General features: G+C 47.2%; 2 protein-coding genes and 2 long non-coding RNA genes across 10 annotated transcripts; 2 read left to right on the top strand and 2 right to left on the bottom strand.

The window, feature by feature from the left end:
- Positions 1 to 8073: 8073 nt before the first annotated feature.
- Positions 8074 to 25173, bottom strand: LOC142774570 (uncharacterized). 2 transcript variants are annotated; one of them, XM_075875018.1, is made up of 4 exons: positions 24755 to 25173; positions 20987 to 21092; positions 17911 to 18161; positions 8074 to 17230 (listed from the first exon to the last, which is right to left on the bottom strand). In XM_075875018.1, exons 3-4 carry the CDS (start codon positions 18078 to 18080, stop codon positions 16954 to 16956), a joined length of 447 nt encoding a protein of 148 aa, XP_075731133.1. In that variant the 5' UTR covers positions 18081 to 18161; positions 20987 to 21092; positions 24755 to 25173; the 3' UTR covers positions 8074 to 16953. The 2 variants fall into 2 exon arrangements, with proteins under 2 accessions (XP_075731133.1, XP_075731134.1); XM_075875019.1 differs by lacking the exon at positions 24755 to 25173 and having other exon boundaries at positions 20987 to 24741.
- Positions 25174 to 25450: 277 nt separating this feature from the next.
- LOC119181885 (uncharacterized) lies at positions 25451 to 66921 on the bottom strand. 6 transcript variants are annotated; one of them, XM_075875015.1, is made up of 23 exons: positions 66039 to 66534; positions 64563 to 65085; positions 56396 to 60036; positions 52757 to 52884; positions 52263 to 52328; positions 52089 to 52151; positions 51490 to 51642; positions 49166 to 49228; positions 48544 to 48746; positions 47252 to 47473; positions 45331 to 45443; positions 43089 to 43293; positions 42421 to 42519; positions 37304 to 37381; positions 35921 to 36024; positions 33961 to 34019; positions 33839 to 33890; positions 33648 to 33715; positions 32718 to 32848; positions 31514 to 31564; positions 29829 to 29930; positions 28931 to 28995; positions 25451 to 25746 (listed from the first exon to the last, which is right to left on the bottom strand). In XM_075875015.1, exons 2-23 carry the CDS (start codon positions 64905 to 64907, stop codon positions 25644 to 25646), a joined length of 6114 nt encoding a protein of 2037 aa, XP_075731130.1. In that variant the 5' UTR covers positions 64908 to 65085; positions 66039 to 66534; the 3' UTR covers positions 25451 to 25643. The 6 variants fall into 6 exon arrangements, 3 of the variants coding, with proteins under 3 accessions (XP_075731130.1, XP_075731132.1, XP_075731131.1); XM_075875017.1 differs by lacking the exon at positions 42421 to 42519 and having other exon boundaries at positions 66039 to 66537; XM_075875016.1 differs by lacking the exon at positions 31514 to 31564 and having other exon boundaries at positions 66039 to 66535.
- LOC142774571 (uncharacterized) lies at positions 38150 to 41416 on the top strand. Its single transcript, XR_012886449.1, has 2 exons — positions 38150 to 38716; positions 39010 to 41416. It is a non-coding gene; the product is annotated as an uncharacterized LOC142774571 (long non-coding RNA).
- Positions 46936 to 47390, top strand: LOC142774572 (uncharacterized). The gene is made up of 3 exons (XR_012886450.1): positions 46936 to 47049; positions 47123 to 47218; positions 47312 to 47390. It is a non-coding gene; the product is annotated as an uncharacterized LOC142774572 (long non-coding RNA).
- Positions 66922 to 67562: the final 641 nt, after the last annotated feature.

The raw sequence follows: 67562 nt of genomic DNA, 5'->3' as shown, positions 1-67562 counted from the left end.
TATTATGTGAAGCCCCTCCCCCTCCCCCCTATCAAGTCGGTGACGCTGCCCTTGAGGACGCCGGAAAACGAAGATTCATCTTCATGGAGTTTAATGTAAACATAAAAAGTGCCGACATATCCACGAAGTGAATGATGATGAGTGGGCGAAGCTCCGGAGGTAAACCTGGTAAACCATGAATCCTCTGTACAGTTTGCCCGCTCGATTTTATTACATCGCTCCCCCTAGCGTACGTCGCCGCACTAAATCGAATGATTGCCTTCAACCAATGACACGCGCCATATGTGACATCATTCCTATTTTATAAGATCTCGCGTCTTTCATCAACTACAAGTACCGCTTTCTAGTTTATAACATCTTGCATCTTTTCATCATCAGCTACAAGTACCACCATCTAGTAAACACTACAAGAACTAAACGAGAGGTAGCTACATACAGGAGACGGTGCCGCCATCTAGTGAACACTGCAAGAACTAAACTAGAGGTGGCTACATACAGGAGACGCACAGCCCACGCCCTAAGGAGCTTCGCCCCTAAAATGAAATAGTGGTTTACTTTCTCGTACATTCAGTCCTGTACTCTGGCACCTCTCTTACTTGTGCAGAGTAAGTGTTTGCACTGAAATGCATTCATGCCTCTTTCAAGTATTGCTGTTAGCAAGCTACAGTGTAGCACATTTGCAGTTGATCTCTTCCATTGCCCGGGAGGCACAGGTGAATCTTATTTTCGGGGCGAAGCTCCTTATAGCGGCACCCGTTCGTCCCTCGTAGCCGTTGTAGTGTGTAACAACTATAACATTTTGACCATCAAGGTGGTGCCGGCGAGAGATTTCTTCTGTGCGTTGTTGAACAATAAAAAATAGTGCTCAATGTACATGCCAATGGCTGCCAATGCCAATGAGAGACAGGAGCATTCGGCTTTTAGTTAACGCGCACGCTGCGATCCCCATTAGCAGCCATTGGCATGTACATTGAGCACTATCTGACAAGAAAGCGTTGCTACGTTATACTCGCTGGGTGTAACCTCCTTAGCTTTAGAAAGGTTTAGCGAGCGTTGAGCCGCAGTGACTTGAATGCAGTGAACTAGTATACACCATGAACTCGAGGTGGTTAAGGTGGGAAGTAGACCCGAAGCGCAAGCCGTAAAATAGTGTGCGTGTGCCACCTCTCGTTTAGTCCTTGGAATGTCTGCTGGATGGCGGTGCTTCTATATGAGGAAGATATGATGAAAAGCTGCGAGATGGTGGTACTTGGTGTGTTGAATAGATGGACGAACGGACACACAGACAGATGCATGGATGGACGCATGAACGGACGCAGGGGCGGATGCATGGACGAACGCACGCACGGACGGACGGATGGACGCATGGACAGTCACACAGACGTACGCATGGACGGACGGAAGCAAGAACGAATGGATGGACGCATGCTTCGCCCCACTCTCCATCATTCACTCCGTGGATATGCTGGCAATTCTTTTTTTTTAAGCCTAGTGGTCTTAAGCTCTAACCACACATACGCGTTACAACGCGTCAGCGTGTGTGGCGTGTGGATACGGCGTCATGTCGCGTTTATGTATGAAAGGACAGGGCGCACATGTGAAGTATGCACGCCGTACACGTGCTTAAGCGTGAGCAATGGAGACAGCAATAGAGAGATAGAAACAGTGACATCCTCCATCCCCGAATACTTAAAAAAATGCAGCCGAGCCATGAATGTTCTGTGTGCCATGAACAAAGAACACTAGAACGCGTAATAGAAGTATGTAACTTCAACCAAAATCACCCGCCACTGCCCTGTTCTCACTCTGCCCCTAACATGCTCCCCACCCTGTCCCACCCATTAGATAACAGCGGAAGATCTTGCTTTGCAGCTTCGCCCTAAAAGACCAGCTGCTGCTTGTTATGAGGGGCCAGGCGGCGAGAAATGCATTTGGACTCCTGTGGAAACCACTTCCTTTCGGCACATTCACTGGAGAGCACATTAATAAAGTTTTTCGCTCTTTCATTTAAATAAATTGTGCTATATTCAGAACATCACACGAGCTCGCTAGACACTGTAATGTGGTCACCGTGACAAGAACGCAGTGTTGAGTGAAGCGGAGGCAGAGTGCCATCGGAGACTCCGAAATGCAAGTTCATGAAGCCGAAGCAACATGGTAAGAACGGGTTCATGGTACTACTCGGGGCACCAAGAGTCTCTGCAAGAAATGCCGCAGAGGGATAATCACGCAGGGACAGCTTCGGCGTACGGCCATTTCCACGCTGTGAATGGGTCATAGACTTTCTCCCTCTGCATCTCTCTCTTTCGAGTCATGAGTAAAGGTGCAGCTCGGTTAAGCTATATCACGTCTATTGCAATTAAGAACAGCTGCAGAAACCACGGCGCATCCCTGCTGGCCCACTCGCGTCGCCCGTACAGCAACACATGACGCACAAAGACGCCACAGGAAGTATCTTATTTTATTATTATTGCTAATATTATCGTAACAATAAAGTAATGATATTATAGCTAGTGTTCTTACTATTATTTTTATTTCATTCACCAGTATGGTGAAATTACCTGGCTTACTGGCGTTCGCGCTTTGTAGATACCGGCGAGTAGCTTAACGCCTAAGACGCTTGCCTTTTGAGCAGAAGAACTAGGTTCAACTCCCAACACGGTATGAGAGGTTATCTTTTATTAAACAATAAACAGTAAGTTCCATTGTTTTTTATTGTTTATATCCGTCCCAGGTAACAAACACTAACAGACAGAATTTTAGTCGTTGATTGCGTTGGGGGCTGATGCTCTAGACATCATCACTGCAAAACAATAAACCACTTCACGAGGTTTCCAGTGTCGCGAAAGAAGGCGACAATACGCCCAGTTTGTTTGATCAAGCCGACGCCCGACCATACCCCATTGCTTCGTGTCATCGCGGCAATGGTGTTTACAAAGGCAGAAACATAAAGCCAGGGTTCCCCTGATGTTCTGGCTTCCCCTCAATGTTAGGTCAAAAGCAGCGAAAAAAGTTGAGGCCCTTATCACCCTTGATAAGGTTAAACTTTTGTCTGACGTCACGCCTTGTCACGTGGGCGTACTGAATGGTTGTTTCGCGGTAAAATACTCCCTTAGATGTTGGTACGGCATCGTCAAAACCAGCGAAAAAAGTTGAGGCCCTTATCACCCATGATAAGGTTAAACTTTTGTCTGACGTCATGCCTTGTCACGTGGGCGTACTGTACGGTTTTTTCGAGGTGCAGTACTTCCTTAGATGTTGGTACCCGCAATGCATCGTCAAAACCAGTGAAAATGTTGCCCTTATCACCAGTACCTTATCACCAGTATGTCAGTACCAACGAAAAAACGTTTTTTCGTTGGTAATGACGATGCATTGCGGGTGCCAACATCTAAGGGAGTATTTTACCGCGAAACAACCATTCAGTACGCCCACGTGACAAGGCATGACGTCAGACAAAAGTTTGACCTTATCATGGGTGATAAGGGCCTCAACTTTTTTCGCTGGTCTTGACGATGCAGTGCGGGTGCCAACATCTAAGGGAGTACTTCACCTCGAAACAACCGTACAGTAGCCCATGTGACAAGGCGTGACGTCAGACAAAAGTTTAACCTTATCAAGGGTGATAAGGGCCTCAACTTTTTTCGCTGGTTTTGAGGATGCAGTGCGGGTGCCAACATCTAAGGGAGTATTTTACCGCGAAACAACCATTCAGTACGCCCACGTGACAAGGCATGACGTCAGACAAAAGTTTAACCTTATCATGGGTGATAAGGGCCTCAACTTTTTTCGCTGGTTTTGACGATGCCGTGCGGGTACCAACATCTAAGGGAGTATTTTACCGCGAAACAACCATTCAGTACGCCCACGTGACAAGGCATGACGTCAGACAAAAGTTTAACCTTATCATGGGTGATAAGGGCCTCAACTTTTTTCGCTGGTTTTGAAGATGCAGTGCGGGTGCCAACATCTAAGGGAGTATTCTACCGCGAAACAACCATTCAGTACGCCCACGTGACAAGGCATGACGTCAGACGAAAGTTTAACCTTATCATGGGTGATAAGGGCCTCAACTTTTTTTCGCTGGTTTTGACGATGCCGTGTGGGTACCAACATCTAAGGGAGTATTTTACCGCGAAACAACCATTCAGTACGCCCACGTGACAAGGCGTGACGTCAGACAAAAGTTTAACCTTATCAAGGGTGATAAGGACCTCAACTTTTTTCGCTGGTTTTGAAGATGCAGTGCGGGTGCCAACATCTAAGGGAGTATTTTACCGCGAAAACCATTCAGTACGCCCACGTGACAAGGCATAACGTCAGACAAAAGTTTAACCTTATCATGAGTGATAAGGGCCTCAACTTTTTTCGCTGGTTTTGACGATGCCGTGCGGGTACCAACATCTAAGGGAGTATTTTACCGCGAAACAACCATTCAGTACGCCCACGTGACAAGGCATGACGTCAGACAAAAGTTTAACCTTATCATGGGTGATAAGGGCCTCAACTTTTTTCGCTGGTTTTGACGATGCCGTGCGGGCACCATCATCTAAGGGAGTATTTTACCGCGAAACAACCATTCAGTACGCCCACGTGACAAGGCGTGACGTCAGACAAAAGTTTAACCTTATCAAGGGTGATAAGGGCCTCAACTTTTTTTCGCTGGTTTTGACGATGCCGTGCGGGTGCCAACATCTAAGGGAGTATTTTACCGCGAAACAACCATTCAGTACGCCCACGTGACAAGGCATGACGTCAGGCAAAAGTTTAACCTTATCATGGGTGATAAGGGCCTCAACTTTTTTCGCTGGTTTTGACGATGCCGTGCGGGTACCAACATCTAAGGGAGTATTTTACCGCGAAACAACCATTCAGTACGCCCACGTGACAAGGCGTGACGTCAGACAAAAGTTTAACCTTATCAAGGGTGATAAGGACCTCAACTTTTTTCGCTGGTTTTGACGATGCAGTGCGGGTGCCAACATCTAAGGAAGTACTGCACTTCGAAACAACCGTACAGCACGCCCACGTGACAAGGCATGACGTCAGACAAAAGTTTAACCTTATCATGGGTGATAAGGGCCTCAACTTTTTTCGCTGGTTTTGACGATGCCGTGCGGGTACCAACATCTAAGGGAGTATTTTACCGCGAAACAACCATTCAGTACGCCCACGTGACAAGGCGTGACGTCAGACAAAAGTTTAGCCTTATCAAGGGTGATAAGGGCCTCAACCTTTTTCGCTGCTTTTGACCTAACATTGAGGGGAAGCCAGAACATCAGGGGAACCCTGGCTTTATGTTTCTGCCTTTGTAAACACTATTGCCGCGATGACACGAAGCAATGGGGTATGGTCGGGCGTCGGCTTGATCAAAATAACTGGGCGTATTGTCACCTTCTTTCGCAACACTGGAAACCTCGTGAAATGGTTTATTGTTTTGCAGTGGTGATGTCTGGAGCATCAGCCCCCAACGCAATCAACGACTAAAATTGTGTCTGTTAGTGTTTGTTACCTGGGACGGATATAAACAATAAAAAACAATGGAACTTACTGTTTATTGTTTAATAAAAAATAACCGTGTTGGGAGTTGAACCTAGTTCTTCTGCTCATAAGGCAAGCGTCTTAGGCGTTAAGCTACTCGCCGGTATCTACAAAGCGCGAACGCCAGTAAGCCAGGTAATTTCACCATACTGGTGAATGAAATAAAAATAATAGTAACAACACTAACTATAATATCATTACTTTATTGTTATGATAATATTAGTAATAATAATAAAATAAAATACTTCCTGCGGCGTCTTTGTGCGTCATGTGTTGCTGTACGGGCGACGTGAGTGGGCCAGCAGGGATGCACTGTGGTTTCTGCAACTGTTTTTAATTGCAATAGACGTGATATAGCTTAACCGAGCTGCACCTTTACTCATGACTCGAAAGAGAGAGATGCAGAGGGAGAAAGTCTATGGCCCATTCACAGCGTGGAAATGGCCGTACGCCGAAGCTGTCCCTGCGTGATTATCCCTCTGCGGCATTTCTTGCAGTGACTCTTGGTGCCCCGAGTAGTACCATGAACCCGTTCTTACCATGTTGCTTCGGCTTCATGAACTTGCATTTCGGAGTCTCCGATGGCACTCTGCCTCCGCTTCACTCAACACTGCGTTCTTGTCACGGTGACCACAATGCAGTGTCTAGTGAGCTCGTGTGATGTTCTGAATATAGCACAATTTATTTAAATGAAAGAGCAAAAAACTTTATTAATGAGCTCTCCAGTGAATGTGCCGAAAGGAAGTGGTTTCCACAGGAGTCCAAATGCATTTCTCGCCGCCTGGCCCTTCATAACAAGCAGCAGCTGATTTTTTAGGGCGAAGCTGCAAAGCAAGATCTTCCGCTGCTCTCTAATGGGTGGGACAGGGTGGGGGAGCATGTTAGGGGCAGAGTGAGAGCAGGGCAGTGGCGGGTGATTTTTGTTGAACTTACGTACTTCTATTACGCGTTCTAGTGTTCTTTGTTCATGGCACACAGGACATTCATGGCTCGGCTGCATTTTTTTAAGTATTCGGGGATGGAGGATGTCACTGTTTCTATCTCTCTATTGCTGTCTCCATTGCTCACGCTTAAGCACGTGTACGGCGTGCATACTTCACAGGTGCGCCCTGTCCTTTCATGCATAAACGCGACGTGACGCCGTATCCACACGCCACACTCGCTGACGCGTTGTAACGCGTGTGTGTGGTTAGAGCTTAAGACCACTAGGCTTCAACAGAAGATTCACCTGTGCCTCCCGGGCAATGGAAGAGATCAACTGCAAATGTGCTACACTGTAGCTTGCTAACAGCGATACTTGAAAGAGGCATGAATGAATTTCAGTGCAAACACTCTTCATAAGTAAGAGAAGTGCCAGAGTACAGCACATAATGTACGAGAACGTGAACCACTATTTCGTTTTTTTGTTTACATTCAACGCCATGCAGATTAATCTTCGTTTTCCGGTTTCCTCGAGGGTGGCATCACCGAGTTGATTAGGGGGCGGGGCTTCGGCCTCAGTTAACACAATTTGCTCAGGACTAGACTAAAATTTTTGTCATGTTACGGGAAGGAACAATTACGGTTGATTGGTTACAGGAGCGACAAGACATATTTTATTGTGTGGGCGGGGAACCCACTTCAAGCAAGTTCATTCGGTGGAGGGGGAAGTGGACAGAGGGAGTGAGGTAGTTGGGGAATATATTCTGTTTTGAGATTTTTTTTTTTTGGGGGGGGGGGGGGCAAGGGGTTGCAGGCAGTAATATTAGAAGGGCGGGTGCCTTTTCGATGGCGGCGCCAATGATTCGTCACATCCAGTAAGTATGAGAGGCGAAGCTTAACGTTGCAAGGGCTTTTCTGGGGCATTTGACAATGCCTTCGAAAGATTCTAGGTCATTTCAGCCCGCGAAACATTACTTCCAGCACCTTAACTGCTTCTCAACTACTGTGAACACCAATAACGTCGCATCCTTACGAACTTCAGACGCTTATAGGAACATCTGAACAAACATCAATTTTGCTCTCAAACCCATCGTTGCTTTAATAAAAGTATAATTTTTCTAAACTAACGGGTCACGAAATACATGGATGGCATATCTGGAAAAAAATATATGTGGCTTTTTAAGAAACTCATGGCTCACACACAAAAGAGATAGTGAGAATACCAGATAAAATCGCAGAAGCCACAATTGCGATTTGTTCGGCTCGTGAAGTCGTGCACAGCGGTAATGCCTACTTGAGGTTTTTTAGCGACCCCACAATAGAAAAAGTAAATTGCTATGAAATCATAAATGAACAAATAGTGATCAATGTGGTTTTACTGAGACATTTAAAATGCAAAGTGCAGTTTTAATGTATTGTACTCATAAGTCCTCATTATTCTTTTTTCATTCGGAAGCAGACACAGCAAGCTGAATTAGAAAATTTCGCTAGTGTCAAGCTGAAGTCATTAGGCAGCTTGAGAAGCCCGAATGTAGTGGACGTTAAAAAACTACTTTTTTTTTGTGTGTGGTGCCGAACTAAGGAAAAACAAATAAAACAGAACACAACAAATCAGGGCAAAAATACTGTATTGACATGTGGATATGTGATTTTGGAAAGATGCAGGTTCTTTTTCTTTTTTATTTCTTTAAGTAGGTGGAAGCATGAAGTGATATGTGTGGTTTGCATGAAAATGACTGGCTCGAAACACTACCACACTGCTTCTAATAAGTGGCTGGGGGAAAAGTGAAGATGTTAACACCATTCCAGAAGACAACATAAACACACACATGGGACAACAAAACACGTAAGAAAAAAAATGAACGAAACAAACAAGCAATCACCAGTATCTTTCAGTGTTTCTTTTTTGAGTGCTTCAGATGCGAACGTAACGCATGCCTTCACCACGCATCCAAAGAAAGCCATCTACTTGAAATGCGTACTGTTAGTGCTTTTTAAAAAGACACTAGCGAGCCACCAATAGTATGACGAAGAGCTTGACACTACGTGAAGAGTGTGAGTTTGCCAGGTCATGACTATGCGAAATGCAAACACAACATGCACGAAATAGAATGAGTTGAACATGACGCCACACAGAGCTTACACTGGTATCGAAGAAAAACTTTACCATCCTCCGCTGACGTGAGGGCACGCCAGAATAATTAATATGTACAATCGTCAATAAATACCTTAAGGACAAAACTTTCACTCAGAACACTCATTCCGTAGCCTTTTCTTTTCTTGCAGGCTCTCACTTTCTTTAGAGACAAAAAATAGAAAATGCTACTACAAAGTATCGGGCATTCAACTTTGAATAAAAACAAAGCAGTAGAAGTACGCTAAATAAGTACAAAAGCACTTCGAAAAACTATCAGCAGCAATAAAATCTTTGTATTTCTGGTGCAGCAGATATAAACTCTATTTGTAAATTATTAAAAAGGGGACTATCTGCTAACTAAAGTCACTCGGTGTTTCGGACAAGATGCGGTGCTCAGAAATGAAAAGCAGAAAAACAAAATAAAGAAACAATTATATACAAGCAGCCAAACTGTAGCATGCTGACGAGCAGGCTGCGGTGTAAAAGAACGAAACTTGACAAAAGCGGTAGGCACCTAAGAAAAAGCAATTGTCGCAAAGAAAGAAAAGAATACCGAGAAAGAAATTGAGCGATAAAGCAAGTGTTAAAAATCGGGATACCAACAGCACACGGCATACACGACAACGTGGACAGCCCGCTTGGTCGTTAGGAATGCAAAGTCATTGTTCACGTGATGTGATGGTGACACGATTGCAGAATGTGGCAACATAGATGAGAAAGAAAACATGAAATTCAATGAAATGAAACCAATGACGTGCACAGAAAAACATGGTAGCGATGATTCAGCGTTTTCTTCTTTCGTTTGTACACGTGAATGGGAAACAAAATGCGATTCTGTGAAAGCAGATTTGTTTAGAGGCTCGCGCGGGATGCCGGGCAATGTTTGTGATGAACCTTTGCGTGTGATAAGCAGTGAACAAAAAAGCTGATCAGGAAGAAGACAAAATTATTTAGGCTGTCCTTGGTGCAGCACTGAACGAACTCAACAGTACAAGTACACTTCCTTGGCCTGAATGACACTGTCGAATGTCACTTTCATTTATATTTAAACTATGACACATCAATCTGAGGTGCCACAGGCCCTCAAGGGCTACGGCACATTCAAAACGATACACACAAGAATGATGATCATATCAGGTTCACCGATATTAGAACAAGTGACAAAGGGGAGGTGCAAGCAGAAACAAAAATCCTCCCAACATCAGTGGGCAAACGTTCACACTTTTTCATCGAGAAACACAGACACTTCTTGGAGGGGGGTTTCAGGGTGTGCAATTTCGATGACAGAGTCCCCACAATGAGAAGCTCGAACCTTCCGAGACGACGAGCTTTGCCACAAATGAGAGTCCGCGGAAAGGTCAAGTGCACCAGACATACTCCTACAAAGGTTATCGCTACCACCTACACAATGTAACTGCCACCTGCCTCTCTCTAAGTTACTTAGTACGAAGACTGCAAAAAGGTGACATCGTAGCACTATAGTTTCCTGTTACACACAAAACGAGGGGAAGAAGGAGAACATGGAGTAGTACACTATATGTGGTAACTTTTACAACTTTTTTTTCCTCGTTTGTGTCGGTTCATCGATCGCGCATTTTAAATGCGGAGCATCTTATACTCGCGCCTTGTAGTGCGCCGTCCGCACCGCTTCTCGAACATTCGACAGCTGACGCGCGCGCATGCGCCGTCGCGCCGTCGCCCACTCTTCCACCATCTGTGCATCCCTTCCTCCTCTACACACCGCGCGCGCTTTTTTCTCGCGTTTCGTCTTGTATCTAGTAAAAGCTGACACTGCGTAGTAACAGTGCGGAACGATATGCACAGAGGAACATTTTTTTTCCCCGAGGCTCTTCGGCTAGAACCTGCAAGGACGCTGCGCTGTCAACGTGTAGCGAAGCCTCCGAACGCTGAAATGGGTTGAACTCTTGAGTACCTTCTAGTGGGGCTACCCAACAAGGACGCCGCTCGCGCTGAGAGCCCGTGCTTGGCTGTGACTGTCGCCATTACATATTCTCGCTCGTTGCCGGCTAGTAAACGCCTTAACAATTTGGTGGAGAGTGCTGCGATCCCTGTCTATGCCTTTGGAGCTACGATCACGTACCCTGCCATCTACTATGTACCACGACGCTTCTCAGCAAACGCCTCCTCCAATGCCACCACCTTGTCCCGGTGTCCCCAGAATCCGCGATCCACCCATCTTCACTGGCGCTGATGGCACTGACGTGGAGGACTGGCTCGCTATTTACGAGCGCGTGAGCGTCCCCAACAAATGGGACGAGGACGGCAAGCTGACCAACTTGGTATTCTACCTTACGGGTGTTGCCAGTTTGTGGTATAACAACCACGCGTCCGATTTTGCCACCTGGTCCGATTTCAAGACCGCAATCATCAACGTCTTCGGCCGCCCTGCTGTTCGCAAGCTGCAAGCCGAGCAGCGCTTGCGTGAACGTGCTCAGGAGGCTGGTGAGTCATTCACGAGCTATATTGAAGACGTCCTGGACCTATCCAACAAATCTAATCCCACCATGTCCGAGTCTGAAAAGATCCGGAACATCATGAAAGGCATTGACGATGATGCCTTCACGATGCTGCTCGCCAAAAACCCCGGCACAGTGGCTGAGGTCATCACACTGTGCCAGAGCTACGAGGAGCTCCGCCGGCAGCGTTCGATGACCCGACGCTCCCCACCACGAGCTGCAACGCTTGCTGGCTTGGAGGCCAGTTGTGACCAAGTGGCGTTGATGGCAGAACTAAAGTCCTTCATCCGTGAGGAAATCGCACGTCAGTTCTCGCTCCTGCCCTTCGCCCACCAACCGACTGTTCAACAATCGCCTACTACCCTTCTCCCTCCCATCCGTCGAGCGATTGAACAGGAAATAGCGGAGGTGATGCCTGCGTACCACCCCCCACAGCCTCCGGCTCCTGCGCCCCTGAGTTACGCGCAAGTGGTCGCCAGGCCGCCCCAAGTCGTTCCAGCAACCGCCCCTCTGACTTACGCCGAAGCTGCCGCTCAACCTCCGTCCTTTGCAGCGGGTGTTCCCGCTACGTATGTTGACGTAACCCCTCAGCCTCAGCTTCAGTCCACCATGCAGCCACCGTTCCGTCCATCAGCCCTTGCGACGTGGGTGAGACCTACCCCGGTGAACAGATGGCGCACACCCGACAACCGGCCCATCTGCTTTGCGTGCGGTTACGCCGGTCACGTGGCCCGTTATTGCCATCGCGTACAGCCGGCTCCAATTTCTTCACCTGTTGCTGGCCAACTCAGCCGTCCTTATCGCGAAGAACCGCCGTCTATGCCACCTCGATCTCGCCCAGGTCCATCTCGACGATCGCCGTCTCCACGACGTCGTTCCCTGTCCCCCATGCGGCCAAGTGCGGCAGCTCATGAGCGGGAAAACTAGTCGTCGCAGTCCCCGAGGCAAGGACTGCGACGCTATCGCAATGTGAAAGCCCTCAGAGCAGCCCCTCGAATGTCATTGACGTGTTTGTGGACGGTGTTTGTGCATCGGCGCTTATTGACACTGGAGCTGCCGTATCAGTTATGGACGAAAAACTCTGCCGCTTACTTCGAAAAGTGACGACGCCACTTTCTGGGTTATCCCTCCGTACTGCAAGTTTGCACCGCATTTATCCTACAGCAGGGTGCACAGCTCACGTTGTCATCCAGGACGTTCTGTATGTCGCCCAGTTCATCGTCATTCAGGCATGCTCTCATGACGTCATCCTGGGGTGGGACTTTCTCTCCCGCCATGACGCCGTCATCCATTGTGCCGCCGCCGAAATTGAGCTCTCACCCTTCTCGCATTTGACGCCAGAAGACAGTCCCCCGACACTGAGCAAGATTCTAACGAAAGACGATACAACAGTGCCTCCAAACTCGACGACGGTTGTGTCTGTCTACTGCGCTGGTCTCTCCGACACCATTGGACTTGTTTCGCCATCTGACCGCGCTTGCAGCAGGAGAGGGTTGCTAGTACCTTTCGCGACCGTGCAGGTCAACCAGGGCAACACTGCTATTTTTGTAACCAACCCGTCCCCGTATGCTGTTACCTTGCTTCGAGGGGAATGTCTCGGCAGAGTGGAACCAGTCGACGACGCACAAGTCCTGGACGTACCCGATGACACGCGCGGTCCCAGGTCGTGTACCATCAATGCTGTTTCCACTTCTGATTCGTCATCTGCTGATGTATTTGGCCCCTCCATCGCTGACAACCTTACGGCCGTACAGCGTTCCCAACTTCTGGACCTGTTGCAAGAATATCGTTCTTCTTTCGATGTCGGGCGAAGTTCTCTCGGTCGCACGTCCGTTGTTACGCATCGCATCGACACTGGTGCCCATCCACCTTTACGGCAACGTCCATATCGCGTGTCGCCTGCTGAACGTCGAGTAATTAATGATCAGGTTGACGATATGCTCCGACGCGATGTTATTCGGCCCTCGGACAGTCCATGGGCGTCTCCTGTTGTTCTTGTTGCGAAGAAAGACGGTTCTGTGCGGTTCTGTGTGGACTACAGACGGCTCAATAAGATCACTCGCAAGGATGTTTATCCACTGCCACGCATCGATGACGCGATTGACAGCCTTCATGGAGCCGATTTTTTTTCTTCTCTCGATCTGCGCTCGGGGTACTGGCAAGTACCCTTGGCTGACGACGCTCGACCAAAGACCGCCTTCATCACGCCAGACGGCTTGTACGAGTTCAACGTCATGCCGTTTGGTCTATGTAATGCACCTGCGACCTTTTAGCGCATGATGGACACCGTTCTGCGCAACTTGAAATGGTACACGTGCTTGTGTTACCTCGACGATGTCATTGTCTTTGCTCCGGATTTCTCCACGCATCTCCAACGTCTGAAAGAAGTTTTCGCACGTGTGAGCAATGCCGGCTTGCAACTAAATCTGAAAAAGTGCCGCTTTGCAGCACGGCAACTCACCATACTGGGGTACGTCGTGTCCAAAGACGGCATTCTTCCTGATCCTGCCAAGCTTCAGGCCGTGGCCGAATTCCCCAAACCTGCATCTGTCAAAGAACTGCGTAGTTTCGTGGGCCTGTGCTCCTACTTCCGACGCTTCATACGAAATTTTGCCACGATCATATCACCGCTGACGAAGCTCCTTGGAAGTAACGGGCCCTTCAATTCATGGTCATCCGAGTGCGACGACGCGTTCGCGAAGCTCCGCCATTTGTTGACGTCGCCTCCCATTCTACGCCACTACGACCCTACAGCCCCAACGGAGGTGCACACAGACGCCAGCGGCGTAGGCCTCGGCGCTGTCCTGGCGCAGCGAAAACCCGGATTCCCTGAATATGTCGTAGCATATGCAAGCCGTACGCTCACGAGAGCCGAGAAAAACTACACCGTCACGGAGAAAGAGTGCCTGGCGATCGTCTGGGCTCTTACAAAGTTTCGACCTTATTTGTATGGTCGCCCATTCGATGTCGTCACCGACCATCATGCACTATGCTGGCTCTCTTCATTGAAGGATCCCTCAGGCCGTCTCGCCCGTTGGGCTCTTCGCTTACAAGACTACGACATCCGCGTGCTGTACCGCAACGGACGCCAGCATGCTGACGCCGACGCCCTCTCGCGCTCCCCTCTGTCTGAAGGTGATGTGCTCTGCTCAGTATCCACGGCTGCTGTTTCTACCATTGATGTTGACATCATCGCTACCGAGCAGCGAAAGGATAATTGGATCGGCACGCTCATCGACATGCTCACTGATCCATCCGCAACGCCATCCACGCGTGCCTTGCGTCGTCAAGCTCGCCATTTCACCATCCGTGACGGCCTTCTACACCGACGCAATTACGACGCCGACGGCCGGCAGTGGTTACTCGTGATACCCCGCAGTCTGCGGTCAGAAATATGTGAATCCTTCCATTCAGATCCGCAATGCGCGCACTCTGGGGTATTCAAGACCTACCATCGCATTCGACAACGCTACTTTTGGCGCGGCATGTACCGCTATGTGCAGCAGTTCATTCGCTCTTGCCTCACTTGCCAACGCCGTAAACCATCAGCCCACATGTCGCACGCCGGTCTGCAACCGTTACCTTGCCCTGACCGTCCCTTTGGGCGCGTAGGTATCGATTTGTACGGACCACTTCCTCTGACGTCGGCTGGTAACCGCTGGGCCATCGTTGCCGTTGATCATTTAACGCGATACGCCGAAACCGCCGCTCTCCCTGCGGCTACTGCGCGCGATGTTGCGTCCTTCCTGCTGCATCGATTTATACTGCGCCACGGACCACCCCAAGAGCTTCTCAGCGATCGAGGCCGTGTCTTCTTGTCGGAAGTCGTCGAAGCCATTCTGACGGAGTGCCATTCTGTCCACCGCAAAACTACTGCTTACCACCCACAGACGAATGGCCTCACCGAACGCTTTAACCGCACCCTCGGCGACATGCTTTCTATGTACGTCGCTGCCAACCACACTAATTGGGATAATATACTGCCCTTCGTCACCTACGCCTACAACACCGCCCCTCAGAGCACGACTGGTTTTTCACCTTTCTACTTGCTGTACGGAAGGCACCCGTCGCACACCATGGACACGATACTCCCGTACACGCCGGATCCATCTGAGTGTACACCGATTTCCGAGACAGCCAGGCTTGCTCAAGAGTGTCGCGAGCTTGCCAAGACTTTTACAACGCAAGAGCAAGAGCGGCAGAAGAGTATTCGTGATGGCTCCACCACTTCTGAGCCCACGTTCCTTCCTGGTGCGCTTGTATGGCTCTCGATCCCGACATCTGCAGCTGGCCCCTTTTCCAAGCTACGTCCCAAATACGAAGGCCCCTACCGTGTCATCGAGCGCACCTCACCCGTCAACTATCTGATCGAACCCGTTGAACAATCTTCGGACATGCGCCGCCGTGGGCGAGACATCGTCAACGTGGAGCGCCTGAAGGCTTATTATGACCCGCTCATAGTAACGAGCTGTTAGGTCGCCAGGCGGCTCCCTCTTCGACCCCGGGGTAATTGTAGCGAAGCCTCCGAACGCTGAAATGGGTCGAACTCTTGAGTACCTTCTAGTGGGGCTACCCAACAAGGACGCCGCTCGCGCTGAGAGCCCGTGCTTGGCTGTGACTGTCGCCATTACATATTCTCGCTCGTTGCCGGCTAGTAAACGCCTTAACAAACGCAATGCTTCCATTCGATCAATGCCAACCTTCTGCATTGCAAAGGGTGCGTGAGCATCTCAAACACACTGCCTTCCTATCGGGCCGGTTAACTCTTCTTGACCTGCTTGTTTAAGAATGTCGTGCCAACTTGGAGGGCAAACTTGGAGAGAGATAGCTTGGAGGGATCGTGAACAGCACTTTGACACGTTATTCCGAAGACTACACCTGAACTCGCCCCCATACTTTCCTGCAAACTGGCGGTTGGAAAGGATATGGGTAACGACACTTGCTGTGCAAGCAGTGTGATACCTCTTTTCATCCTTCTAGAGCTTTGCTGCTACTTAGGATTACACAGAGATGAAACCGAATTTCATTTCGTTCGCTACTGGGTTTCAATTTGAAAAGCGTAAGAAGTGTGGGAAATTTTCTTATTGCATCGGTATGCCCTGTGGCACCGATACAGATAACACAAAACTGCGCAACAGTGATTCCTCCATGAAGTCCAGGAGGGACGTACGATTCTGGTTGTATATGCATCGCTGCAAGTGAGGTGGCCTTGTGAGCTAAGGCGTTGCTTTTGAACACTATGCGCATAGCTGAACCCAAAAAATGCTTAGTCATCTCAATGAATAAATTATGTGGCGATGCACCTTGGGTGCCTTATGCCTTCGAAGTTGACTCAACGAAGTCCAATGCACACACTGCTTGCCAACAGGCGTGCTAGCACATCTTCCACCGAACAAGCAACTCATACGACCGTCCGTGAAGGTGGCATCTTATGCCACTCCTTAAGCAGAGAGCCGAACCGGTTTCCTTCTCTCCCCATCCACACTTGCGGTCTCGACTAACGCTCCGCGTCAAACAGTCCGCCGTAAAACAACCACAGCCTGGAAAGAAAGGGGAAAACACCTGTCTTTGCCGGAAAACAACTCGTCGCCCTTCCCACTGAGGTAATCGTGTTTACTGAGGTACCGGTGCGATAGAGATGTATTCGTCAACTGCTACAGTGACAATGCTCTGGCGTTGTTGCTGCTGCTGCTGCGGCAGCGTGGGGACGAAATGAAATTCGTGCCATGGAGGAGGGTCGGGGGGGGGGACAATTCTTGTTTGCTCTGTAGTGATGCTGGCAAAGCCGCGCGACCTCTCTCGGAAAGGCTGGAAGGATGGAGGAATGACTGGTGTGGGGAGTATAGGGAGCGGGTGAAGAGGGGAGGGGGCAATGTCCTACGTCGAGTTCGAGACTGGCGTCTCGCAGGGGGTTGTCGTGGACGAAGATAGGGACAAGTCCTCGGCTTCCTCGTTGTCCTCCCGCTCGGTGGCCGAGTCGCGGCCACCGATCGCGGTGTCCAAGCCGTCAGAGGGTCGTGGCGCCTCGTCACTTCCCAGGTCATCTTCGAGCACGGAGCCCGTGACCAGCTGGTCGGGAGTGGCCTCCATGGGTTCCTCCAGGTCACTGCTGGGCTCTTCTACCACTGGTTCCTGCTTGATGTGGACGCCATTGCTGCGTGGTAGAGACACAGTGAGATATGCTTCTAGTGTCAACACCATCACTGCTAGTGTCAACAACACACGGTAACACACGTCTATCGTTGCCCAATCATATACCTACATTCAGTGTATATTATGCTGACATGGACCGTGTACAATGGTCAAGATGGTGTACACATGTACCACGTGTAGTATGAAGTATAGCAGTGTACAAAGTGCAAGTCATAGAAATGTCAGCTTGCTTACAGCTGGTGACGACATCCAGCTGACAGATGTCTATCAAAATTTTTATCGGGTCCATAACATCTTCACTATCTAACGAATTACTACAATAGCATCGAGCGAAGGAAGCTAGTGGCTATGCAGCTACAACGTTCTCACTGCTCATGTTGAAACCACATTAACTTTACACAACATTCCCATTATTTAAATGAGAATTGCACGAATATTAGGGCTGAGAACATGGGCAATGACTGAGAGGTGCAAAAAGGGCCCCTAACCCCAACCTCCAAGCCACACCAGCAGTAACAAAAACCGTCCAGCGCTACCCCTCCCCCCCCCTCTGTTTCACTCAACCCCGCAACCTGCGACTTGGGTTTCCACCCATGACACAAAAATGCAGTTGATGCCCATGGCTGGAGAAGTGAACACTCCAGTTGTGGCATAACGAGAGTGGATAGCTGCGAGACTGACCTGGTGAGTCTCTCCCCCGCGAGTCCCTGGCCGGACATGCCGGCGACGAATCGCTCCGCAGCAGTGGCGTCCCCGTGGAGCTGTGGGGCGGCGGGCAGCAGCCCGCCTGAGGAGACTACCGGGCTGCTGAGGGGTCCGTTGCCTGCGCTCGGCGGCCGAGCCCTGGGCATGACTACGCCACCTGCAATGGACGCCGCCGTGCCGGAAATAGCTGCACGGAGGAATGACAGGTTGCTCTCGGCCAACGCTGCCTGCAGACAGAGATGAGAGACGTGGCACATTTATTAGTCGCTGCACTTCAACGTAAACAGAGAAAGGTAATAGGTACAGTTTATTTTATTATTGATATAATAATAATAATATCTGCCATAGTGGGCATAGGCTTAGCCAGAAATGGAGTATTGGAGATGTTAAAAATCTCCATTCTTTAAGTTGTTGTATATGCATATGCACATGCACACACACGTAGGGATAGGGTCCACCTCCACTGATAAATGTTCTGGCAATGCCCCTCTGTGGAGGGCACCTTATGAATTAAAGCGAATTATAACACTCAAAGTCATATGTATGCATGGTACATGAATGGCAGCACGCGAATTATGGCGAACCGACAGTGCCAAGAAAAAACGTGCAGGTGAACCATACAAGTCATGCAACCTTTCGAAATCGCCCAAGTTTCTGCTGTTCTAAACTGCATATGATTTCGCCATTTAGGCATAGTGCCCACCTGGTGCTTTATATTGTGTGTTCACTCTAGCTCGTGGATCAGCACATCAAACGCAATAAGAAACCACGACGCTGAGACAGAAGTATGCCACAACGAAGCACACTGAGCCATTGGCAATGGCCAGCGGATACGCTCTTATCGGAACAAGCGTCTTACCTCAGTAAAACGTAAGCCAAGGTGTAAATCCATTGCTAAAATGGTGCCCTCCTCACACACCCCTCACGCCCTTTTTGTTTACCTGGATCGATGCTACGGCCGAGCAACGCATTGTACCCGATATATTGAATGTGGTAGGACACACATGCACGTTATTCGTGCTTGGTACCCTCGATCATATTCATGTGTGATTGCTGTGCACATCAGGTTATATGTGTACATCTTTTATTTATGTACAAGGAAATACTATTATTGCTTCGGAAAAAGATAAGCTTCAAAGGCTATATCCCACTTGCATTGCAATAACAAGGTATTCCCCTCTTGATAACATTTATACTGCTCGATGGCATTTCAGTATTCCTCATATTGGGGGAACTTCATATCGCATTAAACATATTAAATATCTGTGTAGTTTGTCTTCATACAGCAATGTACCGACTGAAGTTCATATAATGCATAATATTGAAGCTGCTTTACTGACAGAAAGGCCACTTAATGCACCTTTGTAATGCAACATGCGGACACAAAATTTTCACAGCTTTGCTGCGAATGCAAAGCAATGAATGCGATAGCAACAAATTGGAATGTCACTCGAATAATAACAAGCAGATTGAAACGTGCCGCGCATTGCTCACGCACAAGTGTTGCAAGAAATGTACTCACCGGTACAAATGAACGCGAATAAGTGTCTCAGTTGCTACTTCGCCGTGTCTGAAAAGCGCGTTGTTTTCGCAAACGGACACTGTGCAGCAAGTGCAGTGACCTTTGTGCACTCGGTAACTACAACAGAATCATTTTGATAAAAGCCCGTGGCTTACGATTCTTCCCATCGTGAAATAAGAGCCCCACGCGTGAGCGTCTACCTCGCCACCCTCTGTGGGGCAAAGTACGTGTGGGAGATGAACGCATGCGGGTGTGTCGCCCGTTGTGACGATCTGGTGACGCGCGCTCATTGTGCCGTCTTGCTGGTAATGCTGAAAACACGATAGTTCCCCCGAGATCGGCATCACCAGCGATAAGCAGTGATGTTCCATGCAGGAAATTTTCTCTTTTCAAGGAATTTCCAGCCCTCATTTTGGATGAAAGGGAAAAAGGGAATCTGATCTTACAGGGAATTTCGGATATGGTTCAATTCACAAATGAGGGCTCATTGCAGTCGTGCAATGAGCCCTCATTGAGTGTGCGTTCGGCTCCCGCAATCTGTTCTGGCAAGTGCAGCATGCAGGCATAGCCCTTGAGATTAGCTTCATATTTATGTGAGTCATCTCCTAGTTTTATGCGAGTTCACTGCTGGCATGGACTCCTAGCCCACTTTTTACAATGTACTCACAGCACATTAGTTTCAAATATCACGTTTTTGTTATGCAGGAGCACAGACACTAGTCTTAATTTTATAGCCAAAAACACGGCACACATATGCATTTATATGTGTGTGTGTTATATATCCATATATTACAACTAATGTGCAGGGAAATATGCTGGGAATTCGGTCAGAGTATGCAAGGAAAAATGACCAAAATAGGAATTTTTCATGTCTTGAAATGGGAACTCTTCAGAGTAGTACGGGACATCACTGGTGGTATGTGGGATATATAAATAGCTTGCCATTTCAACATTAAAGGAAGTGCTCCTTCATGGCTTAGTGGCTAATTCCACGCACTCACAAGAGCTCGGACGTTCTATTGCGCGAGCCGGAGACTTTTTTCTGGATTATTTTTTTCTATCATTTCTATATATATAGATACGTATACATATATGGCCAATGACGGCTGGCGTCTGGGGCAAGATCTAGCCTAAGTATCCATATAAATGCTATCGCAATAAAAGTTAATAAATTTCGTCATATGTACCTTTCGTCCGTATAATGTGCTATAGGATTTGATTTTGTGTAGCTTTAGTACGAAGACATTTAAAAAAACACTTGCGATGCTCCACAACGCATAGAAGGCGTAACAGCCACAAAATATTCGTTGTCAATTACGATAATTTTTTTAACAGCTTGTATACATATATAAGGGAATGCGTGTGAATACTGTGCATGACCCATTTACGTACAGATTACATTTGAAGCAACCCGCTATTTTGAGGGTACTCTAAAAATAGACATAGAGTTTGAAGATAGTGCCGTAACTTGACATGCAATAAATACTTTTGCAAGACAGTGAGAGAAGATAAAAGACTAAGCCTACTCACTTGCAGTGAAGCAATTTGGGACTCTCCGTATAGACCCGGACTTTGCTGGAGGTTCGGACTACGGACCGATCTCTGTCCTACTTGCTGGGAAGGCACTGGTAGGCCCCTAAGAGATGATAAACATTTGTTTAGCGATAGCTCACCCTACGCCTGAACATGAACACACTGAAGGCAAGTACGCTTGATGCATGCATCTCGATACAAAACAATGACTGAAAAGGAATGACTGCAGTGAAGTTTCAGTACACAATAAACTGATATATAATTGCTCATAACTGGCTACTTTGATGGAAAATGTCCTTTCCTTAACACTCCTCGGTACCTCTCTTAAAGTAATGCACACTGAGCTGACGTACTGCTCTTGACGCATTATAAAGATACTATACGGGAGGTGAGCAAATTCAACGAGTGTGTCACCAATGCCCAGTATTCTTTGTAGTTTTATGCCGGTTGTTATGTTGGAATGTTATACTCATTTCCCAATAAGTCGAAATTATCGCGCATAAGCGATATACCGCTTTAAAGTCTGATACCACTACTCAAGGCATTTTAACAAGATATTTTCATTAAATCATGAGATATTCAAGTTTTAAAGCATAATTTCACATAGCTAAGATAGTTCTGACTGTCCCTGTACGTGTCGGCATCAGCACATTATAGTGTACCAACTTCAAATATGGTTTACTAGATTACGATTTCACAATTACACATACGAAACAGCAATGTGCAATTACATAAGCAAGATATACATTCAAGATAAAAGATAATCATGCAATTTACAGCACCACTACATGTATCTACATTAGCTAGATATAGACTACTACTACTACTACTACTACTACTACTTCTTCTTCTTCTTCTACTACTACTACTACTACTTCTTCTTCTTCTTCTTCTACTACTACTACTACTACTTCTTCTTCTTCTTCTACTACTACTACTACTACTACTTCTTCTTCTTCTTCTACTACTACTACTACTACTACTACTACTTCTTCTTCTTCTTCTACTACTACTACTACTTCTTCTTCTTCTTCTTCTACTACTACTACTACTTCTTCTTCTTCTTCTTCTACTACTACTACTACTTCTTCTTCTTCTTCTTCTTCTTCTACTTCTTCTTCTTCTACTTCTTCTTCTTCTACTTCTTCTTCTACTACTACTTCTACTACTACTTCTACTACTACTTCTACTACTACTTCTACTACTACTTCTACTACTACTTCTACTACTACTTCTACTACTACTTCTACTACTACTTCTACTACTACTTCTACTACTACTTCTACTACTACTTCTACTTCTACTTCTACTACTACTTCTACTACTACTTCTACTTCTACTACTACTACTTCTACTACTACTACTACTACTACTACTACTACTACTACTACTACTACTACTACTACTACTACTACTACTACTACTACTACTACTACTACTACTACTACTACTACTACTACTACTACTACTTGTATATCCTATTTCCGGCTACAGAGGTTCTAATGGTTGTAAAACCTCTGGAGGATTGCCTCTGGAGGATTGTAAAACCTCTGGAGGATATGTGGAGGATTGCCCTGTCCATATGTCACGAGGCTGTTTAACCTAACACGCTCTCGTGTAGGTCCGTTGATAAACCGATGACGAAACGGTCATCAAGAATAAATGAGATTATATGTGAACATGCACACACACAAACCAAATATATTTACAAGATAAACACATGTCAAATACAAAAAAGCACTCAACCTGCACAACCCAGACTGATTACTAGTACCCATATAGCTAGCGACATAGAGAAAACGTGTAAGTCACATGAAAGTGTCAACGTTCGTCGGCAAAGCAATGTGCACAGGCAGAGGCACATGTGGTAGCGACGCTCATCTGTCACCGAGGGGGCAGATGAACGCACCTGGTGAGTCGAAGTAAACAGCCAGACACCCTGTCGTCGTTCGCCTGCCGAAGAGAGTGGTAGACGGACAGACACCTAGCTAACGCCATGCTATGAGGAACGTGGGTCCGGTCAACGCCACAGGCTTGGAGGAAGGTTGGGTACTCGCCCAGGTGGGAGCCTGCAGCAAACGTAGCTCAGATACTACGCTGGCCGCCACTTCCGCGTTCTGCACACCTTCCCTCCTCAACGTTTCAGCCACGTCTGCCACTTTCTCGTTCTTCGGCTGCTTCACAAACAGCGTGGAAGCCTCTCATTAGTCACGTTTTGCGACGTAACTCCATGCACTCCATCTGCACCTCATCTTCCTCACTGAATGCACGGAATAACCTCGCGTCCACCCATCCACTCGCGCACTTATCACAGCATCCAAGAGGCACAGTTCAAACAAGAAAGGCAATGTGGGTTTGGCAATCAAGAGGCAGGAACCAGGAGGTGCATCCTTGTGGATGCAGAGACGCAATGGCCGCAGGACAGGGGTATCTCAAAGATTGCCTTACCCATCCAAGAGACCCAGGTCAGATGTCAAGGCAATGTGGTTTGGACGTAGCAACCACTGGATGGGATCGAATGTAAAAAAGCTGTAAGAATTAACACAAAGTTTTCACGATTAGGAGTCTTTCATTACTTTGTGTACCTTGTGTAACTGAAAGTTCATGGTGGGACACCATTTAAAATGCCCAATTGTGGTTTGGCCTCAAAGGGATGACTGAACGGGATTTCTTTTATTCCGCATTTGGTAGAACATTGACGCAATTTTGAAAGACTGGGTTTTAATGGCACCGAAAGAGGGGGCCGACGGACCCGCCCATGGGCTCGCGTGGGCATAGGAGCGGGCTAGTCTGCACATAGGAGCGGGCTAGTCACCATTCTTATTTAATTTTTCTATCCGGGTGACGAAAGAGTGAGACGGGGCCCACGGACGCAGCTGAGGGCTCACGCGGGCCTACAGACAAGGCGAAGGAAAGCCCACCTCCTCCCGGGATGAATACGCGAGATGCGCTTCTGACGTACCACGACATCACATTGCACTACCGCCCATCCGACCTCACCTTCCCCCCACCTCACCAATCCCTTTCGCAGCACCAACAACACCTGTTCGTGAACTTCAGGCCCGCACCTTCCTTACTCCTGTACGTCTTGCCTTCTTCCACCCCGGAACGTACTTGCCGGCCTGCCGCTTATGTGGCAGCTCAATCGCTAACTATGAGCACATACTTTACTTCTGTCCGGCACATTTGCCCCCTGCTTCTTGGCACCTCAGAAGTCCGCAGCAGTGGGAGGCTCCTTTGTCCAGCACCAGACCGGACCTGCAACTGCGGCTGGTGACTTGGGCGGAGGACGTCGCGGCTAGGCACTGCCTGGACGCCACAGCCGGCAGCCTGAAGACCACCCACAACGCTGCTTTTTAATTTTCTAAAGACGACAAAGAGTGGGAGCCCTAGGGGTGGTGTTCGGCGGTCGAGAAGTTTTCTGCGGCGGGGTCGAGAAAGGCGGCGTCGAAGTGATGGGCTGGTGGGCCACGGCTGCACAGTGTGCACTCACTGCACGGATCCAGCGTGAGTCAGCTTCAAATTCAGCTGGAGTGAGATTTACCGTCGACTTGATACTCCATATCGGCGGCTTGAAGATTCAGGAACACTTTCGGTGAAGGCGGCGAAACGCGAGTGGCGTCAGCCGCTGTGCGTTCCACAGGGGCGCGTAGCCGAGCAGCGCACGATAGAGCGCATCGGCGGCGTGGCAAAGCACAAAAGTGGCTCAGAAGTGTCAAAAAAGGACGTTATTCGGCTCCAAAAGTGTTAAAATTGTCCGCTTACCTTCACGAATGCACTGGGAAGTTTCACGAAGAAAGGGCAAAGAGTTGCGGTGAAACGGGCCAAGAAGTATGGAGCTCGTGCGACGCCCGTCCGTCCATCCCCTCCGATAGCTGGGCGCTTCTCTCTGGTTTATGTGGTTCGATGCCATTCTCGCGGTCAATGGCATAAAGAGACAACAGTTGATGCACGCTGTCCTGCTGGACGCCCTTCCAGTTGAGCAGATGCTCACTCCATCGGCGTTGTGAGGCTAGAGGGGGATTGTGTATAGGAGAGAAAAGCTGCGCATGCTTAGTGTGAGGGCAGACGTCAATCCGCGGGACAACATTAACTCGAGCAAAAGATACTTGGCATCTATAAATTGATCGCGGCGAGTTCCACTGAGATGCAAGTTTATGGACCTAGTACCCCCCCCCCCCCCCCCCCCCTTTAACGGTTGGATAAGCTTATGTTCGCCCTGACGGGGTGCTCAACATGGCCAAGTCTCATTTACAATATGCCTCAAAAGATTGATATAAAATCATAGTAATTAAGAGTACTCTACACAATGAGAAAATTGTTTTCACACTCCCATGAGCAAAATTTACGTGCATGCAACTAGCGTAAGCTGCTTTTGCTGCACGGCCTTTTCTCAGGCCTAACGAGAGAAAAAGAACGCGATATGCAGTGGTATTCTGATCAAGAAATGAAACCCGTGAGTGGCCGTCACTTGAAAAAAAAATTTATATCACAGAACGAAATGATCGGCACATATATTGGCTGATGTCCAGGCACTATGGTCCCATTTTGAGAAAACTACGAGCATATTTCGCTTCAAATCTGGGCGTAATTTTCGTGTGCCTCGTGCGGCGTGTGTCGTCGGTGGTTCCGATGCTTGAACAGTTGGCGGTGATCAGGACGTGCGCCACTCCTGGCAGTGCTGGCTCATGGCGCGCTTCGAAGGGCACCGGAACGCGGCGTGGAACTCTGGCGTGTTTTTCAGCACAGTGTTCACCCTGTAACACCGGCGAAGAGATAGTTTCAAAAATGACGTCAGAACACGAGCGAATGCCTTCGGTTCAGCAATTCGCGCTAACCACTGGGCTGTGCACCCGGCAGTACGGTACAGAAACAATAACACAACGCTTAAGAAACGCTTTTCCTCGGTTCACAAAGCATGCAGCTCAAGAAGTCCGGGAAGCTTGTCCCCCCCAGATGGGCTAATTATGCTTGACAGGAGTACGCGCCCATCAGTGCAGGTCACATTTGCGTGCATCCGTTCTTGAGGAGCAAATGCCACAAACTTCTCAAGTGTATCCGACTACTTTGAACGATCTTTCCAACGTGCTATAACGCACAGCTCCTGCCTTGACATGACACTTGACGTGGTCAGCGAAAAAAAGTAAAAAGTACAGGTGGCGACATTCGCGTGCGAGCTCGCCGTGACTACACAAATTTCTAGAGTATTTCTTATTGGCAAAAAATTGAATAGAATGGAAGGTTAGCACGTAACAGCAAGTTCCAGTAAATTTTGTACAGCTAATGCGACCATACACAACGGTAAGACAGCGCGTCACGCTGACCCTCCGGTGCTGAAATTTTGCATTTTCTCTTTCAGAAATGAACGCATGGAGGCGAAGATAACGACAACAGGATTTCCCAGTGATAATAAATCAACCTAACTTCATTCTACGTTTTGCGTTAGTCTATCATGAAGTGCACTAAGGCAGAAACGGTACAATTTCCAACTTTAGCTGGAGTTGCAGTGTTCTAAGTAAGGAAAAACGGGAAGTTGAATTAGTGGAAACCGAGAAGTATATTACAGTGAACTCTTAAAGGCAGTAGTATACTTGCTAACTTTAAGGTGGTAATGATTTGTCACTGATGTTACAACCCCAGTGGCAAGTGCAGTTAGTAACGGCGAAGGTGGTAACAAATACTACATTCGCCGTTACTAACATTTAGTAAATGTTACTACCCTACCCATTACTAACCACAGGTAGTAATTTTATAGTTATTAAGAAACGAAAGTATTAACTGGTACTACCATGTACATCTTGCCACTGCCTTCATTGTAAATAATGGTCAATTGATGTCTCATTACTCCGCAACTTTGGGTAACCTTGCGTGATATACGTCATGAACGCGAAGAATACATAGCTGTAACAGGAACACTTCACTACAATGCTAAGTAAAAAACCCGCGCAATATATATTGGCCCTACTTTGAAGATTCATGCCTGGTACAAGTGAGCACTTGTGTTGCAGGATTAATTATAAAAAAATGTGAATCTAGAACACCATACCATACTACTACTTTATGACTGTTTGTGGACGTAGCACAAGACATTTAATCAGCCGTACTTTTATAAACACAGATATGTCATATCTGTTTATTATAAAAAGGTCACAAGAAAGCATTATCCACAGCGGCCGAAGCAAGGTACCGAACTCAGTAACATAGTCTCAGTGACTCTGAATGGTTCAATGCGCTAATATATCGGCGGTTAGAAGGCGATCATCATTGTTTCGGAGGTTTATGCGCCAAAATCGCAATATTAATGTGAGGCATGCTGTAATGAGGGATTGCAGATTAATTTATACCATCTGGTTAATTTTGATCCGTATGTCATGTTGGTTTGTTCTAGCTTACCAAGTTTGCGGTATTAGTCTATTACAACCTGTACATCACTTGCTTATGGTGCATTAGCTTGTACTTCTCCATTTTAATAATAGGAGAAGGATGCGTACATATCTTGGTCACGCAATTCAAAATGAATGCTTTTTATCTGTAGATATCGAATGCCTCATTTTCCCGTTTAAAGGTGATACGTTGAGACGATTGCTCTCATAAATGATTACAGTATGCATTTTCTTTATTTTAGATCGTATAGTTCATGGCCGAGTAGCAAAAAGGTAGCAATGGTGCAAGAAAGTAACGATTTCAGTAACGTTCTCGCTAGGTCTAGCTGGTGCATTCTTGAACACATATTTGGGTTGCACCCATCCTGTGTGCTCTTCTTCGTCCGTGTTTTTTTTTTTTTTTGCGCAACCCTAATATTAACGGCCTCTGTTACTACCCATTTTATTCCAGTTATTAACTGTGTACTAATGTAGGTAGTAAAAAGACAGCGAAAATTGCATCATATCAGTGGAGCGAATGATCAGGGGGGGGGGGGGGGGATCTGTCTGCGTCTGTGTCTTTTTGTCTGTCTGGCGACGAGCACGAGCCGCAGAGGCTCTCCGAGCCAGCCGCTCCACTTCGTCCATGCCCCACCAACGATCCGACACGTACGGTGACGATCCAGACGACAGAGAGGCACTCGTTCTCGGCGCATCCAGGCACAGCCCGCGCCACAGCCAATCGGAGAGCAGCGGTACAACGTCATTTCGAACATCCTCACTCAACTGTAGTGTGTACGTACTTCTATGAGACGGTGCCGTCTATTATACTGTTCGGGAGATACTGCCGGTTACGCCTGACGCGGGACAAGGTCAGTATAAGAGGAGCTTCGCTCCAAAATGTAAGGTTCGCAACTAGCAAGTGTTTACGAACGTAGGTGGTAAACAGGTTGCAAGAGGTTAGTAAAGGTCAAAGCAAGGTAGCAAGTGTTGCAGTTACTACCTATTATTAGCTTGCCGTTGCTACCTTTTAACTTTTTTAAAGAGTGTAGACGATGCATCCTATCTGTCGATGAGATTGGAACCCGCAACCATCGGATGCAACAATAAAAAATTTCGACAACTGGTGACGTCATGATGGAGTGTTTAGATAATTATTTCGTTCATCGTTTGTGTTGACGATGCTGATGGTCACTTCTGATTTTGATTTGATTGATTGATTTTGTTAATTTGTCAACACACGTGATGAGAGGTGAATGGGGCTTCGCGCGCGTATTGGTGAATACAGCACCTGAGACGCAGGCATTTCGATTACATGCATGCCTCACACTTTGCCAAGCCGTCATTACAGTGTTGTTATACATTGAGGTGTACAAGGATTTCGCATTTATAAATAGCGGTCGGTCACCCGACCAAGGGATAGAAAAAGTATCAGACCTTTAGTGACCAGTTAAGTGCAGGTACCGAAACGTCTTAACACGTTTTTTTTTTTTACAACGGCTTGGTTAGATACGCGTACGCGAGTAATCTGTATTAAGAAAAAAATGCGTAGATAGTAAAAAAATATCAAAGCACATGCCTGTCCCGGATGGTCACCTCACTGTGCTGGGAAGGCTTCACGGCTGGAGAGCTCCCACAGTAGCTCTGAAACAAAAGAAAATATTAAGATGACAAAATTGGCACCTGATAAGCTATTTTTTAATAACAAAACTATCTGTTATTAAACTTGTGTTTTCATCGACAACGATGTTGTGATTCGGTTATACATCGGGATTTTTCCGCACTTAAATGATGTAGGCGATGATATAACTAGTTCAAGGACGTTCATACCTATAATAAACTGTTTCGTTTTGATAACATATTTTGAAGCGTGATCACATATTACGACTCGAGTCGTTTGCTACGTGCTATACTGTTACAGTGAAAGACCGCATGCAATAGCAACTACTTGAGCTTAGTTATACCTGCAATGTCTCTAGCTTATAAACGATAATTTGTTTTCCCTTTCGCTGCCTTCAACAGTGAATGCAGTTGTCTGTTGAGCCCCATATCATATTAAGTTCGACTCATTTAGTTGTTTTATTCAACTTTACAGACAAAAATTCGACCTCTCATTCAAAGAACACTGCCACCCCTCACCCAATTTGTTCACCTCTCCCCAAAACATGCACGGACACACTTCTGCGCATCACATATTCGGTATGTGTGCACGGCAGCCGAGTAGTACAGAAAAAATGCGTGCTGATCTGCTGACGTTACCTTCTGAAGCGCGTAAGGTGGCGTGGGAAGATTATACGAGCAGGAAAAACTGGCACATGTTTTCTGGTTGCCACCGATATCACGCTGGCACCACCTTGCCACTACTCTAGTTTTAGAGGCCACGTTTAAAGCACTGTATTTTTTCTTCTCTCAGCCTAAGTTAGCAACTGCTCCTCACAGAAGCGCGTCCGCTGTTGATACGCCATGACGTCACCCACCGATGCATAAGAAACGAAGAAAAATTGGTCCACGTCCATGTTGAAGGCCTTCACGAAGCTCTTGACATCGATGTTCTTCTGGTTCACAAACTGCTTGTAGATCTGTCGCAAGAAAAGAGGAGGCGCTGTAAAACATGCCCCGAACCAAAATTGACAAGAACATAGAAACAGCAGGATAAGCTCGCTGAATAGCCTTATTTTAACAGTTGAAAAGAAACCAGGTGTTTTTGTGTGTCTGTACTCTAGCGCGCAGGCAGCGTGTCTGTATATGTGGGCACAATTAAAAAAAATTCCGCCATATCCACGAAGTGAATGATGATGAGTGGGCGAAGCTCCGGAGGTAAACCTGGTAAACCATGAATCCTCTGTACATTTTGCCCACTCGATTTTATTACATCGCTCCCCTTAGCGTACGTCGCCGCACTAAATCGAATGATTGCCTTCAACCAATGACACGTGCCATATGTGACATCATTCCTATTTTATAAGATCTCGCGTCTTTCATCAACTACAAGTACCGCTTTCTAGTTTATAACATCTTGCATCTTTTCATCATCAGCTACAAGTACCACCATCTAGTAAACACTACAAGAACTAAACGAGAGGTGGCTACATACAGGAGACGGTACCGCCATCTAGTGAACACTGCAAGAACTAAACTAGAGGTGGCTACATACAGGGGACGGTACCGCCGTCTAGTGAACACTGCAAGAACTAAACTAGAGGTGGCTACATACAGGCTACAGGGGACGCACAGCCCCCGCCCTAAGGAGCTTCGCCCCTAAAACAGCACCGGGGCAGGCTGCATGATTTTGCTGAATTTCGGCGTTCCCTTTTCCTTCAAAACGAATCAAAGCAGCCTTGCAAAGCACGCACATGGCCGCAAGATGAAAAAAAAAAAAAACGAGGTGTACGCAGTTCCTGTCATCTGATGTATTCCAATACGGTAACCAACACTAAAGACAAGATGAAGACGTGCTATGTCCTGTCCTCACCTCGTCCTCTGTACTCATTACCCCACTGCCGTAACACACCAGGATGAACTCGAATCCGCTCGCTCACCAAGACGTTATTCTGTCAGCGTTCTTTCTGTTTGAAAAAATTGCATTAGGAATGCGGAGGGCTATGATCAAACAGGTTCTAATTGGCGCGACTAGGACCGTGACCCCTCAAAAGTGGGCGACTTGGGTAATACATATTACAATGAAAATGCACTAATCGAGCAAAATGGCCTTAGTGACTTAGTTAACTGAAATGAAAAAGTTCAAATAATGAAATGTTTCTCTGAGCTCAGGCTCAGAGAAACAAATTATCTTAATGAGCCCTTTGACTTTTGCATAGTACTGTAGCGGGAGAGAAATGTTGGTACGCGCATTCAACTAAACATTATCGCGACCACCAATTCATACGCAGAGGCGCATGGCGCATACGCGGCCGACATGCCTCACGCAGCTACGGTTCTTTCTCCATCGGAATTGCAGACGCCGCAGCCGGGATTCGATTCTGGGACCTGCAGGTCAGCAGCTGATTCCTTCCTTCTTCGAAATAAAGCCTTGAGACTGTTCGACAATGCCAGATAGAGCAACATATCTCGAAAACTTTTGCGACCTTCAAGCTCAGAAAAGCTTCGTAGCGGTTATAGTTAGCCCAGAAATATCGTGAGAAGGCTGTCCCAATCTGCATACCCTGAAACTCGGGCTGATGGCAGCGGAGTCAGCGACCACTGAAAGTATCTCCTGCGTGAAAAAAAAAAAAAAACATGGCAACTGGTAAAAACCAATCGCTTTAGCCACCAAACTCGATACACATCTTTGGGCCGTTTTGGTCCCACCAGGGCTGTTAGTGAGAGAGTAGAAGGTTTATTGTAAATGTCTGGCGATATTTAACGGGCAGGGGATAGAAGCACCCCAGCCTAGGTGACGGATTCGGAGTCTTCTTTATGAAAATCTTTTTTACTTTTCTCACACCACGGAGATGTTACATACATATGTGGCAGCGTTGTGACAAATTTGGCGCCTGTTGATTACATAAACGCGGCCCGACAAGTTGCGTCGGTCACGTGTGCCTTTACACGCACCATTTGCCAACAGTTGATGGTTCCTCATAATTGAGGCTTTCTTTCAATCGTGGGATTGTCTGGGACTGGTTGTTTCTGATACAGCAATAATATCTTTCATCAAAGTCCTTGTCATTTCGTTATTGAATGGATATGAATGGATTACCTCACGTACCAGCAACAGTTAATTGTACTCTTGGGGCTCAAAGAAATTAGAAAGAGGAGTGGGGATACACAAAGAATACATTAGCTGATTTTGTAGAGTAAGAGTTGTGTAACGAAGCTAGAACAAAACCTTAAAGGCAAAAAAAAAGGTAGAAGTACAAAGCAACTGGCGACTGGTGAAAAGTTACAGCAACAAGACAACACATTGACACAGCAGCGGGATTACATATATATATATATATATATATATATATATATATATATATATATATATATACATATATACATATATATACATATATATATATATATATATATATATATATATATACATATATATACATATATATATATATATACATATATATACATATATATATATATACATATACATATATATATATACATATACATATATATATATACATATACATATACATATATATACATATACATATACATATACATATATATACATATACATATATATATATATATATATATATATATATATATATATATATATATATATATATATGAAACTCTTCTGTAAGAGCTATCATAGGGATGATCACCTTAGCTGATCTCGTTAGTATGCGCGGTCCGGTCAGATAAGTTACATTGGGTTAGGTTAAGTTAGGCAAGGTTAGTTTATCGTAACACGATACCGTCTCTGAAGCGTTTTGGCTCGCCGTCTCGGACAACTGCTTGGCGAAGCATTCCCGAGTTTTCTGGAAGTGCTTCTTGGTGACGTCAGACCAGGCAGGCTTTGAGTAAGGGCTCACGTGATCACCGGTTCCTGCCGATTTGAGAAACAACAGTACTACACGCTGCAAATTTCGATTCACGCCTATACATATCTCTGAGGGTAATTTACAGGTCAAACCCGTTACAACAGACATACATCGAGCACCAATTCTTGTCTTTTATATAAGGTGTCTCTTATAAGCAGAGTACCGCGTATGCATTCTTTTACCCCAATGTTAAGGTGTACGCACATTGCTGTCTCTTAAACCAATTTGTCGCTTACGTCAATGCTTTTTTGTAAACGGGTTCAAATGTATTGTTTTAAGCGATTTCAACGTCTAAAAAAGGTAATGATACGAAAATTTTCCGTCCTTCTGTGCCAAATGAAAAGCCAGTCCCGCAAAGCCTATAAACAGCACTCGTAAGCGTGAGCGCATTTTTAAAATTTAAAATATTTTAAAATATTTCATTGGTTCCTTATTTTGTGTCAGGACGTCACAACAAGGTATCAGCTCGACACATGCTCAATATCCTGTCGTTTACGTGGCCGCTATGCTTCGAGGCTTTGTTGGGGACGCACAAGTGGCCGTATCGAATGTTTTGGTACGTGACGTCATCACAACTAGACCCACTGATGCGTGACGTAACCAGAATAGACGCTGTATACCAACGTCACGATAGTAGGTGCGTCCCGAGGAAATCGACATTAATCTTAAAGTATAGTCTAGCACTTGCCGAGCTGCACTCTAAGCTCAAAGCAGTCTCTGTACTCTGGAGACTAATGTCAGTAAGAGAGTAAACTCACCCGCAAACACTGACGCCAGACAAAATTCTTTGATAGACTTACGTACCTTCTCGCAGAACTTGAGACACGAGGCAACGAGAGATCTTGGGAAGAATGTCCGGCATGTGAACCATGCTGAAACATGAAAAATAACAGCGCAATCAGCCCTTTAGTTACACTCGGCAAGCACGGTAGGCAAATAAATTAACTGCTGTAAGTGATGCTGCTTAATAAAAAAAAATGAAGAAAAAAACGCACAGGAAGTTGTCATGCGAAGGATGGGAGACGTTCCAGAACGAAACCGGAGCATCTGTGAAAGAAAAATAAGAGGAACAATCTGCACTGGCATAGGGAACCAGAATGACCTCGCAGGAACTCACAGATGTTTGTTCCTTGTGCGTCGAAAGAACACTCCGGATCTAGGATGGTACCCAGCCACCTGCGACGTAGATGTTAAAACATTACTAATTCATCGGCTTAGTAATGAAGATTATCCTCGCTTTCATCTATCCTGAAACCGCACTATCTTATGCAGAGCTGCCTAGGTTTAGCTACCGAAAGGCGCGATAAGTGGTAAAAAAAAAACGCGATAAGCTGATATGCACAGAGAAGCAGTAACACGTTAGCTAGCTGAACACGTTCACGTTATCTCAGGGAAATACATGTTATCACTGAAGTTCGTAGTTGAAAGCAGGTTACGTTGCCATTCCTATGTAAGTAGGTGTGCCACGAGAAAATCGACATTAATAATAAATAATGTTTTCCTATAGGGGGGCCATTTCTAAAACGTCCTTTCCGCTTTGCACAGAACACAAATTTTTAACATCACGAGACGATGTCAAGATGAACTTTGAACAAAATAGCGTTGAGAATTCAACGAGATGAAGAAAAGGTGTTTTGAACTCGTCGCTCTATCCAGGGTGGTAAACTTCAAACAAAAGTTGAAGCCAAGAGAAAAACTGGACGTACACCGAATAGCAAATTTTTACAGGACGTGGACGACTCTTGGCCGCAGTAGGGAATGAGGTGGGAAAGAGACAAGGGGCATAAAGGGCGAGGAGCAGCTTCGTGTCACGCACTCGCATGAGCCACGCTACCTCTCCTATACACTAATCGAAACAGGCCACTCTGACTACCGTGTAACACGAGAGATATCTCTGCTTCATGGTCTAACTTGATGAAATTCCGTAGATTGGTCATGTCGGCTTGTAGCGGACGTTTAATGTGTCGCCCGCCTTTTGAGAATGCCGCCCATCGGGTGTTCTAAATCAGCTGGGCACATCGTCTGTCATTGTGCGCATCGCGTATAAACATTGTAACTTGAACGCCGGTTAGCTTGCTGTCATTCGTGTAGTGTGTGTGTGGTGTGTTTACAGAGTTGGCCATTACTTTGTTCAAAAAAGAATTCTTGATGTGTGAACCCGCTTTTGTAATTTAGCACGCTGGTGTGGCTTCCAACAGTATTTTTTCTGTCTGATTTCTTTTTAGTTCCAATGTAATGCACCAGTCCTCTGCTAGGAGAGTCCAGTGTTCATATCTGAAAACAGGAGTTTTGGCATTCTAAGGGTGGCGTGGAACTTGGGTGTGGGGTACTTATGTTGTCAAACCCACCCGCTTGAGTGACAACCGCATGACCGCCTGCATGTCCCCCGTCCGTGCCAGCGTGCCCTGGTGTCCAAAGAATTTTAAAACTTGTTCCAATGTCTTGAAATCTTGCTAATATTTTTTCTAGTGTCGTTGGCTACAGCATTTTCAGTGGTTGAAGCCGCCAGTTCAGTTACTGCCTCGTACGAATCTGTAAGGATGCGACAGTGAATTGTTGGAATTGATATTGAATGTTACTGAATTGATATTGAATGACGTTTCTAATACAGTGGGCAGTGGTATAGGTGGCAATAACTACTACACGCTGGAACGTTTGACTGGAAGCTGCGTTCCCGGACAAAGCGACAATATGCGTCTGTATGAAATTTCATGCACCGCAAACTTTTGCTGCTGGGTGTACGTTGCGATTTTTGTCTCTTCTCTCTCGAACGCAACTGTTCTCATATCACAATGAAATGAAATGGCCACAAAAATAGCCTCAAAATCAGTGGGAAGCAAACTTATGACGTGTACAAGACTGACGAATTGCTATAAAATGATACTCTGATTTGCCGTCGACGTTTTTGTAGCAAGGTTTATAATAGGCAGTTTGTCAGTAATACCCTCACTGCCTTCTCATTGGCAATTTGCCAACCTCGCAACCAACAAGTGCAAATTGCCTTTAGTAACCATAATCGTCATCACCACCACCATTACAATCATCACCATAAGAAGCTCCTTGAGTCCAGTCGTTACCTATCGTCGACGTTGGCTGATTGCGTCCTCAGCGTGTTCTCAAAGAGCGCCTTCCGAATGGACGCGTACGAACGGAGGCCCTCGTTCTCTGTTACCATCGGAACCTGATCAAAAGACAAGATTACGAGCGAAATAAATTGCAGTCAGTTATCATGAGGATGAATGTCATTTAGCAATACATCGGCCTACACACTCATCAACACTGTGACGTGCATTAAGTATGGCTCGTAATTTTCTATTCCCGTGTACCAATTGCTTAGTTGCACATCAATACCTTCCTAACTCACCACTCCATCCGCGATTTCCATCATTTCCGCTTTTCTTATGACCCGTTGCCGATTTTTCCCTGCTGCTGTAGCTCGACCGACTAAAGCCCGTTTCACTTACACAAAAAGTAGCAATTTTTAGTCTTCAATGTCGATCGCAGCGAAAAAAAAAGGGGGGGGGGGCACTTCCCTCCCGCGGCAGCGGTCTGCGGCGAGCTACCAATATGTCGGAAATTTTTGCTCTGATCGCAGCGGCGAGAGTGATTTCTGTTCGGGTCGGGGGTCGGGTCGGGCCGGCCAAGCTGTCGAAATCACTTCGACGTGTTTGTTTTCATAATGGCCGCTGTTGCGCATCTTAAAGTGTACTTAGATTAGAAAGTGTTCTTAAATGACGAAACACAAGTTCTCTTCGATATCGTTCATGGAAACTTAATATCATGACGCACAGATTGTTACATTCTATTTGAAAAATTCCTATTGTCTGCCATAACGAACGATGGCAAGAAACGTTGCTCGTGGACCGTTCGCGGTTCATGTGAAACGAAACCGCCATTAGCGGCGGTTGCGAGCAGGGCGATTGGAGCGAACGAAACGATGTTTTTTTGCTGCAATTGCGGCATGTGAAACAGCCTTAACGCGGCTTCTTAAATTAGCTAGTAGTGGATGGTGCAACAACACCCGAGGTTTTACGTCCCAACATTACGATCTGATTGTGAGGGACGCCGTAGTGGGAGGGCTGTGGAAATTTTGACCTTGTGATTTTTCAACATGCACTGACATCACACAGTACACATACCTCTACTATTTCTCCTCGATCGAAATACGCCCGGCGTAAACCGAATGCAGCAATATTGAATTGAGAACCGAGCGCGGTAACAGCAGTGGCGTATTTAAGGCACGCAGCTACTTTATGGTTTAAAAAATCGAATCTTTCGCTCATTGCACAGGCCATATAGGCGGATAGTAAATGCTCACTTTTGCCTTGAGGACACGATTTTAAATAGGCTACAGCTCAAAGCGCGTCGAAGCGATGTTCGATAAGCGACTGATTGAGTGCTGGACACTAACAGCTCGAACTGTGAGGAATGACCCACATAAGATTAAACAATGCACTCACGTTTTCGTACTGGGCGAAAACCTTGAATTTGTCGATTATCCAGTCGGGATAGAAGGCCCTTACGCGGCTAGTCAGCACCTGGAACGCAAGACGAAATTTCACAAACATTATAGAGAGAAAACGACCAGCTTCAAAGTTAAACCTCTTGAGAGCTAAATTAGTATTACCTGTTGGGGTATGACGTTCTGGTTACTGGAGCGTCTACTAGATGCTCCAGAAACGGGTTTTGTGCTCGCGCGATGGCTGCCACTGCTCTCATGAGGCTAAGTAGCTCGCATGTGATATTGGGGGTTTTACGTCCCAAAACCACGATGTGGGTCTCAAGCATTTTTGACTTGATCGTACGTGCGGCCGCCGCGTATGAGATTCGAATTCGTCATCTTCGGTTCAGCAGCGCAAGGCCATAACGACTCGATCACCATGGTGGCGGCTCATCACGGTAGTTGAAAATTACAAACAAAATTTAGGGAATGATAATTATTTTTTTACATTTCCCGAATTTCTAACTTAACAGTTATTCAGAGATGCAGGATGATACACTGTCAAATAGCTCAAGTTCAAGTTTTCGACAAATAAGTGCCCTGTCCCGCCACGGTGAAACAAACTGCCTGAGCCAAAAAAAAAAAAAAAACCGTCTTCCATTAGATGTAACCATGTGTGGATGTGAAGCAGCGGATAGATTGTGAAGGGCACTCGCAGAAAGTCGTCTACGTCGCCTTAAACAGGTGTACCAACATTCAGAAGCTATGCATGACAGTGTGTCGGTGACTATCACTTGATGCCGGTGACCGCTGCCTTGAACGCTACTGGTGACCTAGGAGGATATAATATAAAAAAATTGCTGGAGTGGAGGGAGCGCTCTTCAAGTGAAGCCAGCGCCGCCATGTTGTGGTGGGCAGAAAGCTCGGCTCGGCTGGCTCGGTGGCGGCCAGCGCTGCCAGTTCACCTGCAGCGACGGTGGATTGCGGTTCGTGCGCCTGTCTTTCCTTGACAAGTGTGTCTCTGCAGTGCATTCGAATGCGTGCGGCTCGATTCAAGCGAGCATGGTACAATCCTGCGTAGCGTATGGGTGCACAAATCGCGCGATTCCTGCTTCCAAGATCACATTTCACAGGTGCGTACTGAAAGCACGTAGTGCTTACGCGGTCTAATACGGCTGACTCGTGTTTTTCATTGGTAGGCTTAAGGAATTAATATTTGGAAATTATTGGCAGGTTTCCAAAAGATGCTGAGACACGGAACCTATGGGAGCGAGCTGTGCGTCGTGAACACTGGAAACCGACAGATAAAGATCGCCTTTGCTCTGCGCACTTTGATCCGGCGTGTTTTGACCGGACCGGACAAACAACAAGGTTGAAAGCGGGAAGTGTGCCGACTTCGTTCGCTGCTTTTCCTGCCCACCTCCAGGCACCGGTAAGCATCGGAACTTCGCAGATATAGTGCTCTGACATCAAGGAGGTTGGAATGACGTAGACATATCTCTTCTGTCGTGTTTTGTCGACGTGACTGCATTGCTGCGTGTTTCCTCGCGAGCTTTTCGTCCCGTTCGCTCGTTTACAATATCGCTCAACACACGATTAGCGCATGATCATTGTCGAATGTTCCCGAACATGCTTTCGTGAATACATATATTCATGTTATGAGCAATAATTGAAGTATATATATCATTCTAAAAGTAGTTAATTTCCACTATGTGCTTATTTCAGGTGAAAAGGAAGCGGCCAGCACCAAAACCTCGAGGATGCAGTCCTGCTCAGCAGCAAGAGGCCTTAAATACTGAAGATCATGTCACTGTATCACCATCAAAGCAGTGGTACAAGACGAAGTTGCAGGAAACAGAAGACGAAAGATTGCACTTGAAGAAAAAAATTAAAACGTTGCAGCAGAGCAAACGAAGGCTGACACAAAAGAAAATCACCGCTGAAGAAATTATTAGAGGCATCGAAGAACAAAAGCTTTTGTCAGAAGAGGGCTCCAAGATGTTCGATGCAGCATTTTCTCCTGACATACAACAGCTGCTTCACCGGGCACGGACAGAAAGTGGAGGTAAATACCCTCCAGAGCTGCGAACGTTTGCACTAACTTTACATTTCTACTCACCAGCAGCCTACGAATTTGTGCGATCAAAGTTTAATGACGCCCTCCCTTCGCAGCGCACAATCAGAGAATGGTATAGGTCTGTTGATGGCCAACCAGGCTTTACAGGTGAAGCATTTTCTTTCTTGGAGAAGTTGGTTCAAGGTCGCTCTGAAACTCTTTACTGCGCTCTGATTGTCGATGATATGTCGATTAGGAAACATGTTGAACTTGTCGGAGACAGGGTAGTTGGCTACGTTGATTTTGGAGCATCTCTTGATGATGACAGCCTTCCTGAAGCCACAAATGTTTGTGTTTATATTGTTGTTGGCATAAACATGAGGCTGAAAATTCCAGTCGGCTACTTTCTTATCCACTCGCTCACTGGTTCTGAGAGGGCTGAACTAACAAAACAATGCATTGAACGACTGGAATCTGTGAAAGTTCAAGTTGTCAGTCTAACATTTGATGGTGCGTCATCAAATTTCACTATGGCAAAATGCCTTGGTGCAGAACTGAAGCCTGATCCTGTCGAGTTCTCCACATCCTTTAAAAACCCAGTTGATGAGTCAAGGGATGTGCATATCCTGCTTGACCCATGCCACATGATTAAGTTGATTAGAAATTCACTGGCAACAATGTGTTACATCACTGATGTTGATGGAAACCACATAAAATGGGCTTACATAAAGGCACTGGAGGCTTTACAGCGCGAGGAAGGGCTCCGCCTTGGCAATAAGCTAACTAAGGTGCATATGCAGTGGGAGAAGCAAAAGATGAAGGTACGGCTCGCAGTTCAGGCACTCAGCGCTTCAGTCGCAGACGCTCTTGAATTTTGCGAGCAAACGCTGAAGCTGCCACAGTTTAGAGGTGCTAGTGCCACGGCAAAATTTGTGAGGGTATTTGATCATCTCTTCGATTTGCTAAACTCCAGAAATGCGTTTGCAAAATCATACAAAGCCCCCCTTCGAAAGCAAAATGAGCCTTGTTGGAAACCATTTTTTGCCGACGCTCGAGAGTACATATGTGCTTTAAAAGACCCATTCGGTCGACCACTTTTGCAGGGAACAAAGAGGACAGGATTTGTGGGTTTTCTTGTGTGTATACAGAGCACAGAAAGTATCTTCAAGGAACTCGTTCATGAAGGTCAACTTAACTATCTGCTCACGCACAAGATGAGTCAAGATCACGCAGAAACTTTCTTTGGCTGTGTGCGAGGACGTGGGGGGTTCAACAACAACCCTACAGCTGCCCAATTCATGGCAGCTTACAAGCGTCTATTGGTCCAGACAGAAGTGAGATCGTCCACCTCAGGCAACTGTTCGCAAGATATTGTTTCTATTCTGGGTGCATCTGCCTCTGCCACTACATTTTGTGCAACCACTGAGGTCACATCGCGAAGGTGTGCCATCCTACAACCAGAGGACCACGATTACACAGACCGAATTGACTATCCAGAGAGCCTCTCCACATTCGTTTGCTCTGTCGTGCCTTACATTGCAGGCTTTGTCGCTCGCAAAATCGCTACTACAAACACCTGTGAGTTGTGCATAGAAGCTCTTCATGGAGCGGATACATCTCTATTGGTGAGACAAAAAAATCGAGGTGGACTCTTTTACCCTTCCGAAGACGTTGTGTCACTGTGCGAAACAGCGGAAAAGGGGCTGCGTCGACTGCAGGCTTCCACTCAATGCCTTAAGAACATACATGCCAATACCAAACAACTAGTCCTGGAGATTTTGAGTCAATCACTGGAAAAGAGGTGGTTTTCACAATTGGAACAACATCTTTTTGACGTCGACGTGTTGGACAACCATATTTACAACTTGAGCAAGCAAGTATTGGAGCTGTACATCAAGATCAGGCTGCACCACATGACAAAGGAACGAAGCCGGGAACTCGTGAAAGACAAAGTTAGGTCTTTGCTTTCAAGACTCGTCATTTTTAGGAATCAGTGAAACAACTTTGCCATAACGTTCATGTTGGCTAAAGGCTGAGAAAGCTGTACAAATAAAATTTTAACACATGAAAAACGAACCGTTCTGTAGTCTCTTTAAATACTGCCAGTGTATCGGCGACTATGTGAGCACGTTTTTACTTCTCTAGCAGCAATCATTTGCGAAAAAAAAACGGCCGCGGAAGTGCACTATATGCTACGCGGCCGCCTTCCTGCCCACCACAAGATGGCCGCCGCCGGCTTCACTGTGCTCTATGGGTAAGTATAGGCGGCTTCCACTCCAGCAATTTTTTTATATATATCCTCCTAGCTGGTGACCATGACTATAGCACTGCTGAACAGCCGGTTACACAACGCACACGACAGAGATATCGAACGTGATCCCGTGCTAACCAAAACTGGCACGCTCCTTCTCAAGGAAACGTGGAACGCTGCATGACCGACGGTCAACGGCTACAAAGTGATCGTGTGTGCTGAGGAAGCGTTTTGGTGCATTCGCCGCCGACTCGAGAGCGACAGGGAGAAGGGACGCACATGTGCAAGGGGGATTTGACACCGCAGGAGGGAGAGAGACAAACACAGCCCCCGCCATAACCTGCTTTGCATCTAAAAGCACGACCACTTAATTACTTTCGTTGATACTTCGCCTTGGCGTTTGCCCATTTGGCAGCTTATTTTGCAAAGGCAGCAGTCTTATGTGTAAGGTGAAACTGTTTCTTTGGCCGAACTTGCGGCCAGTCGACGGAAAATGAGATTGCAGCAATACACATTGGCATCAATGGCGGTGAACAGAGCGTCTGCCATTGATCAACTGATCATTCACGTCTTGCAAGTAATCTTAACTAAACGATCTACTACAGTCTTCAAGTTTTTCGAACACTGCACGCGCGGTTCGCACTGAGCATTGCTTAAAGTTTTTGTATAGGAGAAAACCAAAGATAGAAAAAGGGAAATAAGAAACAGGCGTGGTAATATGTAGAGCAGATGCTAAATAGGAGCTCTCCAGGAATTGATTCCGACAGAAATCACTGGGACTGAGAGGGTTAATTTTGTTTACGGCAAATAACTAGGCTTTTTGTCTTACCTTCTTCGACAGCCGGGTCTTGGTCGCGTCATCCATCCAGTTAATCTTCCTAACGAAAGAAGACACGGCGTCTTTCGTGGCTGCGGTGATGTTTGCAGCCTGATCGAAAACAGCGATAAACCATCAGACTTCAGTGAGGCTTAGTGGTGAATGGGTCGGTTGGCATCTTACAGGTCAGAGTAAACGAAAACAAAGAATTAGGAAAGAAAGACTAACTTTGTTTTCTACGTGCTATTTCTTCCAGAGGTCTGTTTCTTGTAAGCCCTAACGTGTATCTCTTAAAAGCACGTCACATACTAGTCACACTAGCCTGCACCTATGGGCGCGCACTCTAGAATGATGTGATGAGTCGGACTTTCGGTCACCCAGCCTTCGGGGAACGTGATGCGAGCACGTGCTTCCTAGTCTGTACTGGCGTCGCAAAACATGCCAAATTTCAATGAATACCTTTCAGCCACAGCCACTGAAATACGGAAAGTTCACCTTGAAACCTATGACGTCTGGGGCAGACATTTCAGTGCAAAATTTCAAAATGAGGCTCCGACCTCTTTTCTCCCCTATCCTGCCTATAATAACGAAATTGGCGACGGTTGGAGGACAATTGGTCGTTCTAAACCAATTCACTATTTCCATTTAGTGTCGCTTTCAAAGCATCGCGTGGCACGTACCTTAAAGTTGTGCAGTCCAAGCTTGAAGGCGTTGAATCCGGCGTAGAGTGACATGACGGGGAGTGACTCGGCGACCACGCGCAGACAGATCTCCTTGCGAAGGGAGGGAGACCTGCCCAGCGCACTCAGGGCCTGCAGCTTGGAAGGCAGGAAAGGCGACGCCAACACCACTTCGCGGAAACCGAGGTAGTTGAGCACGATGTGCCTGCGACACACGATCGCATGACAACAAGGGCTGTACGTTAATGGCTAGTCTACAGCCGTTAACGTCTTCTTGCTGTACTGAACTGTGACGGTTAGGGAAGAATTGGACAATCCAGCGTGTTTGCTTACAGTTTAGAGTTATACAATTTGCACAGCTAAAGTTCTTGTGCAGTACCGGAATAGCACCACCAGCACCACTGTACTATCCATTTCTGGATACGCCATCCACTGTTCCTCACTCTAATGATAAAATGAACGCGAGATACACAAAGTCAAGATCGAAATAGGGGGCACTCAATATCGTTGAAAGTTGAGCGTGATGGTGTCTGTTCATGTTTACTTGTGAAGCAGCACACGGAGACAAGGAAAAAAAAAGGAACGAAAGGGACTCTGTTGCTCTCGCGGCAAGTTTATTTCCCAGAAGGGATGGCTAATATAGAGCATGATAGCGTCGCCCGTGTGACAATGACGTTCAAGTTACGGCAGTTTTCTGGCGACTTTCCAAAAAGACATTTCTAGGCTTTTGCATCTATTCGAATGCTTCGAATATTCGAACGAATCTTTCGAATTCGCTTCGATTCGAATAAAAAAAATCGCAGCATATCCACAGAGGGAATGATGAGTGGGGTGAAGCGTCTGCCTGAACGGACAGATGGACGGACGGATGTTTCGCCCCACTCATTCACTCCGTGGATATGCTGTGAAAACCACTAACGCTATCTAGTTTTATTATTCCTAAGGGCATATATACACATAACGCCATCAATTGAGCAACTCAACTAAAGGTGGCTACCTACTCCTCCTACTACTACACTACTACTACTACTACTACTACTACTACTACTACGACTCCTCCTCCTCCTACTCCCCCTCCTCCTACTCTTACTCCTACTACTACTATTACTACGACTACTCCTGCTACTCCTTCACTTACCAAACTTCACTTTTCGCTTTGAATTCGCTTCGACACTAAAAATCACTCTTGCCCAAGCCTAATCACTTAGAAGAACCAATGCTTGACTGATGCAATAATTTTTTTAGATATATGGAAGGCCTCGGTAACTTCCCTCGTTCAGTGATAACTCCCTGATATGAAGTTTTTTCATATCACTAAAAAATAATTGCATCAGCCAAGCATCGGTTGTTCTAAGAGATTGTGAAATGTCTTTTTGAAGATCACCGGAAGCTGTTATTACATGAGCGTCTGTCGCACATCGTACGCTATCGTAGTGTATATTAACCATGCTTTCAGCGAAATTAACTAGTTTCGACTGCAGCGGTCGTCTGTATTTTCGATTCCTTTTGCGCCTTGTCTTCGTGCGCTGCTTCGCAAGTAAAAAGGGGACGTTATTTATTCTATGTGCATTATTTTAGAGTGCTCTGGTTAAACGCCGCCCCTGTTATTTAGGAACCCTGCGCACGCCTATGACTCTAGTTGTCGGCTAGTTGGTCAATATGAATGTTTTGGGATACGCAGGGATGTCTTGTTCACAACAGAATGACAGCTGAGCAGCCGTCTCATGCAGCGTTGAGCGCATGACATGTCCGGGAGGACCCGTAGTTTTTTTGTTTGTCAAATTATCTATTCGATGTGTTACTTGCGGTCTGAATGAATAGTGATCCAAGGATGAGTCGTCAAAAACAGGTCACTGACCAATATTAAGACAAAACAAGAATGACGGCTGAGCAGTAGGATGTTATGTAGCGTTGAGTTCATGACGTAATGTCCAGAAGTAACCATAGTTTACTATGCCTAATGATCTATTGATGAACTAGTCTACTGTTGTTCGACTAGTTGGTAGGGCTAAACTTATCGGCTAACCCATGACTAGCTTGTGCAGGTCTCGGTTACGTGTGGGTCACGCCACCGAATCTGTGCAACGATTGCTTCGGTACAAGGCTACTCTTATCGATTGTTCCAGACAGGCTGATCTTGGTCACAGAGATGACAATGCTCTTTCGTTAGCTGCAAAAATGTTTTGGCTGGATCGTTAACATCACCCCTGTCAAATTCCGACGCCCGAGTAGAGCGACTCACGGAGCCGTCTGCTTGATGGCCGTCAGGAGGTCGTCGAGGAAATCCACGTCTTTGACCAAGAACTCGGTGGACTTGGTCACATGCGTGATGTTCTCGAGGGCGAGGCTCAGAAACTGGGGCGAACGAAGGTGGCGGGTTTTGAGGCAGCTTGATCAATACACGTGTGTCAAGATAAAGCCAAACGGCGCGATATGTTGAATCTACCCAACGCGTCCCTGGCGTATATTGTCTTTCGTGGCTGCGGTGATGTTTGCAGCCTGATCGAAAACAGCGATAAACCATCATACTTCAGTGAGGCTTACTGGTGAATGGGTCGGTTGGCATCTTACAGGTCAGAGTAAACGAAAACAAAGAATTAGGAAAGAAAGACTAACTTTGTTTTCTACGTGCTATTTCTTCCAGAGGTCTGTTTCTTCGTCTGTATTTTCGATTCCTTTTGCGCCTTGTCTTCGTGCGCTGCTTCGCAAGTAAAAAGGGGACGTTATTTATTCTATGTGCATTATTGTAGAGTGCTCTGGTTAAACGCCGCCCCTGTTATTTAGGAACCCTGCGCACGCCTATGACTCTAGTTGTCGGCTAGTTGTACAATTGTAATTGCTAATTAATTGTACAACTACGAAGGTAGGGCTATACTCTGTTATGTGATCATCACCTGGGATGGTGCGGTGAACGCTCGTATACTGTGCACGCATTACTAGAGAGCTTTAGAGTGGCGTAATGCTAAGTTAGTGTTCGTGTTGGGGCGCCCTTTATTTCCGTCAGTTAACGGGAACGCGCAAAAGTTTAGCGTACGATGCATGCACAGTTGCGGCAAACGGAAAGCTTTGCCTACGCTTCATTAAACGTTTTTTAAGGCGATCGCTTTCCATGCCTATACATAAGTGAAACGTTGCCGGCGGCATCAGCCCGAGAGATGCGAAAACTCATCAAGGGATCATGCCAGCCTATGGCCCTTCCAGGTTTCCACAATTTATGGCGTCATGAAGTTCCATACCCTAAAGTCTTATGATGTCATGACTGTCGCTTGGTCAGATGTGGGCGCATCCCGTATGCACCGCGAAACCCCGAAGGGTGCAGAAAGCTTTTAGTGGATGACAAGTACGGACGCGGGAGGACAAAAATGGGAAGACAAGAATAGACGCGTTAGCGCTTATTTCCGGACTATGATCCTACAGATCATGCAGTATCACGATAAAACGGATGCTTGGGTTAGTTCGTGATCTGGAATCAACATATTTCCATAGCGTAGAAAGTAGTTGTAGCGCATACCTACAGAATGAAGAAACATGGACAGGAAAGAGCACTGACTTTAACTAAATTTTATTAGCGATAACGCTCGTAATATATACACATGCGGTACCAACTAGCTTGATAAATATAAGAGAGGGTTTTCGTCGGATTGAGTGGGGTTGGGTTAGGTTATGTTAAGTTGCGTTAGGTTTTTCAGCCCTTATGTATAACTCCGTGCCAGTTTGTCAACCAAGGCCCACCTGATTAACGTTCCTGCCTTTCATTCGCGTCGTCTATCACTATTGCAAAATTTCTCTAACCGTGCGCATCCATATAGTAGATCAATTCAATGTCTTCATTTAGCGTCCCAGATAAACTGCCGCGGGAGCCTATCGGAGCTCGCGGAGAAGATGGCGAATGTCACAGCGCTCGCAACCGTACGGTAACTGCGGTCGTTCATTCAGTGGCGTAGCTCGTAGGAGACACTGGGTACGTGCCCCTCCAAAAATTACTCCTTGCCATGCAGTACAGCTCACGAGACCACATTCGATTACTCTTGCAGGTGAGGTCCCCACTTTAGATGAAGGACATGCCTCTACAGAAAGAAACTACTGAACACGCCACTATGTCTACGCCACTACGTCCATACACACAGAAAGTGAGTATAGAGAACGGCATTTCGAAAACTCACCTCAGTCAGCTCGGGATGGTCGGCAAGCTTCTGGACGGCCATCTTGGGCTGGGCGCGCAGCATGTTGGCCAGGCGGCTCTCGAAGGCGGACACTTCGACGGCAAACACCGGTACAAGAAGGCGCTCGCGGAACGGGGACAGGGCATGCATCACCGCGCCGTAGTACCACTTCACAGACCAGTTGCCCACACGGGGAGACAGCAGAAGTTTCGGATGGCCGATCTGAAGTAGAATCGTGGAATTTACTAGAGGGTTTCTACGGTGGAAATAAAAATAAATCAGTGATCATCCACGATGAAGCGTTTTCTCGCCATGAACACACTCCAAACATAGTATTTTTACTGCAGTGCGACCCAGTCCTGCAATTATGTCGTCATCAAAAATTTTATGGGGATGTTGGTTTATTGCAGGGCGAGGGAGTAGCAGCACAAACACACACCCACTATAGAGAGACGACATGGACACGCAGCGCTTGTGTGCGTCCGTGTCGCCCCTCTTGCGTGTGTGTGTGTGTGCACGCTCTTACTCCCTCACTCTATAATTATATCTTCATATCTTCCTTTCTTCGTTTATACAGCGACGACTGCTGCTGATCGGAAGTTTGCGTGATCAAGTCTCGTCCCGTCCCAGTCACCACATTTCGATAGACACAAACTATTGGACGCCCATGCGCTTAGATTTAGGTGCACGTTAAAGAACCCCAAGTGGTCAATTTCCGGAGCTCTGGCATAAAGCTTCAATCATGATTTCGAGGTTTCCGGACATAATGAAAGATAATATTTGATGATGTTATAATAATAATAATAATAATAATAATAATGAGAACAATTATCTTTTCGCTTGACCTCAGGCACTCTTGCATCTGTTATTTGTCATTTTTTTGTCATAATTAAAGCTTACGATGAGACATAGGACGGAGGCTTGCATTATACTTCTGTACCATCGTTTAGTTTGCACTGAAAAGGTTTTCTTGAACTATGACTGAACATGTTTTGCATGACCTTTTAATTGGATGTCTGTGCCTGCGTTAGGTTAAGTTACGTTTCATGCGTCTGTGTCCAAGTGCCTTATTTTCTTCAACGATCCACCTGGTTCTTCGAGCTCGCCCAGAAGTTAGCGTGTAGCCATCAAGGCACTTTCGAAGTCATGCTGTGGTTTGCGAGTACGATACACTGGGTTGATTGTCGGAATATTGGAGAAGCCTTCGCCCTGCAGTGAGTGTAGTAAGGCTGATGGGGAGACCGCGTAGAGAAATGCGTCACAGGTAGAATTCAGGTCGGGCTGCCGCTCACCGAGAGTATGCTGGCGCCTTGCTTGTGCGGGTGTTTCTCCACTCCAATGGAGATGAGAGCGGGCAGGTTGAATCGGCGCAGCAGCCGAGCGGCGGCTCGCCAGATGAGCGGCTGCTGGACGGGGTCGGTGAAGGGCCAGCCCGACAGGTCCGTCGACTTCTGCAGCTCGACGAGGGGGTCCCAGCCTCGCTCGCTGATTGCCTCTGATTGAATGAACGAATGAATGAATAACAAGCGTGGAGGCTTCATCATCAACCAGAAAAGTGCAGCAAAGAAAATTTCAGAGTCGCTTAAACAACTTTGATGGGGCATCTAAGGCTGTCACCTATTTGCATATTATCAAACACGAAAAGCGACTGTTGACCGTTGGCATCGGGAAGCGTCGGAGTCCACACGAGTTGATGCCATAAATCACAATCGTGCGCCGACGCCATCACTACGTCAAATGTGGCCAGCACTTGTGACGCCATGCTGGCCTAATAACGACGAATTGAATCACTTTAGCGTCACGCAACATTTTCGTTTTTCAGTTATAGTTACGCACACCACACACACACAAACAAAAGCACGACCATGTTGGCTACCCCTTTTAAAAATACTCCCGCATACGACAATGGCATACCTTTGTTCAAGCACTCCATGTACAAGTGCCTGGCAGTCGTCAGCTCCGGGAACTTATCCTGTGCTTCGAGCGGAAAACAATAGATAAAAAAAGCAGTTAGATACCGCACCAATGCAGCAAGACTGCATGGTGCGAATCTCGTGACGAAAAAAAGATGCATGTAGTTAACTAGCAACGACTTATAGCACACGCAGGTTCTAACGTGCTGGCGGCTTCATACGCTTTACGGGAAAACAAAAGTTTGGCACCACTACACAAAGAATGAAAATTGTACACGAGTATAATGGAAGAGCGCAAGACGAATGGGGCGGTTGGTGCTACATGATCGAAGTATACCACGCGGCAAGAAACATGCACGAGAAGAAAAGAACACGTGCAGATTATCAACTGAAGGTTTATCACGCACTGCATTTATATATGACAAACAGGAAAAAGAAGAAAGAAAAGAAAGTGAACTGCTAAATTGCTTATTTTTGTTTTTTTTCCTGTCTGTCATATATAAATGTAGTGCGTGATAAATAAACCTTCAGTTGACTGTCTGCGCTTGTCCTTGTCTTTTTCCCGACCATGTTTTCTATCGCGCAGTATACTTCAATCGAAGAGCACAGCACGTGTCGATATCGCGATGCTCGCGATTTCCTTTTCCCCGTCAGTAAAGTTCGTTGCGCGGGTGGTTGTTTTTGTTGCATTCCAGGGCATCATCCTTAACCTTCGTCCCGAACGTCGACCTCGCTGAAGATGTTGCCCTCATTGCCGTCGGCGCAATAATGAGCGCTTTGCCAGCAGTCGCATTGGTCGCAGCGGTCACGGTAGCTTGCGTCCGCCCTTCACATTTACGCAGGGTGCCGCAGGGCTCGTGCACTTGAAGCCACCACGGCGGGCACCAAGAGTCTTCTTTGCAACGACAGCCGTGACGTGCGATGCGCTGCTTACCACGCACTGCCCCGTGGTTACCACTACGAGCGGTTTTACAGCCAGACCATTCGCACACAGGTTGTAGATGGGGTCGTTTTCTGCAGTCGCCTCTGCTGTCGTCCTTCTGGTCGCGTAAGCCGCCTTCCTGCGTGCAACAGCCATTTTTGGTGACATACTCCAAGGCCTCCAAATCATCGCTGCTTCAGGACTTTTCGGAAACGGTGTCTCGTCACCGGCAGCCTCGGTATTTTTCGGCCTCTACGCACGGCCACTCACCCTCGCCGCTATGGCCTGGTCCTCGTCCGCCACGTCCAGTCAGAATGCACGACCAAAGTCACCACAGCCTCGTCGCTGGCACCTCGGTCTTCTGTTGCCGCCAAAACTTCGACGGCGTTTCCTTTCTTGTTGTCCTTGCATGCCCGACCATGGGCTCCTCGGCCACGGGACACATATTTCCGAATTTCATAGCCGAGTCTTGCATGACATTCTCGTCATCCTCGCCTGTGGCCACTGCCAGGGCGTGGTCCACTGGTAGCTCCCTAAGTGGAGCCTCGCCATCGTCAGCACTGCGCAGTAGAACTGCGCGACACAAGTTGCGCAGTTTTACTGTGCAGCTTGTGCCGTTATCGGGTGGTGACGTGCGCGATTCCCACAAGTTGTACGGCCATTCGGCGGACAAGTAAAGCCAATGGCAACGTTTATATTAAGCGCTACGTTTTTCGAACAATCGAGCAAGGAAGCGGTTGAACTCAAGGAGAAACAGTGCTTTTAAAATACTCGAAAATTCTTTATCAGTATTGATCTCTATATACCTGCGTGCGTACGTCGAAAATGCACTTATTTTTCGGATATAATACAAAGTTTTTTTATTCGTACAACATTGGAGAATATTTAAATTATGTTTCCTTGAGCCCGCGTACTTCAACAATGCATGTTAAAAACCAACTTGAACAAATGTTTTGGCAGTTACGAGTTAAATGGGATTTCACTTACCAAAGTTCATACCACAAATTTTGTTTAAGAGGGCTTAGAACCTCCATTGAATTGCATTAATAGAGTTATCATTCGAGAGCATCGAGATGTGCTCTTTAATACTATTCATTAAAAAAAATGTTCCTAAAAGAGAAGGCTCATGAAATGTGCTTGCAAAAACTAGAGGCATAGTACTGAAATCAATGCACATTTGAAATCACAACGCAAGTATACAAAAACAACTCAGCAAGGTTTAACAACTTCTCCGAATTCAAAAAAGCTTTAAACAACATTGTCCGCCAATGAAGGATCACCTCAGTGAAACTAATAATCAAGTTCAGTTAAAGGCAACCGCAGTTGAAGCATTCAGGTATATATGGAAGTATAGAATAAATCCTGTTTTCGCGACAGCAAGGCCACGAGTTTTTCGGGGATACCTTTGATCACGTTCAGCACGCCATCCTCGAGAGCCCGGTGGGCGATGACGCGAGGCGAGTCCGTCCCGTTCCGATGGGTGCACACGAACTGGTAGAAGTCCGCGCAGGCCGACTTCAAGTAGTCATTTGACAAGCGTTTCACGGCCGCAGATCCTAAAGCAGAGCAAGGCAGCAAGTGGCGGCAAGGCTGGAATTAGGTAAGGACTGCCACGACTTCTCTCGTGAATCAGGAGTTACTGACACTTTTTTACACCATTTAAAGTGAAAGAAGAATGTAGGGTGCAAATAGAGCTTTCGTACCACTTAAGGCGTGGGGAATTTACACTGTCTGAAGTGTAAGCATAGTGCACGCAGTCCCTGGTGTACAAAGTGTGAAGACACACTTACGTCGTCAAGATGTATCTCCTTACCCTTCAATCACGTTATCGGACAACTTTGTGTCACGTGATCAAAGTCAGCCGTTTGTCAGCGTGAGGGTTTAGAATGTGCAAGGTGTTTCCCGATACATGTCGTTATGCCGCCACTCTGGTGCTTCAATTAGCAATTTTTTTTCTACGAGATTAAACGACTACGTCCACGGGTTAGTACGCTTTGCTTACCTCTAGTCAAGCATCGAGCGTCCTTGCATACGGGGGGAGCCGCATTCCAGAAGCCAGAATAGGCTGGAAAAGATAGCGAAACAAACAAAAAAAGCGGGAAATTAGGTGGGCAAGGTTGTATAGCGTGCCTTTTTCTAAAGGCGTTGTTCCCGACAATAGTTTTAAGGCCCTCACCTGGGCCAGCCTGGACTGCCTTGAACTTGGACGCATTTAGCACCAGGTAGCGATCGAGTATGAAAGCTGAAACGCGAAAGCACGCCAACGTGTGAAAAAAAAAAAAGAATTTAAAGCAACAGCAAGAACAACAAGCTAAATTATGTCCTAAAGCTGTTGTAGGTTGCATGGTGAGGAAAACAGTAACAGATTTTGTCTTTAAATTATTCTTGCCTGTAAATTGTGGACGTCTACTCATTGGCTCGTTTACTAATCAGCGCTGTTAAAATCCAGAAGTATTTCAGACTGTTAGTGGTATTACCTCACCAATTCGTGCTCGCCCTTCCATTTCTTTTCTTGCACACGACATCACAAAAGCAGCTCGTCACGTGTTTGCATTCTATGCATTTTTCTCCCTACGTTCTATGTATACTTCTCACATTCTATATCCACATGCTATGCAGACATCAGTGCACGGCATGTGCGGTCATTTAAGCTTATGAAGAATTACTCACGCTGCCTAGACTGAGTCCTCTGTGCGTTCATTGCGATGAGAAGTGCGAAGCCGACCAACGCTGCGAGCACCACCATGGAATACGCCATCAGTTCCTTGTTCGGCATGACACGCACCTTACGGCGGCCCCTGAGGGAGACAGCGCCAATAGGGGGTGTTCAAGTTTATGGTTACCTTAAACTTTTGAAGTACATAAATACTACCTTTGCACATACACTATGTATCTAGGGGGGACGAAAAGTAAAAAAAAAAGATTATGGCTGTAAGCCACCCAATCAATTAAGATGGAATAATGAGCTTTTTAGTGACGGCAGTGAGTGGACATGTGTGCATTGACACATTAGAGGCAGTCAGTCGTATTGCAGCGCAGTTCCACTTGGAATAATTATTCAAGCATGTTCGTGCACCGCGATATAGCTTTCAGTTCAGTCCGGATGATTACGCATGCTAAACAATGAGGACTGGCGCTAAGCTCCGTCCTTGTGTGTCAAGGCAGCTGTGTGCGTTTTTGACTGCTCGAAGGCAAAGATAACGGTTTGCCTTTTAACGCGAGAGCGTTAAAGAGCTCGCTTCGCAGCAACTCCAGAGTCGTCAATGGCGGCGTCTCTAGTTGCGGGCGAACAAGCATCGTATTGTCAGCGAGTGAAAGTGCGAGGTAGATGTGAAAGTAAGGATGCGAACCGAAGGGCGTCCGCACTTCGGCTTTACTTGTGGTACCGTTTAGGGCCGCCACCGAAAAGCGAAAACAGGTTAGCAATCAGGAAGGCACTACAAACACAATCCGATCAAGCTACCGTGTTTTACTATTGTTGGCCTTGCCTCCGACAGAGACGGGTGCGGGATGCATGGTTGCAGCATCTCTTCGAGGCGTTCCAATGACACGTCGTGGTTTTCCCGCCGTTTCCGACAATTGGTGCGAGAATTACGGGCATATGTTTCTTTACAAACACGTAGTGGTTGCATCGCTAGTTTTCTATAACAAAGGAACAGATATACGTGGGCGCATTTCCTTGCACGCACGTACTAGAAAAATACTGCGAGAAAATTGTCACGTGCGTAGCTGTTCCCTCAAGCCAACGAAATGTCGACACACTAGTGATGGATTCTGGGCCTTCGCAAGGGCTAAAAATGTCGGTGATGTGTGTGCATGCGTGCCGTGCGTAAGCACTACGTGTGCGAACGCAGAGAGAACAAAGTCACTCGGCACTGTCTAGAGTTTGCACGCACAGTGAACCAGAGGGCAATTTTATACCTCGTACTATGTGCACACAAAACACGGTTGCTATATAAGTGCTGTTGAAGAGGGTCGTGCATGCGTGCGTACGTGTGTGTGTAGAGTGTCCCGTACGTGAGTGTGCGTGAGAGTATCGCTGTCACGTTAAACCCTTAAATGGCCTCTATAGCGACAACACCAAGTTCAAAGGCAAGGCAGTGGTTTCTCTCTCGCCTTCACTACGCTTCCTATGAGCGCTATCTCATCCTCGCCAGCCATTTCTTCATAAAACACGTAGAATGTCCGCACTAAGCCTTGGGCATCTTAGAATTTCGCGCTTTCTGACCACACGCTACTATAGCTCCGCTTGCGCAATCGCAAACGCAGAAACCGAAGCGAGATCAGTTTATCGCATGCGGTAGTCAAGCGAGACAAGGCAGAAAGGGCATGCGACTGCACGACAAAGCAGGGTAAGACCACTCACAAGATACGCCTTTCGTGCGATCACCAATCGAGAGCTTACTTCATCCTGACGTCACGTGAACAAACTGCTGACGTCACGAACTGTGGCGCAAGGACGGTAAGCGCCGGGTGATTGATATGTGGGGTATGCAACCACCACATGATTAAGAGAGACGCCATAGTGGAGGGCTCCGGAAATTACGACCACCTAGAGTTCTTTAACGTGCACCCAAATCTGAATACACGGGTAAACGGCGGGAGAGAATATCACGCTTGTTCTTCATATTTTTTTGAAGTTTTTTGCGATCGAAACTTAAGGGTCCCGTAATTTTTCCTTACGGCTAGTGATAGCAAAGAATGACCACTCGTCACACCAGGAACGAACGTTGCGCAGATTCTCACCGCTTTGTATGCGCAATCAATGCAAACCTACGCCTTTCATGTGTAGAATTTTAAGTTTTAATTAGTTCTGTTAGGGCGCACGAACGCGAAAACGTCAATGTACTTCGTTTTTACCAAACTAATAGGCAAAAACCAGACGCCGCAATAGTGACGGCTCGGTGACTGGTTCATGAACTTAAGATGGAGTCATCAAACGCTTTTTCTTTAGCGCACATTTCAAGTGTATAAGGTGCGACGACGGCAACGGGCAACATGTGTTTATTGAATTTTTAGAAAGTCCCGACTACACAGAGCGACACTCAAATTACTCAAGCAGGTTGACCATCTAAAGGGGAGACAGGCTACCCCCAAGTAATTCTGGTGTCTGTTGCGGCAAAAATACAGAAGTTACGAAACTGCCATCTGAAGAGAGAGCCTCCTCACGAGAAAGTAAAGCTAGCCATGGTTACCTGTGGGTATCGCGTGTCTCATGAATTGAAAAATTGAACGATCTCCCACTAACAAGAGCCACGAGTAGCATACAAAGCAGCACATGGGTTGTCCTAAAGTTCCGTTCATCACAGGTACCTTGCCAGATTTAACGCGTCCTTGCAAGGAGAGCACATCATGAATTCACAGTAGTGTCTGTTGCTGTTATAGGTCGCAAACTCTTGTTGGAGCACGCCACGCAAGTTCGTCGCCACGCCACACGGTAGCACGTGGTTTCATCGCGCGTCAGCAGAATCTCGTTCCCCGACGTCATTACAGGAATTCTGAGAGAGTGTAAGGGGGAGAGGCTGCAGCGTCTTACACAGCCGCTTACACAGGCCAGAATGCGCTAGAGCGTGAGCACGTTCTGGCAGTGCTTGGGCCAGCTTCCACGCATGCACAGTAGAAGTGGACACGCCGCACAGCGGATTGAACTCCGCCATAAGCTGCTTCGCATCTAAAAAAAATTATCGCTAGACATCTTAGTGTAAAGGTATAAATGCAAAAGTTACGTTTGCAATGCAAAGGCCGTCCTGCAATTTATTGCGGGGTTGTCAATGCAATTGTGGCTTTCCCGCCTGGTCTGTTGTCACTAGAAGCCACCATGAACGGGTAAGATTAATCATTAAGCGCAGGAAAATCCAAACCCATGAAGCAAGTGAGTGTGTTAGGGTGGCATCAGTTTATTACCTAAGGATTTGTTTTAAGTGCATGCGACTGCACATTGATGATATGATTTGTGACACCGTGTGGCGTGTAATTTATATATATATATATATATATATATATATATATATATATATATATATATATATATATATAGCACACATTTCGTAATAAACGTTGTTGGAAAAGGCACTCAGTGTGTGTATACTTTTCATTTTGTGCGTCATCGTCGTGCCTTACACTCTTGATGACAGGCTGCTCGCCCAGCCTGTCATCCTAGTTTGTCGCGTTTTATCGCGCTCCAATGCGCCTTCGTGCCACAAGCGTGGTGCTTGTGGAATCATGAAAGATTTCACCAACAACAGAAGAATCGTCATTTCTTTTTAGTGCCTCTTTTAGAATAGAGAGAGAGAGGATATAAGCTCTTACCTCCTGATGAGCATTTTGGTTGACCCGCCGCTTCTATAGATGTTTCCGGAAGGTAACATATCATCGTCATCATCCTCATCGTCCAACAGGTTCTTGTCATCGTAGTTCTTGGGCGCGTACGAGACCACCATATCGGCAGGCTGCCAGGAGGCGGTCCCGACCACCGAATCTCCACTCGACTTGGTCTTCGACTCGCGCGAGCCGCTGTTGTCTGAGGTGTCACCAAAGTCCAGCCGAACCTGGACGTCGGGCCCGAAGTTATCCTTGTTTCTGCCTTTTTGCGAGACGCGTTTCCTGGAATGGCCGGTGACGTGCCGCTGCTGCGGTGTCGACACAGACCGCAGCGATGGCTGCTCCCCGTCGCCCCTCTGGTACGTGTCTCGCGATTCCCTTATTGGCATCATCGCTGTCCCGCGAGCACTGTTCGGTATCGGACGAACCTCACGCTGCCAGAACTCCTGTCCATCCACTTTCATCCAAGTTGTAGTCTCCAAGGCCCCAGGCTCCTTAGATGGTTGACCGTCTGAAAACTTCAGCGGGCTCTTTGTTGTCCCTTGGTCGTCCGGATACTTTGGCGCCCCGCCGAGACCTTTGTAGTGGTATGTACCAACGCGTGATCCGTCAGGCCTGATATGTTCCTCGTACTCGTGTCCCTGCCAAGGTAGGTTCACTGGAATCGGGAGACCAGGGGGCACTTTTTTCTTCTCTTCTTTCTTGTCCTTTTCATCGCCCTTATTACTGTTCTCGCTTGTATATGAGGATTTGCCCTTGGCCTCGGCCTCAGACTCGCCGGCGATGTCCTTTTTGTCGTCTTTCTTAGCGTCCTCCAACTTGCCCTCAGCATCTTTTTTGGCACCCTTTTTGCCTTTCTTGCCAGATCGTTCCATGTCCTCGGTAAGCTCCCCAGCATCTGTCATTACGCTTACGTCCTTGGCCTGATTCGTGTCCGGGTAAATCCAGTTCATGAGTCTCTCGTACAGAGACAAGCATTGTGCGCCAACGGTGGCGACCAGAGGCTCTTGGTCTTCGCAGCAGTCTTGGGCCTGGGCGGACCCGACCCTTCTGACGTCACCGCTATTCGGGAGCAAGTAAGCAATCTTGAAATTGTTCTGCCCCTCGTGATAGTGGTGGTGGTGCTGATGTGTGTGCACGGTAGTCGTCGATATGATTTTCGACGGCTGTGGTGAAGGCGACTGGAACATGGGAACCGTCGGAAACGGATATCCAGGTGTTGGGGCATCGTAGTTTGGGTTTCTCGTGAAGCTAACGTGAGGAATTTCGTCGATCTTCTCTTGAGCTTCGGCGTTCTTTGTGGATCCTGCATCGTGCGTCCCCGCCATTGAGGCACGGGTCTTGACGCGCGCGTTAGCCGCTTTGGAGAGCTTCTTCTCTTCGACCTGTATCTCCACACTGCTAACAATTCGCTCTACTGAAGGCTGCTTCGAAGTCTCGACGAGTTCGTCTTTGGTTGTTTTGTCCCCATCATCCGCTTGGCGCTGTCTGCTTTCACTTTGAATCTGGTACTTAAACGTGACACCTTCCACTCCCTCTACCTGTACTTGCACAGGCATTGCTGTGGGGGCACTGCTACGGCGCTTATCTCCTCCATTCTGTTCTTTGAGTGTCTGATGAATCCTTCGATCCATGCGCATCGGAACGCGCCCAGATCGACGCTCACACTGCACGGGCATTCCCTGCATGACCATCGGCTGCATGGCCATAGGATGCATTGGCATTCCCATCATCGGCATTCCCTGCATGAGTGTTCCTTGCATGGGCATTCCTTGCATCGCTTGCATGGGCAGTCCTTGCATTTGCATCCCCTGCATTCCTCCAATCTGCATCCCCTGCATCTGCATGGGCAGCATCTCCGGTGACGCGACGCGCTGCGGGCTTCGGTAACCGACAGCGGTGGGGGACCGTCGACGGTTTATTGAATATGTCCTTCCCGAATCTCCTGGCCGTCTCCGCATACGAATTTGTGCGCACTGCTGGCCGATGGGGCCTTCCATCTCGAGGCTCCTCCCTTGGTAGGTGTCGGCGTCGTCGTACGCCTTGCGCCGGTTCGGGGAAATCATGTGCGGAGACGCGGACCTCGCCAGCCCACAGCGGCCCCTTGTGGACCTGCTGCGAGACACGGGCTTTCCAGTGCCACCATAGCCCCCCAATGTGCGACTCCACCACTCGGTCTTGAGCTGTGATGTGTCTTCCACACGTTTGTAGCACTCTCCTTTCCGACCACTGCGAGTTCTGCGAAGCATGGTCTGCATAGCGACGACTTCGCCACTGGTGGATGGTTTAGGCGGCGAGGATGGCACCACTTGGTCATGGAATCCGAGGTGCTCTTCTTTGCTATTGACCTGCAGAGTTTGTGGCTTAGCTTGCACTGCGAATGACTGGTAGCCAGTGGGAGGGTGCTTGTTTTCGACAGAATCATAAGGGTAACCCTGTCGTCTCTTGCCAGCCTGGACGTCCAGAAGGAGTTCCTGATACTGGTCTGGCGACGAAAATCTCGCTGGCTGAGCCACGTCATCGGGGTTTTCAGGAGCACCCCCATCCTGTGCTGGGACAACTTTTTTGGCGACATCTCCCTTAACAAGCATCAACGGCTGGCTCTCATACCGGTACAACATTCCTGCATCGATGAAGTTGCGGTCTGCCGTAAGCCGCGGCTGAAGCACATCGTCATCCCAACCTTGGGCCCTCTGGCGGGAGCGTGACGATACAAACCTCTCTCTTTCGTCGCCCCTTCGATTTGACCGCGTCCGCCTGCGCCGCCGTGAACCACTGCGCTTGCGGCCTTGGTCACTCGAATCGTGCCGTTTCTTGCGTCTATGGCCTTCGAACGACGAAGATGAGAAGGAGAATGACAATTTGTCTTTGCGTGATTTGCGACGACGCGGCTCATCATCGTCGTCATCATACCGCGTCTTTGATTTTTTCATCCAGTCGCACCTGCCGTAGTCGTCACTGTCTCGGAGTCTTACGTCGTCCATGTCATCTTCGTAGTCCTCCGTCGTCCTTATCATTGCGCGCAAGGGCCCGGGTTTCCTTTCCGAGCTGGGCTTGTCACTCGGAGCACTTGCAACGTCGTCCAGAGCGGCGTCATCGTTGTCGAATGCCTCGATGTCCTGTCGTATCTTCTGAATTATCCGTTCGGCCTTACTCTCCGATGCTTTCTTCGTTGATGGTAAATTGGTCTCGGATCCTCTGGGAAGCTCATCGTAGTAGTAACCATGGTCCTTACGGCCACGTGAGCATCGCCTGACGTGACCCTCGTCTGGCGAAGGGTACCTGCCCCGATTCGGGGAGTACCTAACCCTGAGAGGAGGTCCGTACATGTCTGGTGGTCTGTCGCAACCGCTTACGTAGCCGCCGTCGTAGGCACCTCTCATGGACTGCCCGTCATAACCGCCATATCCAGCACCTTCAGCCATTGGTGGAGGCCTGTCGTAGCCTCGCATAATTTCGGGATAACCGCGTCCCATTCCACCACCAATTCCGCCGAATCCTACGCCACCCATGGGACCCGCCTCGTATTGCGGCATACTTTCCAGATACATCTTGCCACGAACCAAGTTGCCGCCGACAAGTTCCTCGTACGACTTGATGGCGGCCACGTACTCCTTCTTGGCACCTTCCTGCTTTGTCACCAGCATAGAATCAAAGAAAAAAATATATTTGCACCAAGGTTGGCAGCGTGACCAGGCACACAAACAATCAAAAACCAGGAGGCTTCAATGAACCCGACCACCCAATCATACACGGGGTTGTTTCATAAAAGGCATACAAGATTGAAGATTGAATGCTATGCACTGGAATAGATCTTTCTCAAGCATACGAGTGCGACCAATGGGCGCGCAAGAGCTCAAGGGAAAACTATGCAAGCCGCAGCAGTCACCATGACGAGCGAATGGGCCTCACGCTCCGGCTTTTCATCTGCACCGTGCCAGCTCCCAGATTGAGTAAATCTGACGAGGTGTAACATATTACTGCGTATTTAAGTCATGAACTGCATTCAGTCACGGCGGCTTCTCTTCAATCTGTCAGTAATAATACGTGCCACCATCTGATCAGCTGAGCAGTTCCGAAGAGGCATTGCTTTTTTTTCGTTTCTGTGACGACAGTGTGCTCTTCAGCTTAAATGTAACTCATGGTCTTGTAGACGAATTCCATGAGCGGCCAATGCGATTCGCGAATACAGGGAAAATCAGCGTCCGTTGACACTTAACGAACCTAAAGTGTGGCTCTGAGACTTAAAGATTACGCCAGCATTTAGTTAAATAGCTAAATGAATATACAGTGTTCGCATCGCTCGCACCACAGATTACAAAGGTTAGGGTAAGCTTTTATAACATTTGTAGATGCTACCGCATGAATTGCATTTTGTATTCCGGTTGTATTTTATAGTGTTGGTTCACATGTGACCAAACCGACTAATGAGCAATACGAGATTGCGTTGTAGAAGCCACAGCGGCTAAACGCAGTTGGCAAGCACAGGAGAGCTGCACTAACTACTGATGGGGAAAGCTAGCTTGCTGGGCTTAAGTCACTGCTATTCGATACGCAACATTCGTAATATAACGCAAATTGCAAGTAATTGTCTAATAAGCATGAATCCGCAGCTACAGCTCGTATCGTAGTACGCCTTGACGGTAGCGGCCCTCGATACTGTGCGTGCTATACCTAACCGATACATTTGATACATGTCCGCTCTGTTATAGCCTACACTGCAGTGCCATCATTTCACATATCATTCGCTGAAATACCCGCATATGCATTTACATATGTACACAGTGTTTATGATGCAAAAATAATAAAGAATCGGGGACGTTTCGTTTTAATTTCGCGATCACGGAGCCAACTAGCAGCAGATGACCGAACAGACTGCTCACTCGGGGTACAACAAGCTTTTTATATAGCATATTTCTCGCGCGCCCGAGGGGCGTTCTAGGATTGCTTGAAAAATGTCTATGTACACATTGTTTGTTTTAAAGTAATTTGTTTTGCTACGGCAGACTTCTCTCGTCATCGCAAATGAGCTCTACGTGAAGGCAAAATTAATTCGACTTGAATAAAATACACGTTAACGACACGCTTAAGCATTAACTCATATATGCCTGAACTTAGGAAAATTAAGAAAACTAATTTATTTTGCCAAAATTATTCATTCTACGACCTCAGAAAATAGAATAGGGCTTTTATTCACAAAAAACATTTTCAAACAACGGTTTTGATGCCGTCCTACATGTAGGACACTAGGCAGATGCTCTACCTTATTGAACGGTACATTTTGAAGCATTTCACATGCACTCCGACGTCACATTTTTCACAACGTGTGGTGGTTTTCTCATGGCAATGAGCACACCTTGCCTGCTTTCTCTTGAGGGATCAATGTGTGGTCTGTGCGGTCAAATCGGCTTTGCGCTTCCAGTGGAGATTGCCGGCTTCTTCCACACAATGGCTTGGAGCCGTAGCTCTTCATATATGACATTGCTACTGTCCTTCGAAACGTGAGAAGCTCCGCTTTCTCTGTTCCACTTCTGTATAACTGGAATGCGTTGTTAACACACGCATCAAGAAGATATGTCAGCAGTGATGAGTACCACTTCTTTCCTCTAATGGCAGTGCGGTACTTCGCAATATTTTAATCCAGTCGGTCGACCCCTCCCAAGTTGGCATTGTATCTGGAGATCAAAAAAGGCTGCTCCACCGTGACTTTGGATCTGTTTTCTCTTGAGTACCTTTTCACCATTTGTTTTGGTTGAATCCCATGAGCATTCGAGACGACTGTAACCGTGCTTTTGTCCTTCCAAAGGCATACCAAAATTTCCGGTTCTGCATCAACTATGTAGTCGTAGAATCCCCGAGCCTTGTTTCTCATTTGTTTCTGCGTGAGGATGGGGCAGTTTTCGATATGGGTATCTCGCACGGTGCCTTTGCACTTGACACCTATTGTCGAAAGCATTCTAAGGAGCTTTAGACTTTAAAAGAAGTTGTCAAAAATACATGGAAACAGTTATGAAACTTTGCTTTCATTCTGGAGACCATTTCTGTGACAACAGATCGTTCTAGGCCGAGCTTGTTTTCATCGTCAATGTTGACGCCATACTTCCCTTGGTAGGGCTCAACGGATGCCCCGCCGCAGTGGTCTAGTGGCTAAGGTACTCGGCTGCTGACCCGCAGGTCGCGGGTACGATTCCCGGCTGCGGCGGCTGCATTTCCGATGGAGGCAGAAATGTTGTAGGCCCGTGTACTCAGATTTGGGTGCACGTTAAAAAACCCCAGGTGGTCAAAATTTTCGGAGCCCTCCACTACGGCGTCTCTCATAATCAAATGGTGGTTTTGGGACATTAAACCCCACAAATCAATCAAATCAAATCAATCAGGGCTCAACGGATAGTAAGTAGCCAGGGGGGTGCAAACGCACCACAGTTTATAGCCAGAACGGATAGGCTTACCTTTCAGAAACTGCTTGCATCCACGCTTTCCGAAATACTGACACATGCTTTCATCAATGCTGAAGCAGTCAAGTAATGGAGCACACAACAAGAACCACTCATTCAACAGCTTGAACAGTGGTCGCAGTTTTGTGAATTTATCTTCTTGCACTAAGCTGTTGTTGTCAGCCACATGTAGGTTTGTGAAGATGGCTTCAAATCGGTCACGCCTCATGGAATTCGTGATGAGTTCATTGTGAGAATCACGTGAGTTTTCCCACATTTGACGCCTCGGAACAGGTACATAGCCGCTGAGAAGCAAAATGCCAAGAAAACATTGCATCTCACCAGCATGTACGTTCAACAACCGATTCTTCTGTTGTGCATAGGTGTTGGTGTTTTTAACTAGCAGGTTGATTAGCTCATCAGCGAAAAATTTTTCGAATTCCTCTACTGGAGTTAGTGGTGTTTCTTCGGCGGGATCCGGCTCGCACGAATCGCCAACTGGGAAGCTCGAGTTCAAGTCACGTTTATCCCACTTGACATGACGTTTCTGCAGTTTAGCTGGTGGCTCGTCCTCGTCGTCACTTGGCTCTGAACACGAGTCCACGACTTCGTCCCGAAGAGTGCTTCCCGGTAGACGGTCCATGCTGGTGCCTTCTTCATCGCCGCTTTCTTCATCTGTCACTGCCGCAGCATAATTGTCGGGTGGAAGAATGGCCACAACTGAAGGCACATCTTCACCAGCGTCTACACTGTTCAAAATGTCATTTAGAGTTTGCGGGTTTTTTCTTGAGTAAAATGAACTGCAGGGAATCTCCCGACTGCAAATAAAATAAAGACATAAAAGTACTACACCTTCATATTCATGCCCTTACGTTACTACAAGCCTCACGGGCACGACGCAGCGCGCATTCCAGATTGACACGATGACAACACCCGATCGTCCTAGCGTCCTATATGTAGGACAGCAATGTTTGACAGACCGCAAACAAAAAACGTTTGCGCGTATCACAGTCATACGAAATTTACTGCACGCCCAATAACTGACCAACGCTCAACAACAATATCGGCAGAATCAAAAACAATTTGAATCTATATTACTTACATTTTCTTTCGCGGCATGGCGCTCAGCTTCACTCATGCGGAACAACAGTTTCACGACTACGCACGTCAGGTGGCGCTAGCTTTTTTTACAGAAAAAACGTGTGAGTTACAATGAAAAGTTTCAGCGTCCTACATATAGGACACTAGGCATATATGGGTTAACGCGTTCCTGATTGCAAATTCCAGCAGATAACCATATTATATACCTGTGGTTCACCACTGATGTAAGGGCCCTGTGCACTCCACGGTTGACCTATACTACGCGAGACTGCGCCGTGAGAGTTGACGGACTGCAGCTAAAAAAATTACAGCATATTCACGCAGTGAATGATGAGTAGGGGAAGTGTTTTTGCGTCTGTGTGCATGCCTGCCTGTGCTTGCCTGTCTGTCGTCTGTCTGTGGATATGCTGTGCTGGCTACGCCGGAGGGATGGACTGCCGTACACCATACGGATCTTCGCCCCTAAAGCTATTAAAGAGTTTTCCTAAATCACTGCGTACACAGGTTCTTGTGTTTCCTTGTACTCTCTTTGGGTGCGGCTGCAGTACAAAGGAACGTGAGAGTAAGCGTACGCAAGCCGCTTGGTGTCCCCGGCACAAAGTGCCGTAAAGGCACTATACCTGCGCCGCTGGTACGCCCGCCGCTGCCGTAGCCCCAAACGTGCCTGGCGCTGGAGGAATGGCAGCGCCGGTTGCTGCTGCATCAGCTGCTGGAGCCTCGGCAGGATCAGTGATGGGTGGTGGTGGTGGTGGGAAATTGTCGGCTTCAGGTGCAGCATCAGGTGCCGGTACAGCTGGTTTAAGTGAGTGCACAGCCGCTCCAGGTGTAGGTGTGGATGTGGGCGCGGACGCTGGAAGTGGTTGGACTGGCATAGCCTCGCCAGGATGGACGGCGCCAGTGGTAGACACACCACCGAGTGAAGGCCGCTTTCCGGGCGGGGCCCCAGGAGGCACGGCCGCGGCCATTGTCGCTGCCGTGGATGAAAAATGGAGCAGCGATGGCAAGAAAAAGACCCGGGGATCACACCAAGTGCGACTCCTGCTGCTGAGAGGTGGCCCTCATTTTACGCAAGAGTGGAGCTTGGTTGGTGAAATCAAACGCTGGCCCGCACGCGAAACCATCCCGAACAGAACAGGCGTCGTCCTGCAAGCAAGTTAGATGGTCACAGGCACGGTGAAACGGGTCAGAGACAGCATGAACATGCACAAATTCTAATGATAAATGTTACTGGTATATAGCTATACTGGCAGCTTACTAGGTAGAAGCTCAGGTGAAGATGGAATAATGAAGCAATGAAAACAAGGAACGTATGGTGCCACCATGGAGCCTGAATATCGACAAATGCACTTTCATTCAAGGCCGCAGCTTGAAGCATTGATGAAAATTCCGCTTCTCAAGACTGTCACTGCAGTGAACTCGCATGTTCTAAGGTTTTTTTTTGTTTATAGTAGCTCACTAAAGGAACTTGTGGCTTCACGTCTTCTGCATGTGCACTCTCTTATTGAAGACAACAGGTTCGAGGTCATGCCTTACGAATAAGCTAGCGCCACCTAAACCGCATCGATGACACTTGACTAAATGCATTGTTTACACGGCTGTTAACGCTTAAGAGAAGACATAAATGAAACTTCGTTTGGCAATCTTTCCCGTAGGTGACCCTCCATCTTTCTATTTGTGTCGCGCCGCTAACGCTCCCAGTGTGCACGATCAAGTAGGGGTAAAGGGAACGGAAAAAGCTTTTATCAAGAAGACGTAAAGCCAATCATCATTTACACACTTGAAAGTGAAAAATTTTTCATATTTACTAATTCTATAGTCCCTAGTACGGACTCTAGAACCTTGCACACGAACCACAGAAAGGTTCGAATGAATTAAGCACTCGAACGCTTCTCATTGGACTTATGAATGACAGGAAAATCCAGACACGTTCTTCGCAGTCGCTAAGAAAAATAGGGGAGACCCCACTGGACCTCGACGATTGATCAAGTAATGGCCGCTGGGCCACTTCGGGATGCCGGTCTCACGTGATCGGTGGTTTCTGAAACGCGCGATCGCTCGCGTTCTTGTCCCCAAAAGAGTAAGTGATGGTGACTTACCCTTTCGAGAAAAGGGCCCGATTTTGCCTTGGTTTGCCGCAGTCAAGGAAGGCTCATTGGTCTTCGAACAGCCGCGGGCCTCGGCACATGCTGTGGTAGCACACGTGCACAGGCCCGCCCAGTCCTTGTCGTCGTCGCCGCGCGAACTGGCACCCCTTGGTTGTTGTTCCCTCTAAAGTGGCTCATACCTACTCAGGGGCATAGGCCAAGAGTTGATTATGTGTCTGTTAGATTTTTCGATGACCGAGTTTCACTAACTAAGAGAACAGCGTTCGTAAATAAAAAAAGGGTGCAATAATTGTCTTTTAGTGTATGCTGTGTTCTTTATATTGCCACATTCCTTACTCACCTTTTGTCACCGGCCCATTACAATGTCAGTAATTCTCAGCACAAACCACGTTTTGAATTGTTCGAGAAGCCTCAGAACTGCATATAGCAGATTGTTTTGTTAAAGTTACGTCCGATTCGCGACCAATACGTGGCCGCCAGCGATAACGCTGGAATATTCGATGGCACACGCATAAATGCCGACACGCTTCACCGCATGTCGTTTGATCGACGGTCTACACTCCGTTCGCCACTATCAGTGGCAAAGGGTGTCACTGTAATGGGACCTGCAGTTTACGGGTCCAAAGTTCGACCAACATCACGTACCTACAGTGCGCTCCCTCCAAGCAGATCACGACCCCGTGACATTATGGCTCATGTACACTCAGAGGGATTGGACAAAAGTTGATTACAAGACTTTGTTAGACTTCTAGATGACTGAATTTGAACAACCAAGATGAAAACGCTAGTAAATAGAGAAGAGCGCAATGATAGTGTCTTTAGGTGTAATTGTTTGTTTCTTTGTGAAAAAACTGTCATTGAGAGAATACGCCAAAGACTCATGCAGTGACCCACGCGCTATCGTCACTTCGCTGGCACTTTCTTTGATGAAACCACAGACCGACATTGATGCATGTGAAAATGGCAATACTTCACGCAATATCTTGCGCTTGGTCGTTCGCACAGCAACAAATGTCGTCTTGAGCAACGCCTGCAGGTTTAAAAATGACAGCATCCAAAACAATGCGCAGAAAAAAAGGCCGGAGAACAGGAATCAGCAATCCTGAAGAAAAAGCGATGTTTTAACGGCGTAAAGCTCATCTTAAGTCTTGATCAAGTAATGGCCGCTGGGCCACTTCGGGATGCCGGTCTCACGTGATCGGTGGTTTCTGAAACGCGCGATCGCTCGCGTTCTTGTCCCCAAAAGAGTAAGTGATGGTGACTTACCCTTTCGAGAAAAGGGCCCGATTTTGCCGACACCGGTTCCGGAATGGAGCGCTTACCCTGTCTGCTCTTACAGGCTTTCCTGCTGATTTCTACTCCAGACGTGCTGCCTGATGCCGCCTTTCTGTGCGGCGTCACTTCATGCTCCGTGGAAATACCAGTGCATTTGACGCTACCGCCAGGAGTGGATAATCATCAGTTCCTACACCAGCAACCATGGTCATCGACTACGATAATCAACGCCACTATCTT

This window comes from Rhipicephalus microplus, chromosome 10 (assembly GCF_043290135.1).
Source record: "Rhipicephalus microplus isolate Deutch F79 chromosome 10, USDA_Rmic, whole genome shotgun sequence".
NCBI classification, from domain to species: domain Eukaryota; kingdom Metazoa; phylum Arthropoda; class Arachnida; order Ixodida; family Ixodidae; genus Rhipicephalus; species Rhipicephalus microplus.
This window is presented reverse-complemented; position numbering and strand designations above follow the sequence as displayed.

Coding starts and splice junctions, on each gene's coding strand:
- LOC142774570 (XM_075875018.1), bottom strand. CDS start 18,080: ATGCCCAGGGCTCGGCCGCCGAGCGCAGGCAACGGACCCCTCAGCAGC. Junction 17,231..17,910: donor GCGGGGGAGAGACTCACCAG/GTCAGTCTCGCA, acceptor TCTACCACGCAG/CAATGGCGTCCACATCAAGC.
- LOC119181885 (XM_075875015.1), bottom strand. CDS start 64,907: ATGGCCGCGGCCGTGCCTCCTGGGGCCCCGCCCGGAAAGCGGCCTTCA. Junction 47,474..48,543: donor AAGGCGCCAGCATACTCTCG/GTGAGCGGCAGC, acceptor ATTCTACTTCAG/ATCGGCCATCCGAAACTTCT. Junction 29,931..31,513: donor CCATCAGCCCGAGTTTCAGG/GTATGCAGATTG, acceptor TTCTTGCGACAG/ATCTACAAGCAGTTTGTGAA.